Source organism: Muscardinus avellanarius (genome assembly GCF_963383645.1).
Source record: "Muscardinus avellanarius genome assembly, chromosome: 14".
NCBI classification, from domain to species: domain Eukaryota; kingdom Metazoa; phylum Chordata; class Mammalia; order Rodentia; family Gliridae; genus Muscardinus; species Muscardinus avellanarius.
Window position 1 is genome coordinate 4674099 of NC_137800.1, and position 71611 is coordinate 4745709.

Consider the following 71611-nt stretch of genomic DNA (forward strand, 5'->3'; position numbering starts at 1 on the left):
GCGCAGCCAGGCTCAGGTGGAGGCAGTGGGGTGTTTTATCGCGTAAGTGGGAGCTAGGGCGAAAATAGGAAGCAAGGGGCTTGGGATTGACAAGGAGAGGTTCCCGCGGAGCGGTGAGAGGGTTCAGGCAGGGAAGCTGGGGGTGGAGCCCTGAAGGGAGCAGGGCAAGTCGTGCTGCGCCTGCCTACAGAAGCATCAACGGGGATCTCAAAAACATGTACGTGGTGGGTGGGAGAGATGGGATGCGGGGACACCCCAGTGCTGTGTGCCGGTGCCTTTCTATTGCCCCGAACCTTGTTATGACGTCTGGTTACGATGCGCCACACAGCATATTACAAGAAGAAACAATGATCAAACGTTTCCATCTCGAATAAAAAGGATGCGTTTACAGTGAGATTAATTCATAAATCTGTTTTGCTGATTTTTTCCAGGACCTAGAACATTTTTCTTTTTGCTGCAGGATGAAGTTAAACCTGCCATCACATCTCTCGCGTAGGGTCAGGATTTGGCCCCTCGTGTGACAACGGTAACACTTGGGCCACTACGAGGTGACCAGGCCACTTGCGGCTCCCTCAGGAGTGGGGCCAGGCCTTAATAAAAGGGCCCCTGCAACGCGCGGTGTCTTCTTTGTGCGACGTGAGGACACAGTATCCCTCCCCTCCACAGGCCCTTACCAGACACTGAACCTGTCGCTCCTTGACCTGAACCTCCAGTCTCCAGAACGATGCCAAGCACATGTCTGTCCTAGTCGACATTTTTCACCGCACAAACCTCTTATGTCAATAAAAGTAAATGTTGACATGAAAATAAAAATCAGTTCTTTATAAAGCGCCCAGGCTGCCACAGCCCAAGTGGATGGAGACGTAGGCGTCCTGAGGGGGCCGGGCAGAGGAGTTCTGGCTCCCCGAATCTCACGCCTCAGCAGATCCTCAAATCCCTGCTGCACATGGGCAGACACTCGTTCTTTTTCGAGCAGGGACATATTTTAAAGGATGGCTTAGCTCCCAGTGTGGAGAACTTGGCCATCTAGCTGAGCCCTGGCCAGCTCTTTCTGCTCCAACTCATCAAAGTTCCAGTTGTTTTCTATTTTGAGCAGGCTCAGAGATTCCGGGCACAATGACTTTGACCCGATGGATCCCCACGTCGCCCTTTGGAATATCCTGGTCATCCAAGGATGTTGGTGGCTCACTCCGCTTACATCACTACTTTCCAGAAAGCCAGGGGAGAATCAGTCAGGCCCCTGTGTTCTTCAGTCGTGGTCTCTCCCAATGTGTGCGAACTCTCTCCATGAAAACGAAAGAATGCGCCGTGGGAGGCATTCGCCCTCACAAAAGGTTAAAAGCAAGAGACAGTGTGTTTCAGTCTGTTCGGAGTGCTGCACCAAAGGATGATAGATAGCCGGGCGTGGTGGCGCACGCTTGTAATCCCCGCGCTTGGGAGGCTGAGACAAGGAGGATCGCACGGGTTCGAAGCCAGCCTCAGCTACTTAGGCTTTCAGCAACTTAGTGAGACCCTGTTTCCAAATAAAATATAAAAAAGGTCTGGGAGTATAGCCTGGAGGTAGAAAGCTTCTGGGTTCCACCCCCAGTACCACCCCCCCTAAATAAAACAAACAAACAAACAAAAAAACAAAACAAAAAAACAAAGGATGATAGGTAGGTCCCCATGAAGTATGTCTAGCGTTCCTTTCTTCAAAAAATTATTTCAGGATTATTTGGATCAATATGTATAACTGGAATTTTATGTATAAGCATTATAACTAAAACTGATGGGCAGCGGCTTGTGAGAGACTCAGGCAGCAAAGATTATTTCCCAAGGATAAAGTTTGGGCCAAACATTAAGTGCAAACTGACCTTAGTTTGGGCCAATGTATAAGACTAAGTTTGAGTCAGCCTCGTGACGTGAGAAAAAGCACACTATGATTATTTAAATGTCTGACACCCTGCTCTGAACTCTACAAAAAATAAAACTTTTCCTGTCCTTGGAGTTCCTGCTTGCATGGCTATGCCCTTGCTTTTCTGCCAAAAAAGAAAGTATAAAAATTGTAACAAATCCTGAATAAAATGGAGAAGCTTGATCTTGTGCAGCAGCCCTTCTCTCATCGACCTCGGCTCTCTCTCACCAACACACGAACCTCGACTCTTGCTAGGGCTGGACCCCGGCAGGGATGGAACTCAGGGGCATTGTAACTCTGAGCTACACCCCCAGCCCTATTTTTTTTTTCTTTATTTTGAAAAAGGGCCTCACTAAGTAGCTGAGGCTGTCCTTGAACCGTGATCCTCTGGTCTCAGCCTCCTGAGTGCTGGGATTACAAGTGTGAGCCACCACGCCTGGCTTTTAAGCACTGATCTTTTTAAGCCCTCCGTTTTTTCTTCTCCAGAATGTCACATAGTTGCAATCCCTCAGCAAGTAGTATCAGTCTCTTTTCAATTTTCTCCAGGTCTTCTGTGTTGCAGTGCTTGGAATTGAAGCCAGGGCCCACACATGCCAGGCACCTGCTCTACCATGGAGCTGAGGCCCCGTCCCTGTCTTTCCCGGGCTCCATCGCTCATTTCTCTGTAGCACTGAGTAACACCCCGCCGTCTGGATGTATCGCCGTTTGCTTATCAATCGTCCACTAAAGGAGGACTCGGTGGCCTCCAAGCTCGGGCAATCAGACTTAAAGCTGCTAGGAACGCTGCTGGTAGGGTTTTGTACAGACCTGAGTTCTAGCTCCTTCAGGTACATAGCAAAGAGCGTGATGACTGGATGGTGTGATGAGAGTGTCGGTTTTGTAAGACGCTTCTGTCTTCTGAAGAGTCCACGCAGCCTCCAGCACCCCAGCGGTGAGTGCGAGCCTGAGCCTGCCGGACCTCGGACCTCGGACCTCGGACCTCGGACCTCGTCCCCAGCCCCAGCCTTGGCCGCTGCCCCTGGCTTGGCTGTTCTTGGGGTGTGCAGCGCCATCTTGCTGTGGCACTGTGCATTTCCCTGGTGACCTGGGGTGGGGTGGCACCGCTTCCCAGCCTGTACTGGCCTTCTTGGGCCTTTCCTCTTGCAAGGTGACAGTGCTCTGCCTGGTGGTCACTGGGGTCTGAGTACTCGCCCTGAGCTGAGACCAGGTGGGCTTCTTGAGGGCAGAGCCTGGGTCGGGGGTCCGCCCCCAGGCCTGGCGCTTCCCTGGGCTCAGCAGGTGAGCCTTTCTGCTTATGCTAGGCCTCTCTGAGCCTCCACTTCCCACCCTCGAAGCGAGGGGACGGCAGGGCCTTCCTCGTGGGGCTGTTTTGAGCCACTGCTAACGCAGATAGGGCAGCGCAGAGGCCGGCACGCAGGAAACAGGAAAGGTTAGTTGATTGTTTGATTTACATTTTGACAGAATGACCGAATTCTGTGAATCCAAAGAAATATTTGAGCTAAGATGGCTGGCGTCATCCTCTGATACCAAGAAACCCGGAGCCTAGTGATGAGCCTCTCTTTTTGCATTATTTTATTAGCATCTATTTTCTTTTTTTTTTAATTGGGCGCATTATAATTTTACATCATATTAGGGTACCAAGTGTGGAAAAATACATGACACAACTCTTGTGGCTATCAGCTGTTTTCCAGAATAGATGCCTGGAAGAGCTGGGGCGGTGAATAGAAATCATTCAAATGCCAGCTTGCGGACAGCCTCAGCTGCTTAGTGAGGCCTCTGCAACCCAGCGAGGCCCTGTCTCAAAGAATAAAAAATAGAGCTGAGCGTGTAGCTCGGAGGTAGAATGCCCTGGGTTCTATCCCCAGTACCACTAAATAAATAAATAAATAAATAAATAGCATTCAAACAAACCAATCAGGGCAACTCAGCAAATTAAGACCCCAAACAAATAACCAGCTGGGAATATACACAGTGACAATTAAAAAGTTACATTGAGAGGCTCAGAAAAATACGCAAGTGTGGGACTCTCTCCGCGAATCCAGCTCGAGGAGGAGTCGTGGCAGGGGTCGCTGGCTAATGGAAGGCGGTTCCTGTGTCAGTCACCCAGTCTCCAGCCAAAGGCCTGTCCCTCCCGGCTCCTCCCTCGGCCATTAACAAAGTCACTAATGAAAGGCTGGCCCCGGCCCAGCGTGAAATGGTGTTCGGGGCACTTTCCCTTTGCTTTGGCAGCACAGACATCTATTCTGGGTTCTGGCGGTTTTCCAAGGTGGGTTACTCGATGATAAACAACATTTTCTTTTCTTTTTGGGGGGCGAGCGAGATTTTAACCGGGTACTTTGCAAAACACAATTAAAAAGAAAACATCATTGGAGAAACTATTAAGTGGAAAAGTCAGGGACGTCGAGAATTGTCTGTTTCTAAAATTGCTTCCTGCTAAGCTTCTTGTTTACCCCTGGACGCTTGGAAAGACCTGCCTGGCCACGGTTTGGACGAGCCGTTTGTGTTTCCCAGAGAGCCAGGGGACTTTCTTTTATAGGCTATCAATAATTATATCTCCGACTCTGAGGGTAAAAATGGAAAGTGAAAAGTTCAAGAAATCAATTAGCTGGCCTAAATAGGCTGAGAAATTCGGAATAGCGCACATGACCAAAATCTACAAAGTAAATCAACATACTATGAAGAAGTAAATTAACCCTGAATGACAAAATTAAAAGACGGTTCCCATGTAACCTCATAAATTTCCTGCTCCATGCGTTTTGAATCTCTGATTCCTAATAAAATTCTCATGAGAACACAGTATTGCTCCATAAAAACGCCGGAACTCTCCCCATGAGAACTGGCTGGTTTATAAGGGCACATCGGTTCAAGGCTGTGGTTTATTTATTAAAAATTTCTCAGTAAATATATCATAGTCCGCTGGACAGTGCCCTGCCATTGTGGCGAGGCCATGGATCATTCTCGCTGTCCCCAAGTATGAAGGAAAACAAGAAAAAGCACGTCAGGAACTCTCTGAACCAGAAAAAGAAACTAACTTTTATATATTTTTTTAAACTACAGAAAGTCCTAAGCGTGTCCGGTTTACCTTCTACCCAAAGAGACCGTGTGGGAGTCTCACATTTGCCCAACGAAGCTGGAACTTTCTTGCCAATGGCCGATAGGGAGGCCGGCAAGAGGCCCGGGGAAGTTTGGTTTTGTTCTTCTTGTTCTGGGTCAAGTTTCTTCCGGGCTGAAAAAGGCTGTTCAGTAAGTACTCTGGGCATGTGTGTGTGTGTGTGTGTGTGTGTGTGTGTGTGTGTGTGTGTAGGGAGTACTGGGAATTGAACCCAGGGACATTCTACCTCTGATCTACACACTCAGCCCGTTTTTAATTTTGCAACAAAATCTCTCTAAATTGCCCAGGCCCTTATTAAATCGCTGAAGCTGGCCTCAAACCTGTGATTCTTCTGTCTCAGCCTCCTGAGTACGGGGATTTCGGTGTGCACCACCATGCCTGACTCTCCAGGTGCTTTTGAGGAAGTTCAGACATCTTTTTTTTTTTTTTTTGGTGGTACTGGGGTTCCTGGAAGCCCTTCTACCTACCTCCGGGCTACACTCCCAGACCTATTTTATATTTTTGAAACAGGGTCTCCTAAGCCAGCGCGCGCAGCTGGCTTCGAACCTGCGCGATCCTCCTGTCTCTGCCTCCCAAGCGCGGGGATGACAAGCGTGCGCCACCACGCCCGGCAAGTTCAGACATCTTGAAGAGCCCCGTTGTGTATGGTAGTAAAAGATGGTGGATCCCTGGCTCGGGCGCCTTCCACACACGCCCACACCCGAGAGGATGGTCGACGCTCACTCACATGGGGCTTTCGGTCTGGGTCAGGCGCTTGACTAAAAGCTCTGCGGCCCACCACATTCAGTCCTGCACGTGGTCCCACGACGCGGGCTGTTATTAACAACCTTGTTTCAGAGGGAGGGAAACTTCCCAACGAAAGGTCAAGTCACTCACCAAAGTCTCACACTGGGGCAGAGCAGGAGATTGAACGCAGCCCCCTGGGAAGCGTGGCGTCACAAGACTGGCTTTGAGACGATGCCCTGGGGGAAAACCTCTGATCCTGACTTTTTTTGCTCTGCTCCTCCAATATCCTCTTCAGAGCCGCAGCTGCGAACCTCACACCTGCCCTGTGCCTGCTGGGGCCGCCTGGGCAGTGTCCGGGGCGAGCCTGGGAGGCGGCGGGCTGCCCCTGCCGCCCTCTGGCCCTGGGCTCCACAGTCCCTGCCTCAGCCCCTGGGAGATGTGCTGGCGCTCAATCAAATGCACCTATGGCTGAGGAGAGGTTTGGGCCCATGACCGAGAAAGCATAATTAAAAAACATTGTAAAACAGATTTAATTTTTAAAAGCAGTCCCAGTTTCTCAGCCAAACAGCAGAAAGTGCAAAGACCGGCCACCCATCCTCCTGGTCCCCCCAAGTCCCCATCACAGCTCTGATCCCTGGACCCTCACTGACAGCCAATGTTACTCAGAGACCTTCACAGTGGGGCCCGCCCTTTGGCTACTTTGCAGGCCGGACAAGTGCCGTGTCCCCAGCACGGTGCCGTCCAGAGGGATGCAGGTGACTCCAGCCGCCGAGCCCTCTGCACCCGTCCACCCAGCGCTCGGTGCCCAGGGCCCCCGGCAGCCCTGGGCCTTCCACGGCCAGAAGCTCGCAACACACATTATTACTGTATGTACAGTATGTTAATATGTTATTACTCTAAGCACAGTATGTTAATACGTTTTCTCCAGGCCTTTTCATGGTCTGCTGGCTCTTTTATTTTTTTTCAGTACTGGGGTTGGAATCCAGGGACATTCTACCTCCAAGCTACACCAGCCCTATTTTTTATTCTTTTTATTCTGAAACAGGGCCTCACTGAGTTGCAAAAGGGCCTCACTAAGTAGCTGAGGCTGTCTGCGAACCTTGATCCTTCTGTCTCAGCCTCCCGAGTGCTGGGATTACAGGCGTGCCCTATCATGCCTGGCCTGGCTCATTTTTTTTTTTAGCACAGAATAATATCCCACTGTCTAAGAAAAGCCTGCTCTTCACCTTCAAGAAATGTAAAACACTCTCTGGCACCCAGGAAGCTGAGGCCCCCACAGCCAGTAGAAGGCCCATTTTGAAATTCTCTATTCTTGAAGAGTTGTAGATGACGTAGGATGTTGTCTTTATTATTATTTTTTAAATAACAACAAGCCAGGTGTGGTGGCACATGTTTGTAAAACCCAGCATTTGGGAGGCTGAGAAAGGAGGATCACAGTTCGCAGACAGTCTCAGCTACTTAGTGAGGCCCTTTGCAACTCGGTGAGACCCTGTTTAAGATAAAGAATAAAAAATAGGGCTGGAGGGGTGTAGCTTGGAGATAGAATGTCCCTGGGTTTTACCACAAAAAAAAAAAAAAAAAAAACAATTGGGAGGCTGAGATAGGAGGGTCACAGGTTTGAGTCTAGTAGTCTCAGCCACTTAATGAGGCCCTGTTTCAAAATAAAAAATTAAAAAAACAGGACTGGGAGTGTAGCTCACGGGTAGAATAGTCCTGAGTTCAATCACCAGTACTGCAATAAATAATGAAATAGAAAAAGTGCTGAGGTGTGTGTGGAAATCAGAAGTAGTTCTGTCTTTAGTACCAAGAGGAGGAGGAGGAGGAGGAGGAGGTGGAAGAGGAGGAGGAATGGGAGGGGGAGGGGAGGAGGAGGGACAGCAGGAGGAGGGGAGTGTGAGGAGGAGGGGAGTGGGAGGAGGGGGGGAGCGTGAGGAGGGTGGGAGCGTGAGGAGGAGGGGAGCGGAAGGAGGAGGGGAGAGGGAGGATGGAGGAGGGGGAGCGGGAGGGGGAGGGGAGAGGGAGGATGGAGAAGGGGGAGCGGGAGGGGGAGGGGAGAGGGAGGATGGAGGAGAGGGAGGATGGAGGAGGGGGAGAGGGAGGAGGAGGGGAGAGGGAGGATGGAGGAGGGGGGGCGGGAGGGGGAGGGGAGAGGGAGGATGGAGGAGGGGGAACGGGAGGGGGAGGGGAGAGGGAGGATGGAGGAGAGGGAGGATGGAGGAGGGGGAGAGGGAGGAGGAGGGGAGAGGGAGGATGGAGGAGGGGGGGCGGGAGGGGGAGGGGAGAGGGAGGATGGAGGAGGGGGAGCGGGAGGGGGAGGGGAGAGGGAGGATGGAGGAGAGGGAGGATGGAGGAGGGGGAGAGGGAGGAGGAGGGGAGAGGGAGGATGAAGGAGGGGGAGGATGGAGGAGGGGGAGAGGGAGGAGGAGGGGAGAGGGAGGATGGAGGAGGGGGAGCGGGAGGGGGAGGGGAGCCGAAGGAGGAGGAGGAGGGGAGAGGGAGGACGAGCGGGGTGGGCGGGGGGGGGAGGGGAAGCGGGAGGGGAGGAGGGCAGGAGGGGGAGGGGGCGGCAGAGACAAGGTCAGGGATAGGAACTCTTAATCTTCAGTCGGGTGGATCCTGCTGCAAATATTTGGCTATTGGCTGTGTACCCCGGTCTCACCAGCAAACAGGCTTTGTTTCCTAGATAAGAAACCTACTGGGTGTTTCATCAATGCCAATTTCAAATGCAAGGACGCTTGAATTTGAATAATTCCATTATTGAAAATGGGAATCCTGCGTTCTCACTTTTTTTTTTAAATGAAAACTGGGTAACTGTATTCGCACACCTAATTATCTCATTAACCGCTTAAGCACCGATGGCAACAGGGTAGGCCCGGTGACCGGAGGGTAAAGTACGGAGTGCGGGGCGGGCCCCAGGCTCCGCACTAACTGGGAGAAGGAGGCGCTGGACTTCGAGGACCGGCGCGGGGCTTTCATTGCCAGCGGGGGGCTCGAGCGCCCCCTGGCGGCGCGCCTGTGAGCGGCCCCACACGAGCCAACATGCGAGTGTCGGCAAGACCCCGGGGGCTCCCGGCCTCAAAGCGGCCCTGTGAGCCCATCTCTGCAACTTAAGAATTACGGCTGGGCCTGACCGCGAAGTAATTAAGAGAAGAAGGTCGCTGGTCGTTTATCTCAAACCCAAGTCTAAGCGACACCAGATGGACCTTTCGGCCGACAGTTATTGAAAATACACGAGTGAACACACTGAATGTTTTTATAACCCTGCAAAGTTCTGCTTGGTTGTCCACCTAGATTACATTAATCACGTTACTTCCAGACTGCCAGAGAAAAACATACATTGGCCTCCAGATTCTTAATGATGTCAGAGAATGAAGAGTTGGGTCAGATGATTGAAGTCAAATGTTATCCTTCCTTGGGCAGGGCCCTGATGGATGACTGGAGCTGACCGGGACCCTGGGCTGCACCAAGGCGTAGGGGAGTGGGGAAGGCAGGCACCAGACAGCTCAGGCGCCCTGCTCTGCAGGGAGTGTGGTTCTGTATGAGCCTGTGTCTTGACCAAGGTCGTGTCTTCAAGACCCAGGGCAGGGGGCTTCTACCTGGGTGTGCTGTTTGTCAGCAGATGACAGCTAGGTATCCTTTAGTGACTTCATGGCACTGGATTGATGACCGTCAGGCCCTCAGGGAAGGCAACTCCGAGCGGGTGCAAATGGCAGGGGCAGGAACCCTCTTCCCTGCCTCCGTGGGCAGTGGGCCTGGCCGCCAGGTTATGGTGACTCCACGGTGTCCGGGGGACAGAAGAGAGCCCAGCTTGAAGGCCTGGGAGGAACCAGCCGGAGGGTCTGATTGCTGGGTGAGACGTCTGGGCAGGGCAGCCTTGGAGATATCGGGGGAATCCTACAGTGTCTGGAGCCAGAGACTCAGGAAGGCGAAGTTGTGCAGCTGTGGTCCCAGAGTTAGCTGGGCAAAGATCCACTTTGTCCTTTCAACACTGCTTCCTCTCAAAGGCTTGGTGGGTGAGCCCAGACCTCATTTCTTCAGTGCTTGGGCAAGATTCAGGTGTAAGAAAAACAAAAGACCAAAACAAGACAACAAACAGAAAATCAATCTCTCTCTCTCCCTCTCTCTCTCCCTCTCCCTCCCTGCCAGGGGAATGTGGTTCTGTACGAGGTCACCCTGTGAGCCTGTGTTTCTTGACCAAGGTCGTGTCTCCAAGACCCCTCTCCCTCTCCCTCTCTCTCTCTCCTCCCGGTACTGGAGATGAACCCAGTGGCATTCTACTTCTGAGCTACACCCCCCAGTCCTTGTTAAATCTTTATTTTGAAACAAATTGCTGAGGCTATCCTCGAACCAGCGCTCCTCCTGTCTTAGCCTCCTAAGAACTGGGATTACAGGTGTACGCCGCTGCAACCTGGCTTCTAATGCTTCATTATTTTTTCTTCAAAGGCTAAAGACAAAGTGTTATTTAAACTCCTAAGAGTGGGGTGCGGTTGATATCCTTACTCGGCCTTGGCTGGTTGTCTCCTTGAGTGTGCGTTCCTCTAGTCTCAGTTGAAAGCCCACACCAGGACCCAAACTCCACACTGTTTATTTAGTCTCTGCTTCATCTTCCTCTTCCTTCCCCTATCCCCAGCCTTGCCAATGTGTAAACAAATCGGAAAAATCCCCAATGGGCTGAAAACCTGTCCGTGTTACTCCAGCTGGAAAGAATTGTGCTCCACCAAGATTTAGACCCCATGTATAATGGAAACCCTGACGGCAATGCGGTAATTATAGTCTTGCCATAATGAATGTATCTGTGTGGACTTTTCCATGGTGTTTTTCCATGGGAGATTTCTTCCTGTGAGATGTTAACTCGAAGTCTGGATTACTAAGGCTGTGCTTCAGAGCCCGGAAGGCTGCAGCTTGCGGTCGGTGATTCCGTTGACTTTGGTAGCGGCGGAGAGCGAGGGGGACAGTCGTCACCTTGAAGCTTGTGAGGATGACGGGCGAGGGCCTGGGGCTGGACAGTCCAGGAGCCGGCCCTGGTGAACAGCATCATTCCCCATATCTCTGACCAGGGAGCATTTCCTCTCTTCTCTGACTTGGTGGCTGCGTTCAAGTAGGAAAGTTGAACACGGCTAACTCCTATAAAGTGGCCACCCATCCTGATTGGCCAGACTAAAACTATCCTGTTCTAGCACTGAAGTCTGGCATTCTGGGGATGCCAGCACTGTTGTTCTTTCTAAACGACGTGGGGAGTAGAATTGCATTCGAGAAAACGAATCATCTGTTCATTTATTTGGAACTTGATGGTTGAATCTAAGGGCATTCTACCTCTGAGCTACACTACCAGCCCATTTTATTTTATTTTAACTTCTGAAATAGGATCTCGCTAAGTTACTATACGCTGACCTCAAACCTGCGATCTTTTCTCAGCTTCCCAAGATTACAGGTGTGTGCCCGTAATGGACTATTGCCAGGCAATAGTCTATGCTGAAGACAGCAGCCAGAGTGAATTTTAAATGTTAAAGCGATATTGTGGTGTTTTAAAAGCCCTAGTACAGCCAGCATTTGGCTTGAGAACTGACTCAGAAAAGGATTCAAAGAGAATTTTGAAGCCTCATGCTTGATATGGCAGAAGAATATACGGAAAACCAGGGGAGGCCCCATCTGCCTCGGGGGGTGGGTTAAAGGAGGCTCCTGCCCTTGGCCGTGAGAGTGGAGGAGGCATCTCATGGGCTGCTGGGAAGGACTCACTTCTCCAGCCTTGTCAGCAGCCTGCGACCACAGCCTCTTGTCTGTATAATGGGAGGCAAAGAAGACAAGCATGGCAGAGAGCCGGGCGTGGCGGCACACACCTATAATCCCAGTGCTCGGGAGGGAGGCTGAGACAGGAGGATGGCAGGTTTGAAGCCAGTCTCAGCAACTTAGTGAGACCGTGTTTCTGAACAAAAAATTAAATAGGGCAGGGGGCATAGCCCAGAGGTAAAAAGCCCCTGGAATCCATATTCCATTCCCAACCTCTGTCTGTCTGTCTGTCTGTCTGTCTGTCTGTCTGTCTGTCTCTCTCTCACACACACACACACACACACACACACACACACACACCAGTGGAGGAGCTGATCTGGGGAGCTTGGGCCTCCCATCTGGGCCTCCACAGGCACCTCAGTCAAGGGGCCCCGCTTTCTGGACCCCCCCCCCCACCCCCCCAGATCTCTCAGGCTCTCTCCTGTTCGTCTTTACAAATCCTGTAGAACCACTGACTTTTAGAGGTCGGGGAGCTGAGTGCAGTTGAGGATTTCATCCCCCAACTCTTCAGATCAGCAAGAAAAAAGAATCCAATCTTTGGTTTGGGGATTTATCCAAATCTTTTGGGACACGAATGTCAAGCCTGTTTCTGAACTTAAAAAGTGCTGAGCCTTCAAGACCTACGGAATCCATTTCTGGACTTATGGATTCAGAGCCTTTGGTCACAGCACACTGACTCATTCTGCAGCTATAGGTCTGATCGCTGTGAAGTCCAGGGCCATAGCCACAGAAGTGGGGCTCGGGGTCTACACTGCCCATCAGGGAACTTCCACACTTTTGCTTTAGATGAACACGGCGGGCCTGGCCTGGGTAGTCTAGGATGGGATGTGAGTGGACCTATGCCCTTGGCCTGCAGCCAGAGCAGAAGCCCCTTGGGTGGGCCAGAGTCCTGCAAGAGTGACCACCCCCTGCTGGGGAGGTTTGGTACCATTCGGGATGCATCGGAGCAGACGCACCCACCTTTGCAGAAGGCACATAAGCCAGCCAGGCGTTGCCACCCAGTCTGCCTCAGCTGGGCTGCTCTGTGTGTTAGGAGAGCCAAAAAGGCCTTCAAAAAATATTTTCCTTCTAGGCTTCCTTCTGCTTGCATGGGAGGGCAGAACAGTAAGATTCCCACCCCATCCCCCTGCTTCCTGATAGAAGGCCCAAAATGAGTGGCGTTGCTTTGCCTGCAGAAGAAAGACGCCAGCCACACAGGCCACTGTCCAGCTAGGCCTATAAAGCAGTTTTATTTTCCTACCCATAGGCTTGAGGACAACTACATGAAGCAGACACACATTCAAAGTGGCCACAGCGTGGGGCTGTTGGGTGAGAGGCTGCGCTCCGTATGCGAGAGAAATCCAGGGGCGTCTCCTATGCCCCCCCAGGGCTTCAACTTGGCCTGCAGACTGGCCCACCCTGCCCAGGCGGGTGGGAGCTGATGCTCATGGTCTGAGAAGCTCTGAGTCCCGTCTTCCGCTTAGGTCTGGCCCGCCATGGCACTTGGAGACAGCACGGGGCATTCACTCCTGTGGCGTCCCTCTGGGTTGGATTGCGTCCTTATAACAGCATGGTCCAGATGGGGCCTGGTGGCAGTGGATCTGTCGCCCAGGAGGCAGCTCTCTTTGTCTTTCAGACAGGTAGTAGCAAGCTGGGGTGCTCTCGGCCCTCGTGGGCTTCTGAAACTCTACCACAACTCTGAGAACTGCCCCTTTAGTGCGAGAGAAAGTTCCATCCTAGGTCACAGTCCCACTACAAAGGAGTGTCTGAAGCGGGGCGTGGTGGCACACGTTTGTAATCCCAGCATTTGGGAGGCTGAGACAGGAGGATCCGGGTTCTCGCACAACCTTAGCTACACAGTGAAGCCCTTTGCAACTCATTGAGACCCTGTTTCAAAATAACGAATAAAAAATAGGGCTGAGGGTGTAGCTTGGAAGTAGAATGCCCCTGGGTTCCACACCCGGTACTGGGGAAAAAAAAGGGGGATCTGTGTGTGTGTGTGGGGGCTTTGCTACAAAGACCCACATCCCAAGAGGCTGTTCAGGAGCTTTGCTGCAAAGAGGAGTTGCGGAGTGCCTGCCATGAGCTGACCAGGCCTGGATCCACAGGGAAAGACAGCCGAGCACTCTAGACTTTCCCAAGGAGCCTGGAATCATCAGAGAGGCTCTGACAAAGCAACTCTGATCTCCTGCGGGTCCTGGGTGGCTTGTTTCCTGGCTAAGAGCAAGCAGCAATCACACAAAATCAAAACCAAGACCTAGCCGGTGGAGCAGCGGGCGAGTTACTTCCCCTGGGCTCTGTGGCTCTCCTTGGAGTTAGAGATCACTCAGCATCGCACCCCCAATTAGACCCTAGCAGAAGGGCTTCATGTCTAGGAAGGGATCACAGAAGGCAAACGAGGTGGGGGAGGCCCCAGAAAGCTGCGCTGGAGCTGGGTACTGGAGAAATAGGGCGCCCCCGTCTCCTCACCTGGCTGTAGAGGAACCAGGCACTGCAGAAGCACAGTGATGGAACGCTGTGGTGCCCAGGCGCCCACCTGCTGTGCCCGATTGGCTTACGTTGCGGGCAGCGATGCCGATGGTCCGAGAGCTGCCACAGAAAATGTGTGCATGTGGTTTGAGCCTACGCAAGGCGGAGGTGGGCAACGTAAGTCTGTGCTTCCTCCTGGGGCGTGGACACTGCCTCTGATCCCCAAGTTCTGGGAGGGGATAAACCACCCCTCCTGTTCTTTGGTGGTTTACGACTGGACTCCCTTATCCGGCGGTGAAGAAGGCTTACAGAAATGATGGGGATGCTAACCCACACAGGGCAACTCGGGGAGAGGGAGAAAGAAATGGACGCGGGCAGCCTCTGCTTCCTTCCCCGCTAGATGCACTGAGTCACGGAGTAGAACTCACATGGAATGGAAGAGGAGAAAAGATTGGAGGGAAAGGAAATGGGGTGTAAAAACGAGAGAAAAGCCGGGCGTGGAAGCGCACGCTTGTAACCCCAGCATTCGGGAGGCTGAGACCGGAGGATCATGATTCACGGCCAGCCTCAGCTACTTAGTGAGGCCCTTTGCAACTTAGTGAGACCCTGTTTCAAAATAAAGAATAAGAAATAGGGCTGGGGGTGTAGCTTGAAGATATAATGCCCCTGGGTTCCTTCCCGGGGCCACAAAAATGAGAGAGAGAGAGAGAGAGAGAGAGAGAGAGAGAGAGAGAGAGAGAGAGAGAGAAAATGAATCTCAACTAGTGTTAGGACAAGCTCATTATAAAAGAACCCAGGGTGACATAGGACCCTGCATTTTACCCTTGAGTTTCCCAGAAGCTATGGCAGAAAGAAGACAGGGATCACAGAGCTGAGAAATTGAAGCAAGTGGTGACTTTGACTGGAGCCCGCTCTCCTCCCCGCACCACGCTGGACCCTTTCCTCCGCCATGCATGATGTTTAGGGGAGTCTTAGAAATCACCAGGCCCGTCCCCGCGTTTCTCGGTGTGCAGACGGAGCTCCAACAGTGGAAATGATGTGCCTAAGGCCCGGGGGTCAGATGAGAAAACTTGCCTCGAGCCTCCCCCTGCGGCTGTGGCCCAGCGGGATGGACTCACTCTTAGGGGTGGAGGTGAGGCAGGGCTCCTGGGCAGGGCTCAGCCCCGCGCCTTGCTGTGGCATCCGTGTGCCCACCATGGCGGGGCGGCGTGCGTGCAGTGCCAGTTCCTGCCCCTCCTCACCCTCAGGGCCACCTGAGGCCATTGCAGAGAGGCCAGCCCTGGGGTGAATGCTGCTGCCCGGGCCCACGCCTAGAATGGGGCTGATGTCGGCCACCGTGATGGGAAAGGGCTTGGCGGCTGGCGGAGGCGGGGTGGGCCCTGCGGAGAGCGGGCGGCTGCCCTCTGCAGGGCTGGTCTCTGCTGGTGTCCTCCCCAGGCTGTCCTCCCCAGGCTGTCCTCCTGGTGTCCTCCCCAGGCTGTCCTCCTGGTGTAAGGATGTGGTATCTTCCACGGTGGCACTGAAATACAGTGTCGCGCTCTCCAGTCCCTCCCCTCCTCTTCGCTGCCCCTCTGCAGCCCCCTCCCTTGGACTGCCCCGTCCCCACGTGGCTGCCGGCTGCTGGGGGGGCATATGGTCCTTGTTATTGCTGGTGAAAGAGACATAACTCGAGGTTTCCCACGAGCCCTCCTCTGCTTTGGGGGCACCCTGGCACTTGGAGCCTTTCTCTAAGGCTGAAGGGTCCTGGGGGGAGGGAGAAAGGAGAAACGGGGACTCCCCCTGCCGATCGTGGAGATGACTCGATCCCCAGGCCAGGGGACAGGAGCGGCCAGGACCGTCATCTCCAAAAGCTGCGTTGATCTTAGACACGTTCCCTGTTTTTAGGGCAAGTTTCACCAGCAGCCAGTGATGGTGGCCGAGAGGGTCCTCCCCAGAACTCTGGCCCCGCAGCGCTGCCTCCGGGCCGGGGGACTTCTCTAGGCCTGCTGGCTGGCTGCGTATGCTTTCTGGCTCGTCCCAGGGAGGACGAGCCGGCTCCTTGCTGTCGCTTCCCCCGGTGCCACAGCACGTTCTCATGAAGCTCTGCCAGATGTCTGCGGATTTGGGGTGCAGCAGGCTGTAATAAATTACCAGCGAGACACTGCCTGGAGTGGCAAAGAAAAGAAAGACAGAGAGAGCGCACAGGTTATGTTCTTCAAAGTTCTGCGCTGTCCTCAAGTTGGCAGCTCCAGGCTCTGGGCTTTTTGAGTAGAGCAATATAAATTGGAGCTTCAGAATTAGATATTTTGGGGGAATTTAGGTAGGCTGGAACTCCTATAAGGTGCAAACATGTCTAAACTACCTCCTTCCGGAGGGCAGCTACCACTGAACACTCAAGCTGCGTGTGCCCATGTGCACACGTGTGTGAGATGCCTGGAAGGCATTCCATTCAACTTCCCAGTGTTCCTGGGCCGGGCCATTATCAGCCTGGCTGATGGAGCCGCAGCCGGGCGAGGCCAGGTGAGAAATAGCCTTAAAAACAGAGGCAGAGGTTAACGGCGCTCTCCAAAAGCCCCTCTCAAGGAGTTTCCACAAGAAAACAACAACATTTCCTCTGTGCATAAACAGCTTAGGCGCGTTGTTGCCAGCCCCGCTGATTCTGATCAGAAGTGTTGACTGTGCAGTAATCTCTTTTGCAGAGCCTTCCAGTAAGCCGCCCACGTCTTTTCCAGTTTCCTGTTGGCTAGAGCAAGCGCCTGGGTTCAGGGTGCTGGTCGGCGCAGCAGGGAGCCTGCAGGGAGTGTCGGGAGAGGCGTCTGAGGCGCCGAGATGTGGCCACAGCTAGGAGGCCCGGGGACGCTGCCCTAGCCTCTTGGTGTCTGGGGTGATGAGGACTCGGGGCCAGGGCAGGCTCAGAGGCAGGGCTCGAAGCCGGGCCGCGAATCTGAAATCCTCCTGTCTCAGCCTGCCAAGAACTGGGGTTACAAGTGTGCCACGCCGGCATGGCCTGAGTTGTTGGTGGGTTCTTGTTCCTGGTCCCAGGCTGGCATGCAGTAGTTACTCAACAAATGTTTGTTGAGGAAAAGGAAAGAGGGAAGAGCGGAGAGGGCAGAACAACTGCAGCTTCAGGCTTGAGCTGGACTAGAACCCTCCCTCCCTCCCTCCCTCCTCTTGTTCATTCTTTCATAACATCATAGTAAATATAACTTGATTGTAAATATATATCTGATATAATGTAATGTTTAATAATGACTTGGTTTAACAACTAGCTCAAAATTCCCTCCCTCCCCCTTCCCTCTCCCTGTTTTTCCTGCTGAGAATTCCTGAGGGGGTTGCAAAATTTATTCCTTTCCCTCTTTCTTTCTCCCTTCCTCCTCTCCTTTTTCCTGCTGAGGATTCCCGGGGGGGGGGGGGGGGGGGGGTCCACTTGGAAGCCAGGGTGGCACTAGCTCCCTCTACAGGTGGCAGGGGAACCAACAGGTCTGCCTGGACTGACCCTCAGAGATGGACAGACCCCCCACCTCCACTGTGCTCACAGGACTCAGCTGTATGTCCCCCGAATACAACATCCACACAGACACACGCTTGTAATCCCAGGACTTGGGAAGCTAAAACAGGAGGACTGCAGGTTCGAGGCTAGTCTCAGCAACTCAGGGAGGCTCTCAGCAATTTACCAAGACCTTGTTTCAAAATAATAAAAATAGGGCTTAGGGTGTAGCCTGGAGGTAGAAGGCTCCTGGGTTCCAGTCCCAGCACCACACACACACACACACACACACACACACACACACACACACACACAAAGAACGTCCACAGGAAAGGTTAGGCCTCCCAGCGGGAGCGACGGCTGGACCTACGCTGGCTGCACCCCTAGGGCTGCCTGCTCTCACCTGGGCAGCAGCTTGGAAATCAACGTCCTGATGTTTAAATTATTCTATAAAGGACAACCCAGGTGCCCTTCAGCGGGCAAAATGGCTTAATGGGTCCACCTAAACCATGGAATGTGGAGCGGCCCTGGGAGGAGGTGCCCTTGGCTGAAGGGGTTCTAGGATGTAGGAGTTCACTTACATTCCATTTCCCAAGTGAGGGAGAGAATTGGAGGAATGGGGATGCCTTGCTGGTCCAGGGCTGAGGAGGCGGTGGGGGACGGGAAGTAGGACTCTAGGTGACAAGATGGTCTTTCTGAGTCCTGGCTGTAATCTGTCCGTATTCTGGTGGTGGTATTGTACTACTGCCTTGCACGGTGTGACTCCTGGGGGAAACTGGGTAACAGGTGCAGAGAACCCTCTGTATTTATGAGAACTACCATTATCTCCAAGGAAAACTTTCCCCAGAAGTATTTAAGATTTCAAGGAGGTTCAGTTCTAAGAAATAAAGCAAGTTAGGCCGGGCGTGGTGGCGCACGCTTGTCATCCCCGCGCTTGGGAGGTGGAGACAGGAGGATCGCGCAGGTTCAAAGCCAGCCACGCTGGCTTTAAGAGACCCTGTTTCCAAATAAAAGTATAAAATAGGTCTGGGAGTGTAGCCCTAAGGTAGAAGGGCTTCCAGGAACCCCAGTACCAACCAAAATAAATAAATAAATAAATAAATAAAGCAAGTTAATATTAACAAGAAACCTGAAAAAATTGGATTTGAAAAAGAAGGGTTGGCTCAGACACCTGTTCTTTCAAGCTGTGGCTCAGGGCATTGAGGGAAGAGACAGAGCTTGGAGTCCAGGGTAATCTGGGCTCACACATATTTGCCGTAAGACCACAATGTACGAATCTTCCTGTTCCTGTTTATAGACTCTTGTGTCCAGTGCTTTAGGTCAGGATGTCTCCTCCTGGCCAAGGCTACTCACACAGGCACACTGGTCAGCCCCGAGTGTTGTGAGTTTTCAAGACGAGGCCCTGGACACCCCACCTCTCTGGTGAGGCCCCAGGGTGCTGGTGGTCCCCGCCACCTGCACTCTTCCCTCAGGGTCCTGCTGATGAGAGGGAGGGCTGGGGCATGAGCAGGCGCTCAGAGCTGAGTGTTGCCAGCGAGTGGGGAGCTGTGCCCCAGGCCTGTGTGTGGCAGGCGGTGGCCGTCCTGGATGGCTCCACCACAGGCCTGTGACGGGGAGTCTTTGCAGAGCCCAGCTGAGGGACAGCTGGCATCACGCTGCAGGAGCAGGAGTTCACATCCCTGGCAGGCACAGTGTGACCCCGTTCGTCACTGCTAACTGATGCTCAGGCCACCAGGCACTGGCTGAGGCTTGTGGCGGAGCTGGCCCTTGATCCCAGCTTTGCCGCTTACCGAGCGTGTGACCTTGTGGAGTTTCCTAACACCCTCAGGGCCACACCTTACGCTGTCTAAACGCAGATCCAACACTGCTCACCGGCGGTGAAGCTGTGCCCGGGAGCTGCTCCCAGCCCTGCTGCCCAGCACGTGGTAAGGCCCACGCCAGGAGGGGAGGGAAGTTCTCCTGGCCCACAGGGAGCTCCAGGGAGGAAGCCCATGCCTGGGGAATTTCAGATAAAAGGGGCTAGCCACAGCCTCACGTCAGGTTCCTAGCAGTGGGGCCAGGCACACGGCGTCAACTCAGCTAGCTCCCAGCGCCCCGGAGGATGTCTCCCACCACAGCACCAGATTCCAGCCGACCCTTGGGGCTCAGCTTCCGAGCCTTTGGGTCTACTATAAAATACAAGCTGGGGAGGAGGCTTAGATAGGAAGGCAATACGGGGTCTTACCAATCAGAAATCCGGACAAGACCCCTGCGACGGTCCACAGGCTGGCCCAAGATGTCTCCTGGAGGAAGTCAGTGGCCAACAGCAAGAGGACGATGTTTTCCAGCAGCATCACCTGCGGGGCCAAGGGAGAGCCACCGTGCCTGTCAGGAGCGTGCAGCTGGGACAGCGGCCCGGCCGGCCATCTACAGCTCGGCCCTTCCCTGCCCTGTGCCTGCGGGACTCCCAGGCTCACAGGGCCCCCAGCAGCAGGACCACGGCCCGGGGGAGCTTCTCTGCAAGGGAGGCTGTCCTGATGTGGTTCATTAAATGCCCGCAGACGCCGGTGCAGAGCAAACACGACCAGTGGAACAGCGCTGGAGGCCTTTGGTGAACCGGGCAGGGAGGAGAGGAGGCACTTTCCTGCTTTGTCTCTTTCTCAATTCCCATGCTAACTTCTGGCACAGACTAATGTTATAGCACAATAATTAGAACTAGAGTCACTGACCTTTAGAACGTTTAGGATATTTCTTCTTTAAATATTTGCTTCTTTAAAGATTGGTTTGTTTTATGACCGCACACTGGTAACACGGGAGGGGATCTCGCTGGCTGGAAGCAAAGGCCTCTCCTGGGATGCTCTGGAGTGGCGGGCTCTTCCAGAAGGGTCTTCGTACCCCCCATCCGGGCTGCTTTATAAACTGTGACCCCCCAGTTTTTAAATATCAAACCATACATTAATTAAACAAAATAGGACATGCTCCTTGATTTTGAATGGGGCCACTTCCCAGTAAACCCCTCATAAGATGAAAATATTGTTAAATTGAAAATACTTATTAATGTACCCAATCTCTCAGACACAGCTTAGCCCGGCCTATCTTTTTTTTTTTTTTTTTTTTTTGCAGTACTGGGGTGGAACCCGGGGATATCGTACCTCCGAGCTACACCCCAGCCCTATTTTTTTAGTCATTTTATTTTATTTTATTTTTTGTGGTACTGGGGTTCCTGGAAACCCTTCTACCTCTGGGCTACATTCCCAGACCTATTTTATATTTTTATTTGGAAACAGGGTCTCTTAAGCCAGCGTGGCTGGCTTCAAACCTGTGCGATCCTCCTGTCTCTGCCTCCCAAGCGTGGGGATTACAAGTGTGCGCCACCACGCCCGGCTAGTCTTTCTATTTTTTTATTTTTTATTTTTTCGGGTCTGGGGATGGAACCCAAGGGCATTCAACCTCCAAGCCACACCCCCTGCCCTATATTTTATTCTTTATTTTCGAACTGGGTCTCACTGAGTTACAAAGGGCCTCACTAAGTAGCTGAGACTGTCTGCGAACCGTGATCCTCCGGTCTCAGCCTCCCCAATGCTGGGATTACAAGCGTGCGCCACCACGCCCGGCTTAGTCTTTTTATTTTTGAAACAGGGTCTCAGTTGAGTTATGGAGGGCCTTGCCAAAGCCCAGCCTATCTTAAATGTGCCCAAAACACGTGTCTTAGCCTCCAGATAGGCAAAGCCACCTAGCACAAAGCCTGTTCTGTAATAGAGTGTAGGGTATCTTACGTAATTCATTGAATACCGTACTGACAATGAGAAGTAGAACGGCAGTGTGCTACACTCCTGCCACATCCTAAAGTTTTAAGCTGGGGACCAGCTATATATTTAACAGCTATGTGTGATACTTGAAAAAAAAAAAAACCCTCCAAATTATAATACTGATATGCTAAAAAAAAAAAAAAAGGTCTCCAAAAGATTTACCATGGCGATTCTTTGGCTTCATTTTAACTCTAGAAAATTCAAATACAGGAAGCATTACATCCTTTATTCTCAGAAGACCTCCTCTCTCAGCCCCGCGGGCTCACAGGCAGGGTTTCAGCTCTGAATGGCGTTGCCAGCCTTTCTGTGCAGAAACCTGGAGTCATCCTGTCTTCTCCCTGCTCATATCTTGTTGGTCTGGTCTTGCCAACAACTTCTTACATTTCCCTCAAGCGCCACCGGCTTCCTGTCTTTCGGGCCATTGGGAGGTTCTGCAGCTTCGCCTCCCCTACTGGCTGGCCACCTGCCTCTCCTGCGGATTGGACCATGCCATCCTCCCAGTGTACCTCAAAACATACCCCCTTAACCTCGGGGCCAGCCCCGCTCCCTGCGAGCACAGGCAGTTCTGTCACCCTTAAACCCAAGTTTCCTTTCCTGAGTCACCTTCCAACACTCTGTCCCCGCAATGACATCTCACTGACAAACTCTAGCCAGGCCGCTCTGAGCTCCCCTTCAATAAGACCCCAAGGGCGCCCCACACCCGGCAGTGGGCAGGCAGGGTGCGCACCCCTCTGAGAGCAATTACTTGAAAGCCGTTCTCTGCTCTTTGAGAAAGAAACCTTCCACCGCCCAGAGCTACCTTCTCAAGGACCCGACAGTGGCCTCTAAGACAGTCACTTTGCAGCCTGACCAGCACCTCGCTCGAACTCGAGTGACCCTTCTGTCATTCATGAAGAGACCAGGAACTTGTTTCTGCTCCTGACAACCGACAAGTGCTGATGAACAAATCCAGATGGGGCGGCTGCGTTAACTGCCCCGTTCCTACTTTTTGCAGATTTCCATTTCCCTGACTGTGCAAGTTCTGGGATGTTCTGTCCCAACTCCCTCCTTCTTTGGAGCGCTCAGGCACCTCTACGCAAATCAGAGTTCAGTTTCTGCGGAACCCTCTTCCCTCTTGCCGCGGGCCGGCTGCACCTCACTCCGTCTCCCTCTGACAGCACCCGCGCTCTCCCTGGACTCCCCAGGCCCTTCTGAGTTCAGCCTGAGTCCCTGACCTCTCCCTCCTCACTCCTGCACACTGGGCTCACCTCTCAGCACCCAGCCCAGGGCACCTTTGCAAAGCCACCCTGACTGGCCCAGGTGTTCCTCGCTCTGTGTCCCGTGTCCTTCCGGGATTTCCTTGTCCTTTCTCTGATCACAGTGTGGTTGCGTTGATTTGCGTGTGATCTGTGGCCACTCAGGCTGCCCTTCCCGCATGTGGGAGTCCAATTCCACTCTAGCACGCAATGGGGGATTGCTATGTTTGATTGAATAAATTCTTGACTGGTAAAAGAGGTTCAACCAGGCTCTCTAAAACCTTCATTAAATGAGCTGGAGCTTACACCAGACTCTCTATCACATTGGAAAAATGACCCAGAGACCAGTTTCACCTCTGAAAAAGGAGAAGGTGAGTTAGTCTTCTGTGGATCCCAAAGTTGGATCTATTGGTGTTGCACCTGAAGCCATGTCTGAAACACCTTCCCGCTCCAACCCACGGAGTCAGCGTGGCTCTTTGGCCTAGAGTCAGCCCAGCTGGATCTGCGTCCTGCCTGGCTGATTAGCAGGCTCCGTCACCTCCGTGTCCCCCTCTCTCCCTATCTGCAGAAGTGGGTTTTATCGCAACAAGTTTTGTGAGAAGGAAGCAGAATGAGATAGTCCAGGAGCACAGAGCGGCGCCCCGTGCAGATGTCAACCATCACTAATGACTGCATTATTATTCCCAAGACGAACGATGAGAACAGGAAGGCCCAGGAGGTTAGAAACAGGTCCCAGCACAGACCTTGAGGAGAAGAGGAAAAGAAGCTTCACATAGCACTGAGCACATCAATGAAAGAATGGCTCCAGAGGTCACTGCTCTGACTGGGGACGCTCTCTGCATTGTTTAAGCAAAGGCACTGCAAATCAGAGCTACTGCAAGCGCCAGCCCCTCCTCCTTAGGACTAAAAACAATGCGGGCATAAGTAGAATTAACCCTTTCTTTGGTTCTTTGGCAAGAAAATGCACTTTACTCAACAACTGGATGTCAGATCATTCATTTCTTTTATTTTTTTATACTTTTTTTTTAATGTGGTACTGAGGAGGAAACCCATGGGCATTCTAACTCTGAGCTAGACACCCAGCCCTATTTTTTATTCTTTATTTTATTTATTTATTTATTGGTGGTACTGGGGATGGGACCCTTCTACTTCTGGGCTACACTCCCAGACCTACTTTTTTTCCCCCACATTTTACATAATATTCTATTCCTGTATTTCTTTTTTTTAATTTATTTTTATTGGTACATTGTAATCATATATCACATTGGAATACAAGACTTGAGAGGATATACAAGCACACCCAGACATACTTTTTTAAAAAATATTTATTGCTGGGCGTGGTGGCGCATGTTTGTAATCCCCGCACTTGGGAGGGGAGACAGGAGGATCGCGCTGGTTCGGAGCCAGCCTTGCTGGCTTAAGAGACCCTGTTTCCACATAAAAAATATAAAAAAATAGGTCTGGGAGTGTAGCTCGGAGGTAGAAGGGCTTCTAGGAACCCCAGTACCACCAAAAAAAAAAAAAATATATATATATATATATATATATTTTTTTTTTTTTAAATTTGGAAACTGGGTCTTTTAAGCCAGCGAGGCTGGCTTCGCATCTGCACCATCCTTCTATCTCCGCCTCCCAAGCGCGGGGATTACAAGCGTGCGCCACCACTCCTGGCTTAGATCATTATTTTCAAAGACTGTTACTCCCATTCAGGGCTATGATTCCTTTTGGAATTTTCCCTCAGATTAAGCGATACCTTTTTAAATAGAGGTGTACACGTGAACATGTGTGCGTGGTGGGGCTCCTGGGAAGTGATTGGATCATGGCGCATCTGACCTCATCTGTGGTTTAATCCGTCAAGGGCTGGATAGATTAAGAGGTGAGACCTAGCTGCAGGAGGTCATTGGGGAGTGTCTTGGGACTTCCGCCAACCCCTTCCACCATGATGCTCCTGCCTTGGAGCCAGCTAACCATAGGCTGAACCTCTTGAACCATGAGCCAAAGTAAATCCTTCCTTGTCTACGTTGATCTTGTCAGGTTATTTGTGCACCGTGACGAAAAGCTGACTCACACACTAGATGTACTGTAAAAGTCAGGATTAAAGAAAACCGGCCACTGCCACTTGCCAAGTAGAAGCTGAGCATCCTGTTTCTGGAAGGGCTGTCCCAGAAGTTGAGGTAGCAGAGAATGTACACGGCCCCCACGAGCAGGTTGAACAGCCTCCAGTGGCAGGTGCTGTCGACGATGTCACTCTGCTGGGCCACGAGCCAGAATGTCATCACCAGCCAGTGAGCACCTGGAGAGAGGCAGTGTGGGAGTCAGGTCCGGCGGGCGGAAGGGAGCGGTGTGGTGGGCAAGAACACAGAAGCCGGGGCCTCGAGACATTCCTCCCTGCCTGGGCTGCCCCGACCCAGCATCCAAGAAGAGGCAGCAAAGTTAGGAAGAGATCCAAGGGGCCCTAGAGCCAAACCATTCTGTCTTTGCATTTGAGCCCCATAAAGGGCATGCGACCTAGTTTAGAGATGAGGATACAAGGACTTGATTCAATAACACATACTAGATACTATGTCCTGATGCCTGGTTGGTTCCAGAACGCTTTTAAGGAGGCAGTTACAAAACCGACTGTCTACTATTTTTAAATTTTAACTACGGGAGCCAAAAACCTCCACACCCACAGGGAAGAATTCCATGTGGCCCGGCTATGATTTTTATGCCTGTATTTTAAGTTGAGTAATATTCTTCTGAAATTGAATTTTAAAATGGATGAATAAAACATAGTTAATTTCTCTTTAGGAGCACTTACTGCCCCCTCCAATGTTCTTCCCTGCCAATACACTGTATTAAATGTTTGTTCTGAGCCCAAGGGCCAAATATTTCTCAATGTCTCCAGTTCTTTTAAAACAAGAGTACACTGTTTGTTCTTGCAGAGTGTATTCACTGATGACCAGAGGAGATGGCTGTCCTTGGCAGGGACACATAGACCCCATTCAGAATCCACAGGGCCAGACAGATTCCCTATCATCACCATTTATGTCTTTGTGCCACTGACTAGGGGACCTGGGGCTGGGGTTCAGCAGAACTGTCCCATTTGAAACAGAAAATGCCCAATACTGAGCTTTCCAAGGAAATGGAGTACTTCTGGAGGCTTACGAAGCACCGTATATACTGTATATTTTCATGCTGGGTCAGGGCAATGGACTGTACTCCCTTCTGTTGGAGTGACAGCTTTCTACAAGGAAGATTCTATACTATGGTGTAGAGCAATCTTCTGAGGAGTTTGATGCTTCAGAGATAGCTGGGGCTTTTGAGGCTGGGGTGTCTAAGCAATGACAGCAAATCTCTAACCGAGGTACGCTCCTTCAGATACTCTACGCTGCCTCCACAAGAGCGTTGTCCACCCCTAGCTCAGGGATCTGGCTGCTCTCGACTGCTCTGCCACGTGGCACGCGCAGGAGTGAGGCGCGCCAGGCCCTGGCCTCGCTGTGAAGAGGCTGGCAGGCGCCATTCCTCTTGGAAGCTCAGCTGGGAGGCTGAGTCCATGCTACTGTGCTGGAGAGAGAGGCCGCATCTAGGCACCCAGAGCTTACGCCTCCTCGTGAGCCAGACACCTGCTTTCCCGAGCAGGGACCACCTCAGAGCACAGCCGGCCCCCAAGTGTGGCTGATGACCGTAAATGGCTATTTTTATGGCGCTTGGTCCTGGGGTTCAGTAGATTACCTGATCGTAATTTCACTTACCTCCAACCACCAAAACCCAGGCATGGTAAGCCTTACAGAACAGAGCCAGACTCAGGACACGGGTGCCCAGCATGCCCATCCGCCACAGCTGCTGGCAGAAGAGGGCAGTCCATGGCACGGCGCGGCGGCCCGGCTTCATGATGCCCAGGAAACAGTTGTAGGACACGAGGGCCCAGGACAGCGAGGACCAGGAGAGCAGGGTGCTCACGCCTGAAAAGAACCCAGCGGTCACAGCATATAGCCTGCAGGCTCCAGAGCAAGCACACAGTGAAGGTTCATTCCCGGTACATCTTGTATGGGACATACAACCGCTGGCGAAATCCTGGCTCAACAGAGGGGTACCTCTGACCACCCCCTGCGGGTGGGTGACAGTGGTGCCCACAAATACACACAACTACACACAGAAATACAGGGGAGACACAGAAAGTATCTCCACAGCAGGGTCCCAGGCGCCCTTCCACAGTGAACAGCCCACGCTCCTCCTTCCTGTGCCCTTTAAGAATGTCCCAGCCGCTGGTCCTCCACGGCCTTAGAGCAAAGCAGATTCTGTGGGGGACCTGAGCACGTGCCTTCCCAAGAGACATCTGCTGTCTAATCCACATGAAGGATGTTGAATGAAGCATCTCTAGCCAGACGATACATGGTGTCAGGCTCTCTCAGGAAAGTGCGTGGACGGCAAGTATCTGTTTGTGGACGGCAAGTATCTGAGCATTTAGTTTCTACACGTCATGTGCAAGTGTAGGTGCTCAGCGAGGGGTAGAGAGGAGGAGAGGAGGCGGTGGGTGGGTTGGGGGAAGGAACCAGGAAACAACAGAGGGGAGAAGGAGGGGGGAGAGAGGCAGGCACACCGAGGATGCCCTGGAGTGGGAAACAAACATTTTTGCTGGTGCCATCCACGAGGATCTGTGATACACGTGTGATTTCCACGAGGATCTCTGATATAAGTTCTGGCCATATAAGGAATTATTCTAGAGACGAACGATACAGGAACAATGAACACACTGCATTGATCTTTCTGAGAAGTCTCCCCAAAGTATTTCCCGGGTCATCTTGACTATGCACAATTCCTCTCTTACGGACTGCTCTGAGTGCCTGACCCCCAAGAATTAAGTCGGCTCTCTGTAAACTTACTGCTCGGAGCCAAAGCCAGTCAGAAGCACCATCTAGGGCTAGTGAGAGGGGGTGCCCTAATTCTCTCAAGCAGGGAAAATCTTAGATGGGAGGGTTTTGCTAAACAGGCACATACATATTCCTTTCTCTCCTGGGAAGGTGATAGCCTGGGCCTCCCAGTGAGGGTCACTTACCTGGCACCATATCTGTGAAGTCTGAGGCTAGAAAAACATATGACTGAAGCAGCAGGTGGGGTCCTGTCTGCAGCAGGGCCTCCAGGAGCCGCAGGGCTGACAGGTCGGCCTCCTGCAGCTGCAGCTGGTCCTGGCGGGGAGCCTCACCTTCTTTCCACAGAGCAGCCAAGATGGCGTCCCAGTGCCTGAGGAAGAGAGGGGATCCTGTGACCCAGAGCCATGCCGCGGCCAGCTTGCATAGGACGCTCCTTCCTCTTAGAGACAAGCGGCATGCTGAGGGATGTACATCCTCTGTGCACTTTAACGCCACCCAGAGTCATCAGCGGGGCCCTCGCTGAACTTTGATTTTACACTCAAGGCGTCAGTGCTAAGGGATGTGCCCTGAAGCACACAGCAAGGTGCTCAGCAAGCCCAGGTAATGTCCCACAGACTCCAACACCAGGCGGGCGGGGGGCACACTGGGAGCCAGGACCAGATGTGGAAGGCCTCTCTGAGCTGGAACGGCTATGGGCAGGGAACTGAGATGGACACTGGTAAGGTTTAAAGGTCCCCCCACTTCCACTTGCCTCTGCACCGCAGAGCACAGAGATATGACAAAACCCCATCCTCACACTCGAGTGCAGAACATTGGGTGCCTGGAAGGAGTGGATGGGAAGGGGAAGGGTCTGGGGGCTTCGCTGGGGGCTGGCAAGAGGTACAGGTGGCTGGGGCATGGCAGGGCAGTTGGTTGGGGCTGACGGGCAGTCACTAAGCAGCCTTCTTTACGGAAGGGCAGCAGAACCGTCCTCTTGAATGTCTATAGGTATGCGCCACTCAGGACCCCAGGGACCTCTGGGCTCAGCCTGCATGGGAGACCTTCCTGGGAAGATGGGAGAGGAGCCCAGTACAGGAGGAAGTTAGACAGCACCCTCGTCTCATTCTGTCTCCTGTACGTGCATCCTCTAAACCTTTTTGGACACTCTCATCTTATGAAAGGCTCTCTGGAGTGTGGCAGGGTCACCCTCGGCCCCATCTGGAGACCGTGGGGAAGACAGGACTTCATGGAACACTCGGGGGAGCTGTGGGCTGCGGGTCTCCACTGGGGATGAGGTGCCAGTCTCACCCACCCACAGATTAGCCACTGCGGGGTGATCAGCACCCGCCGGCTGCCAGGGCGGCGGCATTCAGCAGCTACCTTGGGGAGCGGGACTCTGTGTTCAGAAACACGAGGGGTGATTTCAGTACAGAACCCGGAACCAAAGCTGGGGCACCTGGCAGCCGCCCGCCCAGGAAGGCCCTAAGCCCCTGAGACACGCTGGTCTCTGATCACAGGCCAACACTACCCCGTCTAAGCAGAGCGGGGAATCCTCTTTGAAAGGGCTCCATCCACAGGGCTGAGGCCCAGGAAAGACGCAGAGGAAACAACTTTCCTTTTTCATGATTTGGAATCCTGTGGTGAGCAGATTTCTTACTGCGTCTTTGAAGCTATTATTCCTGACACACACTTTATATTTAGAAAAAAAAAAAAGGGAAGAAAGAAAGAAAGGCAGAAAGAGTCAACCAGAAAATGGACCCAGAAGGGTGGAGAGCTTTTCTTTCACTGTGGAATCATGTGTCTGGCTCGCTGCCCTCAGAGGCCTCTTGGTCCATATGCATTTTGTACTGGCTTTGACTCCCTGCTCCAGACCAGAAAGAACAAGAAGGATGAATGAGGTTCACTAGGAGCCCAAGGTGCAGCTGTGGAAGGAAAACAGACACGAAAGGTTTGTAGGAGGAAGGGTGTATATGTGCGTGCATGCACGCGCACACCCACCCACCCAGGTCCCCCCCTGCTCTGGCCTGGGTTTCTGGCTGCCTGTGTTACTGTCTCTGGCACCATCTCTCTAAGGGCCTAACCTGCCACAGTATCATCTGTGGACACTTCCTTGGTCACCAGCACCTGTGGGGGAAATGCCCAGGTTAACCAGGCTCGGGGCTCCTTTTAGCCATCCAACCTGATCCATCCCGGCAACAGTCCTTTCCCTGGAAGCTCCTACCCTGTGCTTGTAGGAATCACCACCTATTTCCTAAACACACCATTTCTGCAGCCCATCATCCTTTGCACCAGGCGGGTAGTTACTGCGTCAAAGATGCTGAGAACATCTCCCAGCACTGAGGAGAATCTGGATGCAGCAGGGTCACACCCTGCCTCTCCTGCTTTGGAATGGCCTGCAGGGCTCACACTCCAGTCCGAGTTTCTGATGATGTGTTTGGGGAATGACAAGAAGCTGCTTGTTGTACAGGACAGGGCGTGGCTAGAGGATCATGTCAACAAGTCCAGTGGGTGCAGGGACCAAGCGAGGCTTCTGTCCAGAGGGCCCTCCTTACACCCTTCTCTGTCCCAATAACACTGCTTTCCCTCCGTTCCCAATTCAGACTCAGAGACTGTACTTAATTATGTGTGTCTGCAGTCCCGGAGGACACATACAGGTTACTAAATGTGGATGAACAAACATGAACCCACTCAGCTGGGCTGATGATGGGCCAAGACTCCTTGTTGCATAAAGAACACATAGGCTGCAAATTGAAGCTGGAAACAATGAATTATCCTTACTTAAGTTTTTGGAATTAAGTTTCTTGGTAAGCTTTTATCTTTCCTCATTAGCAAATTAAGTAAAAAGACTTACATCACACACACACACACACACACACACACACACACACACACACACATTTTTGGTGATGTTAGAGTTGACTTAGCCAATACCTCACAGGCACACATACACACACATTTATTTTTACAGAACTGGGGATTGAACCCAGAGACAGTCTACCTCCAAGCTACCCCCCCAGCTCTATTTTTTATTCTTTACTTTGAAACAGGGTCTAATTGTGGAGGGCCTCACTAAGTAGCTGAGGCTGGCCATGAACTTGTGATCCTTCTGTCTCAGCCTTCCAAGTACTGGGATTACAAGCATGTGCCACCATGACTAGCTTGATTTTGCATATATTTTATATACTTGAAAGTATTAAACCACCACACATTTATGCTGTGCTTGATTTACCTTTAAATTTCACCTCAGCTTTTGGCCGGGAGTGGTGGCACATGCTTGTAATCCCAACATTTGGGAGGCTGAGACCTGGAGGATCACGGTTTGAGGACAGCCTCAGTTACTTTGGAAGGCCCTCTGCAACTCAGTGAGACCGGTTTCAAAATAAAGAATAAAAAATAGGGCAGGGGGTGTAGCTCGGGGGTCAAATGCACTGGGGATGGATCCCCAGACCCGAAAAAAAAAAAATAAAATTCACCTCAGCTTTTAAGAACTTTTAATGTACTCATTTTGTGAGTGTGTGTGTGTGTGTGTGTGTGTGTGTGTGTGTGTGTAGTGCTAGGGATTGAATCCAGGGATACTCTACCTCTGAGCAATACCCCCAGCCATTTTTATTTTGAGTCAGGGTCTTGCTAAATTGGCCAGGCTGGCCTTGAGCCTACAATCTTCCTGTCTCAACCGCCCACGCACGGGGGATTACAGCTGTGCATCACCATACTCAGCAAAGAAAAAAAAAATGGTATTGGAGATTGGATTTGGGGGATTCTACACCTGGGCTATACCTCACCCCCCCTTTTTTTCTTGAAACAGGGACTCATCAAATAGCTGAAGTTTTTGCTAAGTTGTTGAGGCTGTACTTAAACCTGCCATCATCCTGTCTCAGCCTCCTAAGTGCTGGGGTTACAGGCGTGCACCACCATGCTTGGCTATAAACTTCAAACTTCTAATGAAAATGTGCTAAACCAGGATGCGAGCTAAGGAAGAGATTAATTAGATCCTCTTCTGACCTCTCATACTGAGTTTCCAAGTGCATTTACAGGTTTATTAAAAGATGAAAAAGATGTTGGTAATATACAGAAGCAGAACAGAAACAAATCTAAACAGAAAAAAGTAACTGTCCTTGTTTAAATAAAGTTGCCGCTTAATGTCAGGGTCTCTTAAACAGACTTACCTTGAATATAGTTTGTACCATTTTGAATTGGAAAAGATGGCAATTTATGTCTTAAAGCCTTGTGATTTTGTAAGTAACTTGACCTCAAGAGGCTTGGGTATTGTTGATTGCTCTGTTTTGGGTTCATCTGTTTTCTCTGATGAAGTAGTCACTTGAAGATGCAAACAGCGTGATTTTGGCGCCCCCTACAGGCGCTTTTTACCAAACTTCAACGTAAAAAAATTGGATTTGCTTGAAAAATACTCTTAGCTGGTGTTTTCTTTAGAAGAGCCCAGTGAGCTAGTTTCAGCAGGAGGAAGAGATTCACTGAATTCTATCTTTACAAGCTATCTTCTAAGCTTGGCGTGGTGGTGCACGCTTGTAATCCCAGTACTTGAGAGGCTGAGACAGGAGGATCGAAGGTTCGTGGCCAGGCCCAGTTACTTAGTGAGGCCCTCCACAACTTAGACCCTGTTTCAAGATTAAAAAATAGGGCTGGGGGTAGATCGGAGGCAGAGTGTAATCTCAGAAACATTGCACACCGCAGTTTCCTATGCTCCTGGTGGCTGTCCTCACGTTAGGGCCACGTCTGTGGCTCGTTTTTTAAAAACAGCACACTCCAGCCTCATCGGAAGTTCTAACATGGTGGCCCTTTCCCCGACTTTTCTCACTTATTTTCTCATCTTTTGTCTCCTTGCATTATGTGTGAAAATTTTAAGTCACCTTAGCTTCTTTTAACAATTGGATACAAGTGCCTAGTTGTTTTTTCTAACTTCTCATTTTTACTTCTCTCTCCACTCGCCCACGTTTCTGTATCTGCCTAATAGAGAGTTCAGGAGCCCGGGAAGACAAGAGGGCAGAGTCCACGGTCAAATCCCAGCAGCATGCAGCTGGGACCTCTGGCATCCCCATCCCTGAAGAAGGTGCTGGATGAGATGGGGTCCACTGTGCTCACAGAGTCTCAGATCCACCTGCCAATGATCGGGGACACCTTTCCCTACCAACTGCATTGATTACCTCTCTTTGGCGCTATCTAGCCTTTGCTGATGGTGCAGCTGGCTCCTTCCTTCCTTCCATAGCTCATCTGCCCTGAGGTTTATGTGTTATAACCTGGAAGGTCAAAGCCGATTGGAGACCACAGCCTCTTACTGGCAGGCCAAGCAGTTCAGGGGAGGGTATCAGCCAGGAGACAGTGCTTGGGAGAGGCCTTGGTCTCCGAGTCAGGGAGGCCTATGCTGTTGGATCCCTGTGGAGAGTCTGGTCAGCATCTCCTGTGTCCACCTGAGCATTCTCTGGATGGGCAGAGGCTTTCCCTGCCCAGTTGCCCAGACATGGGGCTTCTACCTGCCTCAGACCTACCACCCACGCCTTCAGAGACTCTGACAAGTTTCTTGAGAACATCAAAGGCACGGACCCCAGAGCAGAAAGCAGTGCTCAGCAGTGGATCCTTGAAACCCTTCAAAGTTGTTGTTTGCCATCTGATACACCCTTGAGCTGCAGCCTTCATGGATGCAATCTCAGAATTCTTCACCCTTTAAAAAATTCCCTTTACCCTTCATAATTATGGGGGCATTATGGGGAGCTGAGAGCTGAAATGTGCTGTTTGTGTAAACTCACTATCACAACCAGTCTGACAAATCTGTGCATCCAGGTACTCTAGAACAATACCTTGCCTGCAGGTATTATTTTCTTGATGGGTAATACCTTAGTGGGTGATACCTGCTCTAGGTAGAGTAACAGCTGTGGACCACAGGTACACCCTTCAGCACCAGATCTATCCCTGGCTGAGCTACCCTCTTCATTTTGAGACAAGTCTCGTTAAATTGTGCAGGCTGGCCTTGAATGTATGATCCTTCTGCTTCAGCTTCCTGAGTCATTGGGATTACAGGGTGTGTACCATTAGGTCTAACTCCTGCCTCCTCCTCCTCTTCCTCCTTCTCCTTCTTCCTCCTCCTCCTCCTCCTCCTTTTTCTCCTTTACCTTCCTTCTTCCTCTTCAAATGGAACCCAGGGGCCGCCTACTTCTGGACCATATCCCCAGACCTATTTTATATTGTATTTGGAAATAAGGTCTCACTGAGTTGCTGAGAGCCTAAGTAGCTGAGGCTGGTTTTGAACCAGTGCTATCCTCCTGTCTCAGCCTCCCAAACGTGGGGATTACAAGCGTGTGCCGCCACGCCTGGCTCTGCCTGCTTTTAAATGGAAAAAAAACCCAAAAACAAAGAATTAGCCCTGGCTTCCCAGCCCCCCTCCTTCCACAAAAGCTTATAGCAGATGCTCCCAAGTGTTCGATGTCTAGCATGCTGTGAGTTCAATTTCTGTCACCTCCTGGCCTAAGGCACAGGTGTCAATGGAGCGACCTGCAGGAAGCTGCTCTTTGTGGCTCCAAAGGGTCAGCAAAGGCCTAAACAACAGCGAGAAAGGATTTGGCTGAAGACGAGAAGCAGCTTAGAAAGGCTCCAGAAGTGCACACATGGGGAGCCCTGACTGCAGGATGCTCAAGGAGGGCCGAGGGTGCCACCATGGGGGCAAGGGTGTGAGCTGCACTCCCCTGACCTTGAGGATGGACAGAGGCATCCTTGGCTGCCCTGAGCCCTCAGGTCTGCAGCCAGCAGGACGCTGATGCTGGCTGTCCTTACCGCTTCCAGACGCCAAGCTGTAGCAGGTGCAGGGGCACCAACGGGCACCGGCCCTGATGCCCGTCCGCTCGGAACCACAGGTAGCTCAGGCTTTGTACCAAGAAGCCTGGGAGGAGCACAGAAACGGCCAGCCACCCCCAGAGAAGCTGTCCTGTGTTAAAGTAGTAAGCCACAGCGTAGAGGCCTGAAGGAAGAGAAAAAATAAAGGGGTCGGTCAGTAGAAGGTCCTAGGAGTCTGGTAACTGCGGTGTAAATACTTAAATTTTTTTCTGTACATTACAACGTGCTGAAATCATATGAAGTGCTCTGGCTGGGGAGATTTGTTCCTCCTGGGGAGAACACAGGACCCCTCCAGGAGCATGCTGTAACATGCAGATTAACCAGTCCAGAGCAACCCCTGTCTACACACCCCAGGAGACACGACTCCTCTGGCCAGTCATGCCACGTCCCTGTGCCAGGCATCTAGACACTGCCCTATGGCCCTGAGTCCATAGAAACGGTCCAAACTAGCCCATCTGACACTGTTCCCCATGCCCTAGGAAGCCACTGGCTTCCCCGTCCCTCAGCCCTGTTTTCTTCCCGTGACAACCTGGTAGGTTCCCTGGGGGTCCTGCATGGACCTCCTCACCTGCCTCTGACACCTGTGAGGAATGAGCACCTTGCCCTCCCGAGCCTCTCCCCTGTGCTATGTCCACATGCCCGACCAGCTACCTCATAACAAAACCAAACCAGCAACCTGATCAAATGGACAGTGTCTACCACCAGCAAGACTGTGCTGGAGCCCTCCTGGGAATCAACAGTGTCCGGACTTTCTAGGCTCCTGGGTCTATAAAAGGAGCTGCTGGGCTATGTAGAGCAGGTACCAAGTACCTGGTACCAAGTATGCAGAGCAAGTACCTGGTAGCTAGATGTGCTCTAATAGTGCAAACTGGCACAGGTGCTCTAACAGTGCAAACTGGCACAGGAGGTTTTCACGATGGTAGGACTCACACTCCACATCAGGATCTGCTCCATTGCCCTGCGCTGGCTCCAGCAGGCTGCAAGGCGGCCCTCTCCACCTTCCCGGTGGGGCCCTTGCTGGCTCTTAACTGCCTGCAACACCCCTGGGATGGCACTACTCTCCCGAGGATGCCAGCGAGGTGGCTTCACAGGTGGACGCAGGAATGCTCACGTCCTACATCACTGCCACTTGGTCTCCAGTATCAAGTTTAAAGCAACCTGGGCACTCGCCAGGAATTTCAGCGGAATCAGCCACTAATCTTCTTTTCCCCCAAATGCAGCTGCAGGCCTGCCCGTTACCTCTGCAGTGAAAGCCTTGTTTGTTCATCCTCACAGGGACACACAGGTCTGACATCGCTGATCAAATGTGTTGGTTAACAAGGGCAGGGGCTGCGTGGTAGGAGCAGCTTTGTCTTTGACTTTAGTCTTAAAGCCTGCGCTGTCCACCTGTGTCCTTGATGAGCTTTTAGCCCTTTCCTACTATCTGCCAAAAGTTGCTTAGTATGTTAAAAACTTATCTTACAATAAAGAAAAGACATAGGATTATAATCTTTTAACATTTGAAGATATCGGGCTATAACTATTGTGTAATTAGTAATTACTATGGGGTTAAGAAGCTTGCTTTTTCATCTTTAACTTTAGCCTAAACTATTGCAAAAATCATATAATTCTAGTACTCAGCTGGGCTAACAGCCAACTCTTGGCTGACCAAGGTCAGTCGTGGCTGCAGCTCTTGGCTGACAGCTTAGAGGCAGAGAAAAGGATGTTATTGTTCTATGTATGAAAGCTTGTTCTTATTAGCAATTAATACAGCCTCTATTAGCAATCAATGCAGGCGCGGTCCCCACTCCCCATCAGTGAAGGGTCTGAGATCTAGCAGCACACCTTGGCCCAGGATCTGTCCTGCGCTCTAACCACCCCAGCGCAGGCTCACACCAGCCATGGCCTTTGGACTTCTTTTTGTTTTTCGAACTGGGGATTAGATCCAGTCTTTCTACCTCCGAGCTACGTTTCCCCAGCACAATTATTGCCTTCTCCAGTGAGCCCGGGTCCTGTCCTGTCTTAGCCTTTCCCTGCCCAGCGAGGACCCGGAGCGCTCTGGGGAGGTTTCTACTGATCCTCTAAGGTGCAGTCCCCTGACCTGCGCCCTCCGGAGCCAGTTCGGGAGGGGACACGAGCTGGAGCCTAAAATCCCCACGCCCCCATGTTCCAGAAACCAGATCCAGGTAGATGACAGGCTGGCGGGTGGCTGGCGGAAGTGGGCGGAGGCCCTGCTTCCCAGCACCCAAAGAGTTAGTTCAAACCAGAAAGGCGGGAAAACCAAGGCCATCTTGATTCGCCTCCGCTTGGGGGCTGAATTCCTGAATTTCCCGCGGCCATGGCGTCCTATCCAGCCCCATCCCAAACTCCAAAGGGGACCCTGTCCGTCGGGACCCCTCTCCTTTCCCCACCCCACTGTCTGGACGCGGAGTCGTGGGCCCGGGGTGGAGGGAGGGGCGGCTCTGCCGGGAGCCTGCATAGGGCAAGGGTGCACCTCAGAGGTAGAATGCGCCTGGGTTCAATCCCTAACACTCATACTCACTTTAATTGGGTCTTCTGGAATCGTACAGTTACAAGGCCAGGGGCACCCCATTCACAAATCCCCTTCACTCAAGCAGACAGAAGGATCGCAGGTCGGCTGCCAGCCTCAGCAACTTAGTGAGGCCCTCTGAAAGGTAGTGAGAGCCTGTTTCAAAGTTAAAAACACAAACCAGGACTGGTACAGTTTCAATGTGACTCATAAACCCCTTGATTTTACTGAATATAATGTTTATTTGTCCTGAGGGCTCCTCTCCCTACTTTTCTATCCACTTTCAACTCATATCTGAGTTTTTCAATTATAGTTTGACGTCTGATCCTCTGGGTCTGTCCTCATGTCAGACTTGACTCTAAACACAGACGACCAGAATTTCCAACATGGGGCCAGTTCTGAGTCCTGCGTTTCCATCCCTAACTCTATTTCCCCAAACTTTCCTGCTCTGCTCCCTTTGGCCCAATGAACAGCCAACCTCTTTATGTTTTCTTCCAGCTTCCAGATCTTCCTCCTTCTGGCTTTCCCGTGAAGGGAGCATGCCACAGTTTCTGCGTGTTGGCAGCAGAGCCATTCCAGATACCATGAATAAGAAATGTGAAACCACACACAGAAATTAAGGAAAAAAGGCTTCTCATGGTTGGTGAGGATCAGGGGGCATTCTATACGTTTCTCAACATTTCAAGGTTTTTTTTTTAATGTTCTCCCCCATGCCTAGATATTATTTAGGAATAGACACATATCCCATATTTCATGTTTGCTGGTGATGTAAAAGCTGGAAGGTGTGAAACTGGGGTGACCACAGTGTGAATATGTGCTAGGATCAGTGTCTCTGGTCTTCAGGCTCAGGGGGCCTTGGAAAGGAAAAGTAGATGGAAGTCATGGAGAGAGGGTCCATCGTGCCCACAGCAGAGCCTCAGCTCAAAAAGGAGCCCTGCAGGCCCAGGTGCTGCCCAGCCAGCATCAAGGTTTGACTGCTTGATTATTGTTAACTTTTTTGTTTATTAATTTTTTTATTCAACTCCAAGCTTCACAGGACAGATCACCCCTGAGAGCAGTCATCTCAGGACGTGAACCAAATCCCCACATCCCCCTGCAAGCCACGAGGCTCTTCCTAGACCCTTGCAGAGCCAGTCCTGAGTGGTCCTCAGTTAGTGTGGCTGGTCTTCATGCAGGAAGCCCATGACCATGCGAACCACAACCCTTGACCTTGTTTCTCTTTCTGTGAAAGCTCAGGTTTTTATTTTATTTTATTTTATTTTATTTATTTGTGTGTGTGTGTGTGTGTGTGTGTGTGTGTGTGTGGTACTGGGGGTGGAACCCAGGGGCTTTTCTACCTCCAGGCTATACACCCAGACCTATTTTATACTTTATTTGGAAACAGGGTCTTACTAAGTTGCTGAAAGCCTCACTCAGTGGCTGAGGCTGTCGTTGAACCTGTGTGATCCTCCTGTCTCAGCCTCCCAAGCGCAGGGATTACAAGCCTGCACCACCACGCATGCGGAACCTCAGAGGTTTCTCAGCCCTTTGAAGGCAGCTCTTTGGTCACTGAACCTGTATCTGCTCCTGGCACAGCCACGCAGATTAAAGCTCCTCTCCTGCCCTCTGGCACTGCTTGTCCCCCTGTGGGCATGCTGGCACGGGGCAGGTAGCCCAGTCTGGCCTGGTGGGACCCCTGTCTGCAGGGGTATAAAACCTTTTCAACAGAGGTTGAGCACCTTCATGGTAGGTGAATAAACAGGGAAGGGAAGGGAAGAAAGAAATATACAGGAGCCTGCAGCCCAGTCAAGTGTTGCTCTGGGAACATTGTCCAGCAGGTGGCGCTACTGCATCAGTTATTCTAAATTGAACCCATTTGAATTGATTCTGACCAAGAGAGGACCTGGAAAAGCTGTGAGTTTGAAATAATCTATTGAGGGAAGAAATGCATTTTATGGTAGTGGGGATTGAAACCAGGGGAACTTCACCGCTGAGCTACATTCCCAGCCCCTCTTTAAAATTTGGGACAGGGTCTGGCTAAATTGCCCAGGCTGGCTTTAAACTTGTAATCCTTCTGTCTCAGTTTCCTAAGTAGCTGGGATTCCAGGCATGCCTCCTGCAGGGCCTGGTGGCTGCCTGCTTCCCTGGACTCAGGGCCATGCCATTCCTGTGTGCCTACTGTCCTTCTGCCTCTCCCTTATGGTTTATGGTAGCCTGTAGGGCCATCTATATAATCCAGGATAATCTCACCTCACAAATTTCAAAATAAGCACATCTGCAAAGACCCCTTTTCTAAAGGGGTGGCTGGGATTCAGCTGGTACAAGAAGCTTTCAGATATAGTCATATTCTTAGCAAGACTCAGGCTTGGGGGGCTGAGCTGTGTATTTGCCCATGTGGGTAGTGTACCAGTATTGGGAATGGCCTAGGAAGATTTCAGAAAGCTCTGATTATTAATATATTTCAAAAATAGGGTGTATTCATTTCGAGTCACCCCCTCATGCCATTTTGGCATGGGTCTGTATTTCTATTTTCTGTATTTCTATCTTTTAATAAACTTCTTTAAAAAAAATTGGGTGAGGGGCAAATCTGTTCAAGGACTTGGTTTCTGCTTAAAAGGCAGGCAACTATTCCAATGTAAATTAACATAGCTAAACATAATTACCAAGTCAATAGGAGAGAACTAGGCCTTTATCTAAAGATAGATCTATATGATTAGAAAAGCCAGCTAAGATGGTAGGAGGGGTCGACCTTCATGAAAGGAGACACTTTGCCTCACCTTGTTGGGGGAGGTACCTTACAGGATAAGGGGAGGTTCCTTACAGGGACGTTCACCATGTCAAAATTACATAAACAAGATGGAGGTCATGGGTATAAAAATTCCGGTCCACGTGCTGTATCTGGGGAGTGGTGAGTTGGCCTTGGCCACCCTCCCCCCCCATGCCATTTTGGCATGGGGCTGTAAATATTTTCTGTATTTCTATTTTCTGTATATCTATCTTTTTAATAAACTTCTTTAAATCTTCAGCAACTGTCTAAGCTATGCATATTTATTCTTAGCTTAGGACAAGAACCCGCGGTAATTTTCTAGGAAGGTATAGTCCTGAGGTACAATGCCCCAGGGTTCCATCCCCAGTACTGGAAAAAAAAAAAAGTAGAGCAGCTCAAAACTGCTACCTCAGACAACATCCTGATGCAAGTCTGTTGGGCTTGTTCTCAAATCATTACCTGCCTCAAAAGCCCTGTCCCAACTAATGTGCTCCCCCCGGGGAGCTGGGCTTCCCTAGAGAACAGCTCACTGAATGGGTCCAGGTGTCAGTGCGGCTGGTTGACACCTGGGAAGGTCTGCACCAAACTGGCCCCTTTAAGTCTATCATAAACTCTTGGGAGCAGGTGGCCTCATCCTGACTCCTTTAATTTTTTTTTTTAAATAAAACTTTTTAAAAGATTATTTATTAATACTGAGAATTGAATCCAGGGGCAATTCACCTTCAAGCTTTACCCTTATGTATTTTTGTTTTTTATTTTGCTTACATTTTTTAGAAGAGAAATTATTTATTGGGATTCATGGTTCCAGAGGTTTCAGTCCATTGGGCCATCATCAAAGCATAAATGTCAGCAGCCGTGGTGGCAAGGACTGTGGAGAAAAGTAGCTAGGATATCAAGGAGGCCTGAAGCTGCTCTGCCACCACATGGATGGAAGCCGCTCCTGCATCATGGAGGGTGGAGCCCCTGCACATCATGGAGGATGGAAGCCGCTTCAGCATCATGGGGACCAGAATCTGTTCATGCATCATGGCGGCCAGTTGGTTTTCTTGCATCATGGTGGCTGGAAGCTGCTCCTCATCCTGGCATCCAGAAGCTGCTCCCAGTCATGGAGGCAGGAAGCTGCACATGGTGGACTAGGAAGCCTTTCCTACATCAAGGCAGTCAAGCCCCTTCCCCGGAAGCCTCTGCTGCAACACAGCGCTGGAAGCCCCTCTCATCATGGCGGCAGGAAGCCACGCCAGCGTCAGGGATGACAAACGCTGCTCCCACATCACGGAGGAGGGAAGCTGCTCCCACATCATGGAGGACAGAAGTCGTCCCACCCTGACTCCTTTAATGTGATGAGAATCTGTTGCCGCTGGTGACAGCTGCTGAGATGCTTAAAGTAGTGATAAAGGCAGTGAGGAAATAGAGCCACAGCAAACCTGGCAATCCAAGATCAGTGAGCTGCCCCGTGGTCAGAGCTGCCCACCCTGATGGCCCCTGTGGACAACAAATGAACAAGGAAATGGCAGGTTGATCAGAAGATGAGTAGCCTCCAGTCAACTAGAAGTATCTAGATTCATCTTCTATAAAGAAACAAATCCATTTCCCCAGTGTAAAAATAAGATCGTATATTTTGCCTAAATTATACCTTATAAAAATTTCAAAAATTAGCGCTGAAATGTAAGAGTATGTTAATCTGCAGAGAGCCTAATCCCCCCAAAAAATGTTTTAGGAAGATGTATGTCTGGACTGGACAGTGAAGAGGAAGTAAAAACAAAAATAATAAATTAAAAAAGAAGTTCTTAAGCAGTGTGTATCCCACAGACCTCAGAACTAAAACACAGATGCTGACAGTTCTCCAAGGGAAGCCAGGAACAGGGCAGGCTCTCCAGGGGGAAAATGGCACTTCTGGTTTCCTCTACCCTCATGGGGAAACCACACACATGGATACCCCCATCCATCCATGCCCTTACCCACAGACATACGTGCTAGAGTGTGAGCACCAACACAGCCCCACATCCCCACATGTACATCTCCATACACCTAAATGCACATTCACACCCACACCCATATACACACACACATGTACACACAACTCATACCCACAGTGCTCACACACATGCATGTACATTCACTCCCTGTTAGGTTGAAAATAGAATTAGGGGGTTTACGGGGGAGGTAAAAACACCAACTAGGTTATCAGAGACCAATGTTTTATTAAGCCCCAACCCTAGTACCCTCCAGAGAGTCAGCCGGCTGGGGGAAAGGGACCAATGGGCCACGCATGTGGAGAGTTGCGCATAGTCCTGATTGGCTGGCTGCATCACGTGGTGGATCGGACGCACTGATGTTTTATAGGCATGCCGATTCTCATGACATCTGTAGTCTCGGGATGTTTGGAGTCTCGAGGCACCTGGGGTCTCACGATATCTCCACTTTTGGCTTCCGCGGTTCTGCTGAGAGATCACGTGGGAGAGGGACCCAACTTATTATCCTGGCCTTTTGGTGATAATCAGCAGAGATCAAACCTTAAACTACTTCCTGCTGACAGCGGGCATTGTAGGGGGGCCCCTTTGGCTGGGAGAGGTCAGGTCCTCCAGAAGTGGGCAGGTGAGAGTGTGGCTGCAGCAAGAGTTGAAGGTTAGCCTGGACAGCTTGGTGATGTGTGTTCGAGGAGACTGTAACAGGTGAGGGGCTATTAAAGAAAAACAAATTGTGAGAGCAAGTCCTGGGAAAGGCAGGAGCCCATCAGCTATTGGCCCTTGCCCAGAAGGGAAGGAGCCCAGCAGCTTCTGGCCCTTGGAACCCTTTGAAATATGAGGTAGATTGTCACTAGATTTATTAATACAATAGCAACATTTTCCCTGAGGGAGACATATCCACTCTTTTCAGGAGTGAATGAGTTTGGGTCCATCTGGTCAAATGCAAACATGCTATTGGGTCAGGAGCATCAGTAACGGATTTCAGAGGTTTAATACTTATGGCAGTTTGGCATCTGGAGAGGGAGAGTACCATAGTATATAAAAACGAGTGAACCTGCTAAAATAAAAACATTAAGCCGAGCAAAATGAAGTTTAGTAGGTCCCAACATCGTGCAAGGGAATTTGTCTTGAAATGGTTGTATCAGAGCCCTTTGTAGACTCGGCCTGAACTTCAGGCAGAGCAATTTTTTTTTTCCTGTACAAAATGGCCTGTAGTGCATGGGCATGAGAGCTTGCCATCAATCCCCTGCACTGAGATCAGAAAAGAAAAACTAGAACCTGAAAGGATGGAAGGACTGAGCAGGCAACCAAAAAGGAGACTGGCTTACCCGCTACTTGGAGAGTTACCCTGGGCTGGTAAGAAGGGTGGAGGTTGAGGGATTCAGGAGCCGTCAGTCTTCGGCCAGGCTGAATAGGGCCAGTGGCATGGCCTGGTCTGGAATGGTGGTCCCCCTGTGTTGAGGCACCTGGGGCTCACCCTTTTCCAAGGGCACTTTTCCAGTGGCCCTCCTGGCCACACATCGGGCATGGTCTGATTGGTGGGCATGGCCTTGCCCCACTTGAGGCAGGCTCCTGGAGTAGTCATCGTTGCTGTTGTTCACCCCTAGGTGGCGCTCCAGAGGGCTGAGCTGCCACCAGCAGCAGGGCAGTACCAGGGATCTGCCCTTTGGTGAAGTTGGAGTGCACACTCCATCTCTGCCTGTTCCTCTCTGGAATTAAAACCTTTAAATGCCATGTTAACCAAATCTTGGATAGGAGTTTGAGGACCTGAGGATGGTCTTAATTTTTTCAAAAAGCCTTCTGAGTTGGTTCCTTAAGGGAGGAAGCCGGGGGAACAGAGTGGGTTAGAGTGGGAGCCTGCCCTGGGATAGGATGGTGACCGGGGCAGTGAGGAGAGAACCTGTAAATCAATGTCCACAGAAAGGAGCGCCTACAAGCCAGCCCAGTCAGACTCTGGCATCCACGTGTTGCTACAAAATGTGGACTGTGCCGGTGACTCAGCAAAATTGCAGGCTGGAGCAGGACAAGATGGTGACTGCGTAACATCACATGATCACAACTGTGTAATGTCACAAGATGGCGACCAAGATGGCAACTGTGATGTCACCAGGCAGCGACTACACGCCATCACAAAATGGCAGCTGATGAGGGAGAGCATTTGGAGGGATGGAATGTAGAGGAAAAAAACCTGGACATAAAGACTTCCGACCATTTACCAGAGTGCTTACAAAAGTTCTTAACCATTCTTGGGCCACCACAACCCATTTCCCAACTCATATCAAGGCCAGACAGGCGCTCAGGGCATCTGCTAGTTTAAAGGTTTGACTTTCCATAATTGGTTCATGGGTGAAAACAAAGAACAGGAAACAGTCAACCCCATTTTCCTGATCAGTCTTTTGGAAGCAGGGGTTAAGAGATAGGGAAAGGACGTCTCCATCCCTTCTCAAAACCGGAGGATGACCTGGTCATCTGGAGGGTGGTTCCAATGGACCGGGGAACAGTGGGTCACCAAGCCCTTGGATTTTGGGATCCAGGTAGACCAGATGACCCAAGTCAGGAATCCGCTAGCCAAGGGAAGGAGAGGCAGCTTACCGAAGTGAAGTGTTGCCAGCCAGCGCCGGTTGCAGCAAAGCACTGAGAAGCTGCTGGGAGTGTGGTGGAGCCGGGGTGCGCAGCGCTTGTGCCTGGTATGGGCAGCACTGGCAGCTGGCATGGCAGAATCAAATGGTGGTGCGCAGGCGGCATGGCTTTCCAGGGCCGCGGCGTGGAAACAAAATGGCTTCCAGGCGTGCGGCAGACGCTGAGGCCAGGCCACGGGTCATACCACCCAGCAAGCCTGGCTTGGAGGAGGGCAGATTGGAGTGGCAGCAGCTCATGGAGCTATTCCTGCAAGTCAAGCCTGGTGTGGGTAGCTGTAGCAGATGCCAAAACCAGGCTGTGTGCCGGCCAATGAGCCTGGCTCAGGGCAGTCAGAACAGAATAGCCAGAGGTCCCAGCGGTGACCAGAGTGCTGAGCCAGAATGGCCGTTATAAGAGGTCCAAGAGGCGAGCAGAGTTCCTGGCCAGTGCAGGTGGTCAGCAGGCAGAGCAGGAGCCAGTATCCCCCAAGAAGCCTGGCTCAGTACTGGTGGAACTGGCAGTCTGACGGCCAGTGGAGCCTGCACACTGTGGTGGCGGTGGCTGCGATGGAGGCAGCGGGTGGAGCCATACCTGCAAGCCAAGTACCAGTGCAGGACTTTGCGGTCGCGCTGCTGGTGAGTCGGAGAGTCTGGAGCTCAAAAAGAGAAAAAAAAAAAAAAAGAGGGGAAAAAATAGGGAAAACACCCCCCAAACTCCTCCTGGGGTTGGCACCAGAATTTTAGGTTGAAAATAGAGTTAGGGTGTTTAGGAGGGAGGTAAAAACACCAACCGAGTTATCAGAGACCACAGTTTTATTAGGCCCCAACCCCAGTACCCTCCGGAGAGTCAACCGGCGGGGGGAACGGGATTGATGGGCCATGTGTGTGGAGAGTTGTGCATATTCCTGAACCGCCGGGTGAGTCACGTGGTGGATCAGAGGCACTGATGTTTTGTAGCCATGCCGATTCTCATGACATCTGTAGTCTCGGGATGTTTGGAGTGTCGAGGCACCTGGGGTCTCGCGACATCTCCACTTTTGGCTTCCAGGGTTCCACTGAGAGATCACGTGGGGGAGGGACCCAACTTATCACTCACAGGTCCTGAGCTTCCATTGTTAACAAGTGGGAGGCGGAGGTGGGTGCCTCTGCATCTCTTACTGGAATCTGTTTTTCCCTGGCTGGGTTAGGGTTGGTCTCTTGATGCTCCCTCTTAACCTAGGTCATGTGGACTCAACTTTTGGGACTAGCTGGAATGCAAAATCTTTCAAAATTTCCCAGCTTTTCCCAGGTGCTGATCCAGATAAGAGGGGCCCTAGTGGCTCTGGCTTTAGGCTGTTTCCTGTCTGGCTACACCCATGTCCTTTCTCCTAGATTATTCTTCAGGCTCCTGTGGCCTCTGAATGGATGGCCTTCTTCCCAGGCCATGGGAGTCTCTCCTCGGTCTGACACCCAAGGAGAAGTCATGCTGTCTGGGTGCATGTAAAGAGCCACAGGGTACTGCTTGTGGGACTGTGGATGGAACTCAGAGCTCCAAGCTAAGGGCCCTGTACATGAGTATATGAGACCAGCACTGTGGGGATGCTCTTGGGGTAGGAAGAGAAACAAGAGTGGTGCCTGCAGGTCAAGACCTGGCTCTCCTGGACTGGCTCATCCTGACTTTCAGAAGTCCTAAGTTTTGCGTGGCCTTCCAAGTTGTTTTGAAAATATATCTGTTCAGGTAGTAGGAAAAACATGTTGTATTTATCAGCTTGATAGTTTGATTTATAGCTTCAAATGTCTTTCCTGAGGTTCTTAATCAGAGAAAGCAGTGCATTTGGAGTGCTTCACCTGGCTCCAGATATTTCTGCTAACATTAAAATCACTTTTTCCCCTCAGGTACTGAGGTCAATCCCAGGGGCGCTCTACCCCTGCGGTACATTCCCATCCCTTTCATTTTTTATTTTGAATCAGGCTTTCTCTAAACAGCTGACAGTCTCACTGAGTAGCTGAGGCTGGCCCGGAATTTGTGGCCCTGTGTCAGCCTCCCAAGTACTAGGATTACAGGCATGTGCCGCCATGCCTGGCTCTACTAAATTGTTATTTTCTACACATATGGCACAACGGGGTCAGCCGAGGCTCTGGTCAACCATTGAAGACCAAACGTCTTCTCAGTATATGAAAGAAATGTGAAACCTTAGGGTTGCTGTGGTAGATTGAGATTTCTTGTTTTAAGATAGAGTGTATGATAGATCCAGAAGGTGGGCAAGATCCACAGAGCAGGTGACCATTGCCACAAACCGCTCAGTCGAAATTGCCGTGATTCCACTCACGATCAAAAAATCTCAGAAAAGGTGGACGAAGAATTAGGGTGCCATACTGCAGCCACTTATCTGCAGCGATTCTTTCCCTTCTAGGAAATAAATTTCTTTAAGTTCCTATTTACGGCGCTTCTGGAAAGAATCTGACATGGACAAGAGCTTCTTGAGCTAATGACACTTTATTACAAGAACCCAGAAAATTTATATCTTTCACCAGTGGGGTTAATAGTAAAAAAAAAAAAAAGGAAAGGAGTATAATCACCATAAATCATTAATCAAGGTAAAGAAAAACAAGTTAGTCTGGTATTCGAGAGATTAGCTCAGAATCTTCTCCGGATCCTGCAGCAGATCCAGCTATCCTTGTGAAGTGCAAATTCCAGAAGAAACGGCATGCCCAGGGCTTGGAGAATAGGCTTCTCATGGAGTGTTCTTTAACTTTTTGGAACTTTCTGTCTTTAGGGCTTAGTCCATATGTCAGGCATGGGGAGATGTGACGATCCAGGTGAATGTAATAAAGTTTTCCCTGGTGTTGCCCGCCTTGCCTTCTAAAATCTGAAATCTTAGGCAAACTCACAACACAGTTTGGCAGGTAAACACCAAAATATACCATGAAGTTTTTAGATTTAGTTGTCAGATGTATTTCCTTAGCTGCTGAACACTTTTCCTCAAACGATAGGCTTATTAGAAACCTATTCCTCTTTTAAATAATCCATTTCCACATCACAATCCTTCTGCAACCTGCTTTTAATCTTTCTAATTCCTTTCTTTCCCATTTGGGACAATCTTATGATAAGCTCTTCTTCATACAAGAATCCTTTCTTATTCTCACCATATTTCCTTTCTTTTGCACATTTATTATATCTATCCTTGTTTCAGACATATTCATTTCTTAGCCACGTGGCGCCTCTTTGTGGCTCCTCTTTGTCTCGGGCAGTGGCTCATACTGGGTTTAAAGGTTATGAATCTTCCTAGCCTTCAGCTCTATTGTATTGGGCAGTATTAGCTGCTCATAAAGTGTATCTTCTCCGTATCTAGGCAGGATCGCAAGGATAAACAGTTACCGGTTGCCTCACCTTTAGGGCTAATGGTTTCAGTTAACTTAATGCTTTTACTGTGTGTTAATGAAAGTCAGAGATAGAGGGGAAATCCGTGTTTGTAATTAGTGACTGGAATGCTGCCACTGCAGCTAAATTCTAACTAGATTTTATTACCATTTGAACAAAGCCGAGGATGTTTAGAGGCTTAGACAAATTACCAGAAAGTTTATTTTCCATGGACTCAGTTTCTCTCACAGTCCTGATTCTTGGAATCCTGTTTTACATCATCGGAGCTTTTTAGTGTAGAAATCTAAGAGCAGGGAGTATTTCTGCCAGAGATGACTCCTCCTTCCTCGGGGCCTGGCCTCCTTGGACCATGCTGATTAATATGGCGTTTCACGCTCGTATATGCCGAGGGGGAGGGGCCGTGGCAGACCATTACCTTGGAAAAGACAAACTCTTACTCTGCGTTCCAGAGCGAGGGGGCACCGAGCATGGGGGCCTATGGGGACACCAGGACCATAGGTCCTGATGATTAGGGCCAATTAGGTGATTGGAGTGGCTGGTTGGCATTGTACAATCCTGCTCCTCAGTGAGCTGGTTGCTATTTTTAGGATTATCTAATCCTGGGGTAAGCAGTCCTTCCAGGGTCAGAGAGGGCTCAGAGGTCAAAGCATGGGAATACAAGAAGTGAAGCCCACTGGGCATACCTTGCTCAACACAACTTCCTTTTGCCATGGCGTTGCAGTGGCAGTAACGGAGAAGTGTGGTGACTGACCTGCTGCTTTAGGCCTGATGGTGGGCCTTGTGTTGAGGGCAAGAGGAAGCAGCACTGTGCTTGTTGCAGGGAGGAGCTCAGCTCTGATGCAGGCCTGTCTGGACTAGGATGTTTGCTGTTTTACCACCCAGAGAATAAGCAATGTGTGGTGAAGGTGTTTGGCATGCGGGTGGCCTCACTGTGGGGCTGCCAGTACCCAGGCTCTCTTGTGCCAGTCAAGCACATTGGTTAGAGCATTTGAGACTCAGCAGCCCCCTGGCAAAGGCTCAGAATCCATAGCAGACAGCCCAGGGCTCCCAGCATGCCCAGCTTGACTCAGCCATGGTCCTGCCCCGACACCCCAGGTGTAGCCGCACGGGTCCATCTCCCCTGTCAGGCCGCCTCACTCCTTTAGTCTCTACAAGGCCTTCTCTGATCTCACCCCCACCACATCCAGAAAACACTGACAGGATTCTGTCATGGTGTGTCCTGTATCACAGAAAAAGCTGCACATTTATGACCCAGTGTCTCACAGTAGAAGGTGAATTCTTTGAGTAAAGCAATTTCATTATGATGATGATGATGACTTTGTATCTTTAATATCTCTTCCAGCTTTGTTCCTGGAATCAGACATAATTTTAGAAAGCTGGTGGTGTCTGAACTTTCTAATATGAAAAGGATAAAAGATACATAGCCCAATACCTGATATTGAATGAAACTGAAGAGCTTTTGATCAGCAAAGAAAACTGCCAAGAACCTCAATCAAGAACCAACACAATGGGAGAAGATTTTTGCCACATACGCTTCCAATAGAAGACTAATATTTAGAATAAACAGAGAACACAAGAGACTTGCCACTAAGAAAACAAATAACCCAATAAAAATGGGCAAATGAATTAAATAGACACTTGATGGAAGAAGAAATTTAAATGGCTAATAAGTGCATGAAAAAAGCTGAACATCATTGGCCATCAGAAAGTTGCAAATCAAAACTACACTGAGATTTCACCTAACTCCAATTAGAATGGCAATTATTCAAAATACAAACAACAACAGATGCTGGCGAGAATGTGGAGAAGTGGGAACTCTAAAACATTGTTGGTGGGATTGCAAATTAGTGCAACCACTTTGGAAAACAGTATGAAGGATCCTCAGAAGAATGGGAACAAATCTACCATTTGATCCAGCAATACCATTTCTGGGTATCTACTCAAAAGACAGGAAGCCAAACTACCAAACTAATGCATGATATGGATATTCATAGCTGCACAATTCACCATAGCCAAACTATGGAACCAGCCAAGATGTCCATCAACAGAATAACGGATTGCAAAACTATGGGATATGTACATAATGAAATTTTGCTCAGCCATAAAGAAAAACACAATTACATAATTTACAGGGAAATAGAACAGGAGGAGATTATGCTGAGACTAGTCAGTCACAAAAGAATAAGAAATCTGATGCTTTCCCTAATATGCGAAAGCTAGGGAGAAATAGGTAACAGGAGAAACTCTAGATGAAGAAGGAGACCCCATAGAGGAGCAAATAAAGCAACCTAACTGAGGGGATGGGAGTGGGGAAGAGAGAAACTCTCTAAGGCACATAATGTACTTAAACAGGCATATCAAGGTCAATCACTAAGCCAAGCATGGGAAGGAGGGTTGGGGAGGGAATGGGGTGGGGTTCGTGTAGGGGCTAATTGGGGGATGTGTGCATGTATGTCTCCGCAAGTCTTTTATCTCATTAAGATTATGACTACAATGCATCAATAAAAACATTTTAAAAAAGATGTGTAGGTAATTTTTCCAAACGTTTCATATAATTTACAAACATCTTTTGAGACAGTTTTGTATTATTTTGTTTTACTATGAAGGTGACATACATATTATGGAAAATTTCACTTGTTTGAATTGTTTATTATCAATTATAGTAGCTATCAGTTTTACAATAGAAAAATTAGGAACATATAGAAGAGAAGCTAAAATGACAGAAAATCAAGTAGAAATGAATTAAGGTCATGTAAGTGCAGGCAGAACTTTAAGTTAATTGGACAAATAACAATTTGAATATCTCAAGGTATTGCCAAATCCTGGTACCTGCCCTCAAAGCCACATAAAATAATTGGGACAAGATTTTGGAAAGAAGGAAAAAAATGTATTGATTTTCTAGCAAATTGGAGAATCCAGTGCACTTAAGTGTTCAGGAACAAGCCCTGGATTCTCCCTGAACAAGGAATCAAGTCCCTTTCAAGTCAGCTCTTCAGGGTCATGCTGGTGTCTTCTCAAAAGGGACATAGTTCATGTCTAAGTCTTTCTTGAGTCAGTTCAGATGCTAGGTGCCAAGAAAGCTGGATACATTTCTAAATGATGCCAGAAAACTTGGAAACTCTGTGTGGGAGTGTGCATTAAGGGTATAGGATAGTGGGAAATACATGAAGTTGAATTGAGCCACATTTACTTATTTGTGTATGTTTTCAGTTCTTGAGGTTCATTGGGCCAGGCATGTCTGCAGACCCCATGGGGAGGCAGCACTGACATAGGGATGTGCTAGGTCATGGTGAGGGTGTGTGCTATGCAGCTTGGTTGTGAGACTGAGGCAGAGGGGAGAGCTGATCCCAGAAGCCACACATGAGTCCTTGAGGATGGGACTTATGAGGATTTGTCTGTGGTCATGAAGGAGGCTAGAGGCCACAGCGCGGGCTCTAACTGCAGATGGGCCCTTTCACTGAACAGAATTCAGAGACCCTGGAATTTGGGGTCAGCCTCTGTCAGGCCCCAGAAGGCCCTCAGTGGGTGCCTTTGATCCATGTGGACCTTCAGCATTGCCTACTTGTGGGTTTGGTGCTAAAACCAGGTGGCAAGGACATTGCTCACATCTTGGCCCTCCTTCCTGTGGACAAGGAAGGCTTTGGGGCCTGGTGTATCTTTCATTCCAAGCCCAATACCCTGGACCACAGTTTCTTCACCTCTTCCAAATTGCAATACAAGACTCATTCAGCCCTAAGGAAGGTATGCTTTAAGGAAAGTTTTATTTTATTATTTGATGACTATAAATCATTCACACGGCCTCTAAGTGTTTTTTTCTAAAAATATTGCCATTTGGTTTACAGCATAATACCGGTCTCGGGAAACACGGGCCAATTTCACGGAATGCAAAAGGGCAGATCAAAAGGTGGCATGTTCCATTAAGTTGGTTGCATGCATAGCTAATGTAGTTAAATTTAGCTGCGGGAATGCCAGCACCTGTAGGGTGTAAACAGAAACACTTCAGACTCTTGGCTTTTATCCCCAGTTACTTGAACAACCACTGTGTGGCTGAACAGACAACTCTGCAGTGCACTGGAGAATATTTTCTCTTCCTAGAAATTTGCACATTGATTGACTTTTGCAGCTACTCATGAAATTAGACAGGCATGTATTTCATCACTCGCCAAGAAAAATTGATGGGATTTTCCTCTTCTATGAGACATCGATGTGTGCAGAGGATTCAAATTATTTCTCCAAGAGGTGATTAAAGTTAATGGAGAGCCAGGTGTGGTGGTGCATGCTTGTAATCCCAGCATTTGGGAGGCTGAGACTGGAGGATAGCGGTTCGCAGACAGCCTCAGCTACTTAGTGAGGCCCTCCGCAACTTAGTGAGATCCTGTCAAATTAAAGACTAAAAAACAGGGAAGGGGTTATAGCTTGGAGGTTGAATGCCTCTGGGTTCCATCCCCAGACCTGTAATAATAATAATAATAATAATAATAATAATAATAATAATAATAATTTTAAAATAATGTTAAATGAGGTCATTAGTGTGGGCCCTTATTCTGTATGACTGGTGTCCTTACGAAACAAGATTAGGTCCAGACACATGAAGGAGAGACAGGTGAGGACCAAGAAGAAGGCAGCATCTGCAAACCAAGAACAAGAGAACCCAGGAGGAGAATTACACCCTGCTGCCACCCTGACCCCAGACCACCAGCCTCCAGGGCTGTGAGGAGGTAGACTGCTGCTGTTTAAGGCCCTGAAGTGTGGTATTCTGTAATGAGCAGACCAATGCAATATAGGCCATCACCTCCCCTGCACACAGCCCATTCTAAAGTCATGTGCCTGCTCACTGGCAAGATGGTATTTATGCTGGCCGTAATTGGCTTCTCAGTACATTCTATCTCAGGGATCTTCCTCTGCTTTTTTCAGTCAAGTCTAATCATTATGGCATAGGGTAACACCATTTTTATTAATTTTAAATTTTTTTTGTTTTTTGGCGGTACTGGGATTTCTGGAAGCCCTTCTACCTCGGGCTACACTCACAGACCTATTTTTATATTCTTTGTTTGGAAACAGGGTCTCTTAAGCCAACAAGGCTGGCTCTGAACCAGCGGGATCCTCTTGTCTCTGCCTCCCAAGAGCAGGGATTACAAGCGTGCGCCACCATGCCTGGCTCATTTTAATTTTGTTTAGAACTCTTTATCTATGTTTTCTCAGTGCCTAATGACTGGGCCTTCCTAATCCTGCCCAATGTTCTCTGGGTGTGCTCAGGTGGTATCCTAAGATTCAAAGCCTGGAGTAAATACAATACTCCTGGGTGTGTCTGGTATGACTGGTGTCCTTACAAGAGGAGAACAGGCACAAACACACAAAGAAGAAAGATTAGTGGTGACCAGGGAGAATCCACCATGTGCAAACCAAGAGGAGAGGCCTAGGAGAAACAAACCCATTTTCCAACTTGATCTCAGTCTTCCAGGACTGTGAGGAGGTGTGTTTCTAATGCTAAGGCCATGGTGTGTGGTATTCTCTAATGGCAGCCTGAGTGGACAAGTACAGTGTATAATCACCTCGCCAGCAGACAGCCCATTTTAAAGTCACATGGCTGCCTGCTGGTAAGATGGTGTCCATGCTGATTGCAATGTCCTCTCAGAAAGTCCACTAAGAGGCTCTTTCTTTGCTGTTAAGTCTATTATTTGAGAAGGTAACCTCACTTTGAATAATTTTAACTTTTTTGTGGTACTGTGGATGGAATCCAGGTGGAATTTTACTTCTGAGCTATACCCCAGCCCTATTTGTAATTCTTTATTTTGAAACAAGTTCTCACTAAGTTGCAGAGGCACTCACTAAGTACCTGAGGCTGTCTGCGAACATGTGATCCTCCTGTCTCTCAAGTACTGAAATTACAAACCTTTGCCACTATGCTCAGCTTATTTCAACTTTTAAGCATATTTTTTCACTGTTTTTAGTGCCATATGTCTAGATTTTCCAAATCCTGTTAGTGCTTCTCTGGATGTGTTCAGGTGTGTCAGTCTTCATAAAGTTCAAGACTGGAGAGTCTCTCTCTCTCTCTCTCTCTCTCTCTCTCTCTCTCTCTCTCTCTCTCTCTCTCTCTCTCTCTCTCCCTCCCTCCCTCCCTCTCCCTCTCCCTCTCCTTCTTCCTCTCTCTCCCCCTCTCCACTGCAGAGCTCTCATATTCAACACAATAGTCACTTGCGAGATGTGGCTGTTGATATTGAAGTGTCACTAGCTCTATTACAAGTGCTCAAAGTCATTTGTTGTGCACAATTAGGGTATTGAACATTTGTGGATGCTGTTTTCTCAATACTACAGAAAGTTCCATTAGGCCATGCTGCTATGGAGATCGGAGAGAATTGGATTATATTTTCAGTATCATCCCATACTCAGGGAAGCATCCATTCTCATGCCTACTTAGTTTGTCAGATAAAAGACAGACTCCTTATATCTAGATCACATTCTTCCTTTATATCATAGATGGCCATTTTTGTTCTGTCTTAATAGCCTTGCCTTAATGTGGAACTCATGTAGGATCAAACTCAACTATGCTCTTCGGAAGTGTCCAATTCCGGCTGAAGATCCCGTTGGCTGGTAGGTTATCTCCACAAGAGTATGTGTGATCAAAGACAGAGGAGGGCATCCTGTCAGGGGAGCACCTGAGCTCCTGGTGTGTGCGCTGCCCCCACTTCCTCCATCCCTAAGGTGCAGCATCAGGAAGCACAGCACTTCTGCACAGCTCTGTGAAGCACTGTGTTCTCTGTACTTCAAATGAGGAGCTCATGATTTTTAGGTATATTAGACAAAATAAAAAACCTTCCTGTGAATCTGCTTATAAACTCTCTTACTTAGATTATAAGAAAGAATGTGTTCTAATTACTAGATAAAAAATCTTACTCACTCAGAAATGAAATAAGCGTGCAATCTATCAGCACATAATACTCTATACTGACCTGCTAGCAAAATCTCTATTCTTTAGACAAAAATATGTTGAAGATTATGAGATTGATTTCTCTATCCCTCTAAGTGGTCTACACTGTCTCCATGAAAACCTGTGCATTTTAATTGGTTTTAAATCTACTTGTAAGATAGAAAAATATCAGAATAATTGGAATAAACTGGGAATCCTGATTTATTAGGATAGTCATCACCCAGAAATAAGTGCAATACTATCTTCTAGAGAATTTACAAGTCATACTTTCTGCTCCAAGATTAATTTGCAGATGTAAAAAATATGCTCCAAAAATACAGGAGAAGCTCAAGATCTCTGTGGGTGACAGGCAGGATAAGAATGTGTCCTCTGCTATTTCTTAATTGTCCACTTCTGTCAGGTCAGGGATATTCTGCTTTGTTCCACAGACACTGGAATCCTCTGGCCTTCTGAGACTTTACCTCCATTGGAAGTTGTGGATGGATTTCTTATAGAGGGTGAAAGGTGGCCTAAAGTTGTCACAATGTTCATTCAGGACTTAGAATGGAGACAGCCCCTTGCCTGGAGAAGGGACCTAAGGGGCCCATCCAGTGACCGCTGGTGGGGGTGGCTGGCACCTCTCTTTGGATAGAAAGCTGGACTCTCAGAGTGAGGAAACTTCTTGCATGTGAAGCAAAGATCTTTTTCACACAACTAATGGCATAGATGTCTAAGACAAAGATAGGGGGTGGGAGATGCTGGGAATTGCCCTTGATTAACCCTGCATCCCTGCTAGGGTCATTCACCTGCTTCCCTGAGGACAACTTCCAGATGTTGAGACTTTCCAATTGTACATCCCTCCACATTGAATGCCCTCTTTTATTCGACCCCTCTAATAACAGTTGTAGTCATTCTTAGGTCTCCTTAACACCATTCCTGGGCCAGGTGTTCCACCAATTCCCAGAGCATACCTGCATGGACCTGGGAGAAGAGGAGACAGGACATTAGCAGAAGAAAGTAGTGGGTCCTCATGGTATCCAGCAGGCTGGGTCCAATTTCAGAACAGGAGAAGAAACTCCCCCAGGAAGCTGAGTGACAGAGGATCCAGGGCTGCAGTGTATTTATAGAGAGGCAGGATGACACAGCCTCAAAGAGGACCTGCAAAGGGGTGTGTCCACTCTGGGAGATGTTCTAAATCTAACCCTTGTATGTTTGTTCTGAATGGTCTTCAAGTTCTGTGAGCATATTTCATTTTTTCACTGGGGTTAGATCTCTCTCTCTCTCTCTCTCTCTCTCTCTCTCTCTCTCTCTCTCTCTCTCTCTCTCTCTCTCTCTCTCTCTCTGTGGTACTGGGGTTCCTGATAGTCCTTCTACCCCCGGGCTACACTCCCAGACCTATTTTTATATTTTTATATTTTTATTTGAAAACAGGGTCTCTTAAGCTAGTGCAGCTGTTTTTGAACCTGCATGATCCTCCTGTCTCTGCCTCCCAAGCACGGGGATTACAAGTGTGTGCCACCACGCCTGGCTTAGATTTGACTTTTAATCAAACCTGAAGTAGGTACCTCTTGCCAGGCCTTTTGTTTTCCAGGTTATGAGGTTCAGTGTTTTGGCTAAGAGGGTTCTTTCTACTCAATGGCTCAGAGAACCCATGAGACTGGGATAGAAGCCTACGCTGGTGGCTTTGGCTTCAGTCTTATGTTCGGCTTTTGGTTTCACTGTGTCTCCAGAGAGTGGCCTCTGAAATCTCCCTGTCTTGGTCTGAAAGCTGTGGCAGTTGCAGGGATGAAAGTATGTCCTTATTCTGCAGTAGGTTCTCATTTCTCCTGAAGTTTAACTTTCTTCTTGAGGGTACCATACAAATTTCATTTTTTTGCATTTGGAAAGATGGAAATTTGTTATATTTTCAAGAATTTCCTACCATGGATCCCATAGCGGTATTCCCGAGCTGGGCTGACCCTAAGGAGATGCACCTGTCTACCTAGAGTGTCTTCGTGGCCCACTTTTTAAAATTCTGCCTGTGTTCATTGGTTCTTAAGATTTTTAAAATATTTTACTTATTATATATTTTTACTTTAGTTCATCAACAGTTTTCCTATGGTCTGACCTTTTTTTCCTTTGGTGGTACTGGGGTTCCTGGAAGCCCTTCTACCTCCAAACTACACTCCCAGACCCATTTTATATTTTATTTTATTTGGAAACAGGGCCTCATAAGCTAGCGCGGCTGGCATTGAACCTGTGTGATCCTCCTGTCTCTGCCTCCCAAGAGCAGGGATTACAGATTATGCCACCACGCCCTGCTGGTCTGACGTTTTTTGATTTTTTTTTTTTTTTTTGGTGGGTCTCTGGATGGAACCCAGGGTCATTCTACCTCCAAGCTACATCCCCAGCCCTACTTTTTATTCTTTGGTTTGAAACGGTCTCACTAAGTTGCGGAGGGCTCTCTAATTAGCTGAGGCTGTCCGTGTATTTTGGAATTTTTAAACAAAAAAGCCGGGCCTGGAAGTATAAGTAAAAGAGGAGCTTATTAAGATGACATGGAAGAGCTCTGGGAATCATTGCTAGTGTCATCTTCTTACTTTCTTTAAAAATTATGTTGTCTTTGAAGGTTTTGGACTATAATAATGAATATTTATGTTTGGTCAAAATTTGTTTTCAGTGTATGGTGTGCCAGAGGAAACAAGCAGGGAGTATTCTATTTTTTCCATGACTGTGACTATTATTTCATAAATTGCTACTGTCTTCAATAATGTGAGTAGTTCACAGATTTCCAGAAGAAATGTTCATGGAAAGCCACATGTAGGGGACTTCCAGGAAATTGGCAGCCAAGGGGAGGAGCAAATATCAGTCCTGTTGACACTCCACCTCTATTGCCAGAAAACAGCATTAATTAACACAGGGCACTGAAAATTGAAAGACAAGTGTAAACAATGCTAGAAAGAGAAGAGAGAGCAGAAAAGTGCCCTGCCCATGTCCAGTGGCTGTGGCTGCCACAGCAGCACCATCATGCCTCACCTTGCTGCAAAAGCAGAGACCCCCAGAAAATAGGCATTGACTTGAAACAAAGTAAGCAGCGGCTGCTCATCAGAATCCTAAGCAGTCAGCTCCTCCCGTGTGAACCCGACCTGCAGCAGTGTCCACCGAGCTCACCATGTCCTCCAGACGTCCAGAGCAGTGTTCAATTACAGCAGATTCAAGATGGACTGAGTGAGACAGCAGAATTCAAATTCTCTGAGATCTACAACTCAACCACTGGGAAGATTGCTTCTCCATCAGTGAAGCAAAACAGTAAAAAGTCAATAACAACCACAAAACTGAACATTTAAAAGTGGTGGAACCAGAATCAGAACCAGAATAAAGAGCAGAGACCTATAAGCACTCTGCAACACCTGCCTCTAAAACAGAGTGAGTTTATATTGAGTGCACTGTTGTGTTTAAAATGTTAGGTTAAAGCTTTATAACAAAGTGCTATGAGAGTGCAGTTCAGTGTAGTTGCTAAGAAATTGCTCAAACTAATAATGTTGGTCAATAACCTATTAGTTAAGGTCATCACCCTAGAAAAGAACATACTGCTATTAACTAGAGCAAATGCCTCCATAAGGTATACCAAGAACAGGATATACTTCAGGGAACATGAGGATAAACAGACACAGCAAACAGTGTCTTGAAGGCCATGGCCCTTCGCCAATGACCTCAGAGGACCTAGAGGACCTTCTCCTCTTCATGCTTTTCTCTAGGCTCTCCTCACATGTCCCTAGGAATTTTTTTTTACTGTAGTTCCTGTTATGGTTTAAGAGTTAAGGACTTGGAGGTAAGGGTTACCATTTGGGGGAACTGTCCTGGGGTATGTTTGTTAGGTCCCCCCCAAAAAAATTCCCCTAAAAACCTCAGGTTCTTGTCCTGAGATAAGGATAACTATGCAATACACCGGACTCTTTCTGAAGATTTTAAAGGAGTTAATTAAAAAGATAGATTGTTACAAAGGTAGAAGTAAATAACACAGGTACAGCCCCATAGTATCCAGAGATAGTATGAGGGGGTGATTGGAATGAATCCACCAAAGATTCCTGGACACAAAATATTCTTATAGCCAGTCTCCTATCCCCAGCAGACCTGCCCCCTATATGGTCAGCTCTTTTGATGTGGGGCATTCCTTCCTGCTGATCTGTCCCATTTCTGGTACAGACCCCAAGTCTTTTGCTACACCCCAAAATATGTTATTTGATCATCGTATTCTGGTCTCTCTTGAAGGCTTTGGTCATCCTCCCATGATTATAGAAGTCTGGGATCTCCTGAAGGTTTATGGAATCCTTTTACTTCCTTGGGAAATCTTATCTTTACACTGAAAAAGGCCCTGCAACTATCTTTGTTGTCTTTGCTAATCACCCTTGTTGCCTGAAATAGTGCAGTTGTTTCTCTGAAGCTCCTGGCTTCTTTTCCTACCAAATATATATTTGAAAATTGAAAATATTTCCTAATATTCGTACATTAATGCATTGTGAAGCCTCTTCCCAATACTGATACATTCCCCCCTCTTTCTAGTAATTTTCTGACACCTGTCAGGCCAAAGGTAAATATAGAAAAACAGGCTGGGTGTGGTGGCGCACACTTGTAATCCCCACGCTTGGGAGGCGGAGACAGGAGGATCACGCAGGTTCGAAGCCAGCTGCACTGGCTTAAGAGACCCTGTTTCTAAATTAAAAAAAAAAGTATAAAATAGGCCTTGGCATTGCCCAGAGGTAGAAGGGCTTCCAAGAACCCCAGTACCACCACCACCACAAAAAAATATATATATATATATATATAAACATTTTGACTTTTACAATTCTTATTAACATTTTTTTTACATTTTATTCTTTTTATTTTTTTATTGAACATAACTAGTATACATTTAAACTATATTTGGCGCCATCTCCCCCCCGCCCCCGTTTTTCCTTCCCCCCTCCCACCAATGGTTGTCTAGGGTAACAATGTCTTATTCATAAGTTTACACATGTTCAGAGGTAGACCCTCACTAATCAAGATCAGCCTTCCTCCTCTCCTATCTTTCCATTCAAACTTTGCTGATATTTCCCCTCCATTATCTGGAGTCCTGCTGGTATCCTTTGTGTTTCCTAGTTTGGGCATATTAGAGGAAACATATGTACCTTCTCCTTTTGTGCTCGGCTGATCTCACTTAACATAATGTTCTCCAGGGCTTTCCATCTTCTTGCAAATGATATAGTTTTGTTCTTCTTTATGGCTGAATAGAATTCCATTGTGTGTATTTCCCACAGTTTTGCTATCCATTCATCTGTTGATGGTGGTCTGGGTTGGTTCCATATTTTGGCTATTACAAATTGTGCTGCTATGAACATAGGTATGTATATGTTACTGTATTTCTCTGAATTCAACCCCTTTGGAAAGATACCCAGGAGTGGTATAGTTGGATCATATGTTGGATCTATTCCAACCTTTCTTAGGAATCTCCACACAGATCTCCATAGTGGCTGAACTAGTTTGCATTCCCACCAACAGTGTAAGAGAGTTCCTCTTTCCCCACATCCTCGCCAGCATTTGTTGTTGTTTGATTTCTTTATGCTTGCCACTCTGACTGGGGTTAGATGGAATCTCAGTGTAGTTTTGATTTGCATCTCCCTTATGGCCAATGATGTAGAACATCTTTTCATGTATCTATTGGCCCTCTGTATCTCTTCTTTTGTGAAGTGTCCATTTAGTTCATTTGCCCATTTCTTGATTGGGTTGTTTGTTTTGCTAGTGTAGAGTCTTTTGAGCTCTTTGTATATTCTGGATATTAGCCCCCTATCAGAATGGTGGCTGGTAAAGATCCTTTCCCATTCTGTAGGCTTCCTCTTTAGGTTATTGATAGTTTCCTTTGATGAGAAGAAACTTTTAGTTTGATGTTATCCCACTTGTTTATTCTTGCTTTAATTTCCTGAGCTTTGGAGGTTTTGTTGAGAAAGTTACTGTCTGTGCCAATATGTTGTAGTGTTGAACCTCTGCTCTCCTCTACTAACTTCACAGTCTCAGGTCTAATTTCTAAGTCTTTGATCCATCTTGAGTTGATTCCTGTGTTTGGTGAGATATAGGGGTTTAGATTCATCTTTTTACAAATGGTTAGCCAGTTCTCCCAGCACCACTTGTTGAAAAGGCTGTCCTTTCTCCAGTGTATGTGTTTGGCCCCTTTGTCAAAGATTAATTGACTAAAGATGTGTGGGTTTGTTTCTGTATCTTCTATTCTAATCCACTGGTCAGTATATCTGTTATTGTGCCAGTACCATGCTGTTTTTACTACTATTGCTCTATAGTATAGTTTGAAGTCTGGGATTGTAATGCCTCCTGCATGTTTCTTATTGTTGAGAATTGCTTTGGCTATTCTAGGTCTTTTCTTTCTCCATATGAAGTTCATGATTGATTTTTCTAGGTCTCTGAAGAATGTCACTGGTATTTTAATGGGAATTGCATTGAATCTATAGACCAGTTTTGGCAGAATGGCCATTTTGATGATATTCATTCTGCCTAACCATGAGCACAGGAGATCTTTCCATCTTCCAAGGTCTTCTTCAATTTCTTTCTTTAATGTTTTATAGTTTTTGTTGTAGAGGTCTTTTACATCTTGGGTTAGGTTTATTCCTAGGTATTTTATTGGTTTTGAGGTTATAGTGAATGGAATTGTTTTCTTTTTTTCTTTCATTGTGGATTCGTTGTTGGCATAAAGAAAGGCCACTGATTTCTTTAGGTTGATTTTGTAACCTGCGACTTTGCTGAATTTGTCAATCAGCTCCAGAAGTCTTTTGGTTGAGTTCTTTGGGTCTTCCAGATAAAGGATCATGTCATCTGTGAATAAGGATAATTTTAATTCCTCTCTTCCTATGTGAATTACTTTGATTTCCTTCTCTTGTCTGATTGCTGCAGCAAGAGTCTCAAGGACTATATTGAAAAGGAGTGGTGATAGTGGGCATCCTTGTCTTGTTCCTGACTTTAGCGGAAATTCTTGCAGTTTTTCCCCATTTAGTATAATGTTGGCTTTGGGTTTACAGTATATTGCCTTAATGATGTTGAAATACTTTCCTTCTATCCCAATTTTTTTCAGTGGTTTTTTTTTTTTTTTTTTTTTTTTGGTGGTACTGGGGTTCCTGGAAGCCCTTCTGCCTCCGGGCTACACTCCCAGACCTATTTTATATTTTTGAAACAGGGTCTTCTAAGCCAGCGCGCGCGGCTGGCTTTGAACCTACGCAATCCTCCTGTCTCCGCCTCCCAAGCGCGGGGATTACAAGCGTGCTCCACCACGCCCAGCATTTTCAGTGTTTTTTTTTTTTAACATAAATAGGTGTTGGATTTTGTCGAATGCTTTTTCAGCATCTATTGCTATGATGATGTGGTTTTTGTTCTTGGTTCTATTTATGTGGTGAATAACATGTATTGATTTGCGTATGTTGAACCAGCCTTGTTTTTCTGGGATGAAACTGACTTGGTCATGATGTATTATTCTCTTGATATAGTTTTGAATGTGTATAGCTGGTATTTTGTTTAGAATTTTTGCATCTATGTTCATTAAGGATATTGGTCTGTAGTTTTCCTTTCTTGAGGTGTCTTTATTTGGTTTTGGGATTAATGTGATACTGGCCTCATAGAAGAAATTTGGGAGAGTTCCATCTCTTTCAATTTCCTGGAACATGTTATGAAGTATTGGTATTAGTTGTTCACTGAAGGATTTGTAGAATTCAGCTGTGAACCCATCTGGGCCTGGGCTTTTCTTTGGTGGAAGAATTTTTATTGCCATTTCTATTTCTTTGGTTGTTATTGGTTGGTTTAGGCTTGCTATATCCTCTTGGCTGAGTGTAGGATGGTTAACTGTGCTTAGAAATCTATCAATTTCTTCCAGGTTTTCAAGTCTATTGGAGTATAAATTTTTAAAGTAGTTTCTGATAATCTTTTGAATTTCTTCACTATCTGTGGTGATATCTCCTTTTTCATTTCTAATTTTGATCATTTGAGTTGATTCTCTTTTTCTTTTGGTTAGGTTGGCCAGGGGTTTATCAATTCTATTAATCTTTTCAAAGAACCAACTTTTTGTTTTATTGATTCTTTGAATTGTTTTTTGTTCTCTATTTCATTGATTTCTGCTCTAATTTTAATGATTTCTTGCCTTCTGCTGGCTTTGGGAATAGACTGTTGCAGAGTTTCTATGTCTTTGAGTTGTGTCATTAGGTTCTTTACTTGGTGGTTCTCTGTCCTTCTTATGTGGGCACTCAATGCAATGAACTTTCCTCTTAATACTGCCTTCATGGTGTCCCATAGATTTTGGTAGGTTGTATCTCTGTTTTCGTTTGTTTCCATAAATTTCTTTATTTCTTCCCTAATTTCTGCTCTTACCCATTCATCATTCAATAGTGTATCATTCATTCTCCATGGGTTTGAATACTTTCTTTCAAGTTTCCTGTTGTTGATTTCTACTTTTATTCCGTTGTGGTCTGAGAAGATGCAAGGAATTATATTACATTTTTTGAATTTTCTGGTATTTTCTTTGTGTTCCAGGATATGGTCTATTTTGGAGAAGGTTCCATGGGCTGCTGAGAAGAATGTGTATTCTGTAGTTCCTGGTTGAAATAATCTGAAAATGTCTATTAGGTCCATTTGGTTTATGATTTCCTTTAGTTCTAAAGCATCTTTACTCATGTTTTGCCTTGAAGATCGATCCAGTGGTGTGAGAGGCATATTAAAGTCTCCCAGAATTATTGTATTTGGGTCTACTTGGGATCTTATGTCCAGAAGGGTTTGTTTTACAAATGTGGTTGCACCCACATTTGGGGCATAAATATTTACTATCATTATATCTTCTTGGTGTATTGTTCCTTTTAATAAAAGGAAGTGCCCTGATTTGTCTCTTTGATGTGTTTTAGTTTAAAGTCTGTTTTGTTGGATATCAGGGTTGCTACCCCTGCTCTTTTTTGGTCACCATTGGCATGGTATATCTTTTCCCATCCTTTCACTTTCAGCCTGTGAATGTCTTTGGCTGTCAGGTGAGTTTCTTGCAGACAGCATATATTTGGATTATGTTTCCTAATCCACATTGCCAGTCTATGTCTTTTGATTGGTGAGTTAAGTCCTTTGACATTACGAGATATTATTGAAATATGATTTTTGTTTTCTGCCATTTTGCGTTCTGTCTACTCTTGGGTGGTGTGATCTTTCTTTTTCACTTAAATGGCCCACTTCTTAACTTCCTCTCTTCTCTGATTCTGATGTCTGCTTCTTTTTTCTTCCTTATGGTTTATTTCTTTAAGAATTTTCTCTAGTGTTGGCTTTGAATTCATGAATTTTTTGAGATTCTGTTTATCCTGAAAGACTTTGGTTTCACCATTGATCTTGAATAGTAGTTTTTCTGGATAGATTATTTTGGGCTGGAAGTTATTTTCTTCCAGGGTCTGAATCACGTCGTACCAGTCTCTCCTAGCATTCCTGACCTGGGTTGTACAGTCTGGGGTGATTCTTATTGTTTTGCCTCTATAAGTCACCCGTCCTTTTGTTCTCACTGCTTTTAAGATTCCTTCCTTAGCCTCTATATTGGTCATTTTGGTTATTATGTGGCATGGCGTGATCTTTCTTTGGTCCTGTCTTAGTGGAGTTCTGTATGCCTCCTGGACTTGAAGGTTCAAGTCTCTTTCCATATTTGAAAATTCTCTGAGATTATTTCCTTGAAGATATTACAGATGCCCTTGGTCTGTACCTCTATCCCTTCTTCAATGCCTATTATCTGTAAATTAGGACGCTTCATATTATCCCATAATTGCTGGATGTTTAGGTTTTGTTACTGTAAAGATTTCTGTATACCACTGACTGTGTTTTTGGTTTGGGATGTACTGTCTTCTAATATTGATATTCTGTTTTCCCTTTCATCTAATCTTCCAGAATTTCTTTCTATTGCTGTCTTCATTTCTCTTATTGCCTCTTTCCTTTCATTCCAGACCTCTTTCTGATTCTTTTTTAGTGTTTCTAACTCACCTTTAACCTCCTCTAAACTTGTTTTAAATCCTTTCATCATATTGAACATCAAGATTCTGAACTCCCCTTCATGCATTTCTAGTAGGTCAGTATTCGTGATTTCTGCTGTCTCTTCATAATTCCTGGTTCTCATATTTATAGTGTTCTCTGTCCTGTTTTTCTGATTTCTATTCATTGTTTGTGATGATTATGCTTAGTCCAATCTTAATATTAGAAGTTTAGGGGTATCGGCAAGTCAGCAGAGCTTTTCCAGTGTTGAGTGTGGGTGATGTGGGAGGAGCTGGGGTGATGGGTAAAGGAGTCGGATTAGGTAGAGGATATGTTTAGGTTGAGAAAGACTTTAAGTATGATAAGGTAATATTTTGCTAAGAATGAGAGAGAGTTAACTAGTAGTACTCTTGTCGTTAGTAGAGTAAGTATGGATATATGAAATACTTTGAGTATTAAACCAGGAGGTATATTATGGGGAAAAGTTTTGGGAGAGAAGAGTATGTAGGTTAGTGTGGGAAAGTTTGTAAATAGGGGTGATGGAAGGAGCAGACAAACCTAAAAAAAAAATCCACACAAGATACCAAGGCTATTATGTAATCCAAGAAAAAGAAAGGAAAACCAATCAAAGGAGGAGAACAAAAAAAGGAAGGAAAGAGGAAGAAAGAGGAAAAAAGGACAAGAATAAAATAAAAGGAACTAGCAGCTGTGTGACATCAGAAAATAAGGAAACTATCAAATATATATATTTGATAGTTTTAACATATATATATATATATACACAAGTTAAAGTAAAAGAAGTGTGGGTTAAGAAAAAAATATAAAACAGCAATAACCTTACCAAAACAAAAGCACTGTAAAAGCAAAACAAAACAAAACATCCGCAATAAAAGTAAAACAAACAGTCCTACTTATTTATGGATATGGGGTCAGGTCCATATAATATGTGCGTATCTGATTGCTTTGGTAGCTTTCAGAATATAATCCAATGTCTCTTAGTTTTCTTTGTACTCTATTTTTATCTTCTTAGGTCACTCTGGGTGTTTGGACACCTTTCTTTCCTTTAACTGCTTTGGGTTTATGTGTCAGGATGTCTGGTTTCACTGTTATTAGATTCTGTAATCATTCACAGGTTCTGCGAGGTTCCAACCTGCAGTCAGCACCTCTGCACTCACCACCCTACACTCCTGCCTGTGCTTCCCTACAGCAGGGGTGGAGGATGTCCAAAGTATACTTGGAACCTCCCCTTGAGGTCTGGTGCAGATATTGTGTCTCGATGGATTTTCCTGTGTCTCTGGAAATTCCAGCTGGGCTAGCCGGTGTGGTCCCAAGATGTACCCTGGGCAAAGGGATGCCAGTTCCTGGATGCCCACACTTACTGCCAGAGCTCTGCCTATTCCGAGAGTACAGGCTGGGTGCGCTGCTATTACTGGACCCAGGTGTGAGTGGGTGTAGCTGCCTATTGCTGCTGCTATGCTCTTCCAAGGTGTATTGAGCTGTGTTCTCGATTAGAACTAAGCATCGGGCTACTGGGCAGGAGGGAACTCCCAGCAGTGGGCCAGGGGTGCAAGATAGGTGCTCAAGGGTCCGGGTGCACAGGCAGTGCGCGGTGTCCAGCAATGATCTCTGCCTCCCATGGAACGTAGTAGCTGGGGGCGGGGAGCCCGAGGAGATTTCTGGGGCGCACAGAGCTTTCGCCGCCTGGAAGGCAGGCCTCTGGCAAGGTGGATGTCTGGGCTCCAGTGGGGGGTGGGGGCTAGACACACAAGGTAGGCTCTGATTTAGGGGTGGCGGTGGTGCAGACACTGACTACTAGCAGGGGTCCAGGGCGCAGACAGGGTGCGCGAGAACAGTGCTGGGTTATGAGGCGTGGGACAGATGCCCTGGGCCAGTGCTGGGGTTGGGGCTGGGGCGCACGCTAGGACCTGCACTTTCCCTGGACGCACTCAGGTACCTGGCTTCCTTGGTCAAGGCGTCCATGGGAGTCCCCGTGCTGTTGTGATCCAGTCGCTGGTGAGCACACAGAATTCTGACGTGGGTTGCTTGCTGCTTAAGATGAGGTCCTATGTCTGTTTTCAGTCCCGGATTATCTTGCCGCGGTGATTTCAGGCAGGCAGCCGCGCAAGCAGCCTGCCGGGGGGCGTTCCGATTGTATCTGTAGCAGGTCTGTGTCCGATCTTTGTTGTTCTTCTTCGAGTTCAGGGTTCCACCGAGGTACCTGGATCTGTTTTGGTTCCTGGTATGTATTTATTTTGTTGATTAAAACACTGCTTTCTTTTTTTTTTAAATTTTATTTTATTGGTGCACTGTATTCATACATCATAGTGGGATACAAACTTTTGTAGACATACATGCACACATCGCCCAGTCAGCCCCCACCCGATCCCCACCCCATTCTCTCCCCATCCCTCCTTCCCATGCTTGGCTTAGTGGTTGACATCTAGTATTATAGCAATTTATCCAAAATTAAAAATGATAATCTCACATAACAGTTTCATTTGTCTGATACCAAGCGTTTGATGATTTAAAGATAACATTTCAATATTTCTTTTTGCTTTCTTTCTTACTAGAGCATATTTTTTCTGTTTTTTTAGGTGAAACTATCATATATTTATATATTTATTTTTCAGAAAAAAATCTGTCCTAATATGGAATATGAATTCTAGATAGCCAAAACGATCTTGAAAAAGAACAAGCTAGCAGATATATATTTTCTGATTTCAAACCATATAAAGCTACAATAATTGAAACAGTGTAGTACTGTTCTAAAGGCAGATATATAGACCATTGGAGTTAAATACAAGCCTAGAGCTAAATTCTTCCCTATATTGTCAAGTTATTTTTGACAAGGTTTCCACGAACATTTGGTGGTGGAAATAATAATCTTTTAACTAAATATTGTTGAAAAATAATAATTACATGGAAAAGAATAAAATTGGACCCTTACCTAATCCCACATACAAGTATTAACTCAAAATAGATAAAAGACCTAAATATAAATCTTAAAACTATAAACTTTTAGGAGAAAATCTGGGTCATAAAACCTCACAACATTGAAATTGGCAGTGATTTCTTGGTTATGATTTCAATGGCACAGGCAACAGAAGAGTATACAAACTCCCTAAAAAATAAAAAACATATTGTATATCCAAAGACAATGTAAACAGAGTTAAAAGTTACTAATAGAATTGGATAAAATATTTCCAAATGCTATATCTGAAGGTATATTAATATTCCAACTAGAAATCCTAAAAATTAACAACAATAAAGGCAAACAATACAATTTAGAGATAGGTAAAAGACTAACATAAATAATGAATCTCCACAGATAACCAATCTTAGTTGTCTGTTGGATGGAAACTCTTGTTTCTCTGGTTCTGGTGAGTGTTACCTATTTCTTCTTTGTAGTTAATCTCTTTGAGTATTTTCTCTAGTGCTGGTTTTGAAGACATAAATTCCTTCAGTTTCTGTTTGTCATGAAAGCTTCTTATTTCTCCATCTAATTTGATAGAAAGTTTTGCTGGATAGGAAATTTTTGGCTGGAAGTTGTTTTCTTTCAGAGTTTGGAATATGTTACTCCAAGCCCTTCTGGCTCTCATGACTTGGTTTGGGAAGTCTGGAGTGATTCTAATTGGTTTGCCTCTGAATGTCAGTTGGCCCTTTGTTTTTGTTGCCTTTAAGATTCTCTGCTTGGCTTCCACATTGGTCATTTTGACAATTATATGGCGTGGGAATCCTCTTCTCCGATCCTGTCTAAAGGGAGTTCTATAAGTTTCCTGGATCTGTGTATCAACCTCTTGCTCTATATTTGGAAAATTTTCTGCTATTACTTCCTTGAAGAGATTGTTGATCCCTTTGGTATCACTTTCTTTTCCCTCCTCTATTCCAATTATTCTTAGGTTAGCTCTCTTAAGATGGGCCCATATTTCTTCAATGTCAGATTCCTGCTGTTGGATATTTTTTTCTAGATTAGAAACTATGCGTTCATTTTTGGATTGCTCATCTTCTAAGAGCGAGATTCTGTTCTCCATGTGGTCTAATCGGTTGTTTGTGCTTTGAATTGAGGCCTTTACTTCATTAATTGCATCCTTTATCTCTTTTTGGCTCTCTCTGAGTTCTTTTCGAAGCACCTCTATTATTTCTACAGTTATTTTCCTGATTTGATCTTCTAGAAATCTCTGATTTTCTGTTTTATCGGGTTCTGATGTTGTGGGGTTGTGGGCATTTATTGCTCCAGTGTTATTCCTCTTTCCCATGATTTCGGAGGTTTGTGCCTTCTCTGGGTTCTTCCCTTGGGTCACTATGGCTTCACTTAAGGTGCTCTGGATCTCGAGTCTGTATTATCTCAGACCCCACTACTCCTTTACTGGGTTGTATCACAGAGTCTCCGACCCAGGGAGTCGATAGAGGCTGCTTTAAACTATGGGGGGTGCCAGGTTGCACGTTCTCCTATGGTGTGATATCTCTGCCACCACCACTCCCTCACTGGGTCAAGTCCCAGGAGGCACAATACTGGGATTTCTCCTCTGTGGCCCGCAATTTGACTCACTGTTCTTGAGTACGCAGATGTAGCTGTACTGGACTCGGTGAATTCACTGCTGCTGCCGCCGCCGCCGGTGGCAATATGGCGCGTCTGCCACGCCCTCGGCCGTGAGGCTGGCGTATTTTTTCTTCTCTGGTTTTGATTTCCACTCTGAATCCCTGCAGCGTGTGCTGAGCTCAGCCACTGGGAGCTTTAAATGCTGTCTGCGCCGAAAGATCCCGCCTGGCTGTTCCTCAGCGGCTCACCTCGGCTTGCTGTAGCCGTCCGTTGAGTTCGCCGCTGCCGCCGGCAGTATGGCGCTGCTGCCGCGTCCTCGGGCGCGTGTGTCTCCTCTGTGGCCCTGAGCTCTGTTCTCAGTCCGCTTTCTCTCTGGAGCCTGGTGGTTTTTATGTTTTTCTGGTGATGGTGTTTTCTGGCTATGAAAGGTGCTCTTTTTGTGGTAATGGAGATTGGTTGTTAGCGGGACTCTTAAGCCCCACTTTTCTCGGTCGCCATCTTCCCGGAAGTCAAGACACTGCTTTCTAAGTAGTTGAACTTTATTTGTTTCAGGTACTGAGAAGTGCTGTGTCCCTCAGTCACCATTTTGAAAAATAAAGCCTTATTAACATTTAACATGAACTTATTCTTCATTATTGTCCCCCTATTTTTACTCCATGCATGTACCTCTTAGCAAAGGAAAAAGGACACCGAGTTGGCCTGGCTTCTTCAGGCTGAACAGGGGTGACATGGTGGGACTGGCTTTGTGGTATATGTATGCAGGTTGGCATGCAGGGGAATCAGTTGGGTCTGTGCTGTGTGTCTCTATGATCTTTCAAAGAGGAACATTCCATAAATGTTCTTCTTTGGTTCCATCTGTAATTCCGTCTGAAGCCTGAAAGCTTCGGGCCTACATGAGACAACACTCAGAATATAGTTTAGCAGACCTGGCCCAAAAAGCAAAATGAAAAGAGAATAAGAAGATGTACAAAGGGCATAAGCCCTGCCATCCACGATGAACCATATAGTAATCTAGGGGTGGTAGTAACAACAGCCCTGGAAGCCTTTAGGGATGATGTAATAAAGAAAATTAAAAGAAAAAACCGAGCAGCCTAAGGGGAGATGTAAGTCTGATGCTGGGACCCGACTGTCCTGTCACGATTGTATTTGAGATTATACAGCGTGGGTCCCATATGCAGACCGTCTCCTGCGACAACTACTGAGGCTGGAATAGGGTCTCCCACTGTCTGAATGTTCTCATTAGACTTATAACCATGAATACTTAAAAATGACATTAAATTAAGATGGGTCTGTCTTTTGATATCCTGTTCAGTTAGTCCTAAATCAGTTAAATGAGACCTTGAAACCTGTTTCTTTGTTGACTTAGGCTGAAACACACATTAGTGGGATGTATTTAGTTTATTTTGTGCCACATGAATCCAGAAATTAGTTCTGTGGAGACCTGAAATAGGCTTTGGGTTAATTTGAACAAATATTTTAGATCATTTGATTAGTACCATGTCACCTGGACAAAACAAAGATTCCCCCTGCATATAAGTGAAACCAAGCTGCCCATCTTCACCTGGACATGTGTCTAGATTGCTTGCCTGGTGGACTTAACAAGCTATTTTGGAATTAATTCCAAGGTACATTTCACTTCCCTGTATGATACGACTCAGTCGCCTGTAACTGTTTTTCAGTAAACAACACTGACCAGTTTGCAAGAGTTGGACTTATTAGAAACTTACTTTCCTTTAACTAAGAAAACCATCTTCATGTATGCAAACAAACTAGTTTTCCTACCAAAGATATATTTGAAAATTGAAAACCTTTCCTAATACTGGTACATTAATACATTTTGAAGCCTCTTCCCAATACTGGTCCAGTTCCCAGAGAGTGATTTCTCAACCTGGCTCGCAGGGAGCTTGGCTGACCTGAAGAAGCTGCACCTGTCTGAATGGGCTTTTATGTTAGCATGCCTCTAAGCATCACTCATATTCATTGACCCTAAAGTTGAAAAATTTTTATGTATCTTTAACTTTCATGGTTCCTCTCTAAATAGCCTTCCATTGTCATTGAGAGTCTAGTTTTCAAGCAAAAACTCAACCCTGGATGGCTAATCAAGGGAGGAGCTTATTAGGATGACATTGAGCAGCTCTCAGAATCACTGCTGGGGTTTGCAGAGCTTGGCTTGAGGCTCAGCCTCTAGGACCTATGTCCAAACTGGGCCACAGAATGCTCTGATGAGGGTTCCAGGGTAACAGCTGCCATGCAGGGGAGACCAGAAGAGACTTAACTGACAGCAGCTTTTACCACCACCAGCAGAAGGCCTCCTGTACCAAATCATGTGTCTTTCAGATAACTTCACTCTTGTATGGAGAGAAGGAGAGAGAGAGAGAGAGAGAGAGAGAGAGAGAGAGAGAGAGAGAGAGAGAAGAAGAAGAAGAAGAAGAAGAAGAAGAAGAAGAAGAAGAAGAAGAAGGAGGAGGAGGAGGAGGAGGAGGAGGAGGAGGAGGAGGAGGAAGAAGAAGAAGAAGAAGAAGAAGAAGAGAGGAGAGAGAGAGAGAGAGAGAGAGAGAGAGAGAGAGAGAGAGAGAGAGAGAGAAAGAGAAAGAAATAAATACTTTGGAGGTAGAGGCAGAGATACCCCTTTTCCTACCAACTCTGACACTTTTGATTTCACTCTTCCTCTGTCAATTTGCTGAAAGCAAACTTCTAGAGACCTACTTAGAGTAGAAACATATGATTAAAAATTTAGTCCATTTATGTAAGAAAAAATTTCTGATTTGCATCTACATGATGCCATATTGTCTCATATGGAATTTAAAATGAGAATTTTTTTAGACCATTGAATATCTAA

The 71611-nt window shown here is 47.8% G+C and overlaps 1 protein-coding gene across 1 annotated transcript; it reads right to left on the reverse strand.

Moving 5' to 3' along the window:
• Positions 1 to 13863: 13863 nt before the first annotated feature.
• XKR5 (XK related 5) lies at positions 13864 to 35425 on the reverse strand (the record flags this gene model as incomplete). Its single annotated transcript, XM_080710907.1, has 9 exons — positions 13864 to 13869; positions 13968 to 14087; positions 15042 to 16111; positions 19658 to 19769; positions 24580 to 24749; positions 26191 to 26400; positions 27495 to 27679; positions 34072 to 34255; positions 35371 to 35425. 9 exons carry the CDS (start codon positions 35423 to 35425, stop codon positions 13864 to 13866), a joined length of 2112 nt encoding a protein of 703 aa, XP_080567033.1.
• Positions 35426 to 71611: the final 36186 nt, after the last annotated feature.